This window comes from Halichoerus grypus, chromosome 6 (assembly GCF_964656455.1).
Source record: "Halichoerus grypus chromosome 6, mHalGry1.hap1.1, whole genome shotgun sequence".
In the NCBI taxonomy this organism is placed as follows: Eukaryota; Metazoa; Chordata; class Mammalia; order Carnivora; family Phocidae; genus Halichoerus; species Halichoerus grypus.
The window spans coordinates 25588998-25661086 of NC_135717.1; the positions used below are offsets into that span (position 1 = coordinate 25588998).

The window sequence follows — 72089 nt, forward strand, 5'->3', positions numbered from 1 at the left end:
GAACCATCCAGGCACCCCCCTTTTGACTTTTTCTTGATAGCACTTATCCAAGTTTAGAATTGTGTGTGTGTGTATCAGATGAATTGATTCATGCCTATGTCTTGCACTTAAGATTCAGGAAATCAGAGACCATGTCAACTTCTTAAAACAACTGTATACCCAGAACTCAGTAAGTGGCTAGCACACACTTCCAGTTTGTTACAGTCCCCACCACTCCCTTTTGCATTCCCAACTCTAAGTTGTGTTAGTTACAATTTATGTTTGTGCTGCCATTTTTCCTAGAGAAAAGAATTATTCCTTTAGACCACTGCCTCCATCAAAGGGTAGAGAAATGGAGGCTAGACCAAGAGGGCCAAGTGTTTCCAGGAAAATGGGAGACAGCATATTTCTTTATGGAAGTAAAGAATGTACAATAAATAGTTCTGTCTCTCTCCTGTACTGCCCTAAAATTCTTAATTTTTGAACAAGAGGCCCTGTATTTTCATTTTTGCATTAGGCCCTGCAATGATGCAGCAAGTCCTGATCAACACACATTAAATGTTCAGTGAAAGTCTGTTGAAAGAATGAATAAGTGAATGAATTTAGCTAACCACAGTTGATGCTCATCTTACAGAGTCAGTCAAGTGGCTCAGCCCTTGAGCAAAATTAAACAGACTTTGTTGTTGACTCAATGTGTCCCTTCCCAGGACTAAAAGCCTCACCTAGGACCTTAAAGTTCTCATCTAACCCATCCACTTCCCAGGAAACTTTGATCTTGACAGGCTTCCAAGGTTCTCCATGGAGCCAGCAGAGTACCCCACCCAATTCCCCCATTCTCCAGATCACAGTCTGCACTGTTTCCACCTCTCTACTTCCTCTCGTCCCGTTCAACATCTCCAAAACAAGGCATACCTGGTTTCTTTCATCCCCATTGTACAGATGGGGAAATAGAGGCTCAGAAAAAAATAATGTCCATAAGATTCCCCATGCACAATATATGTTAAGAAAGGAAAAAAAAAGAAGAAGAATGTAGCAGGAGGGGAAGAATGAAGGGGGGGAAATTGGAGGGGGAGAACCATGAGAGACGATGGACTCTGAAAAACAAACTGAGGGTTCTAGAGGGGAGGGGGGGTGGGAGGATGGGTTAGCCTGGTGATGGGTATTGAGGAGGGCACGTTCTGCATGGAGCACTGGGTGTTATGCACAAACAATGAATCATGGAACACTATATCTAAAACTAATGATGTAATGTATGGGGATTAACATAACAATAAAAAATTAAAAAAAAAAAAAAAAAAAGATTCCCCATGCAGCCCTGTTCCCCTGCCCAGCCAAGTTTCTAGTTTTATAAAGAGTTTCTAACTAGATCCCCAGAATCCAAACCACACAAATTATTTTTAGAGTGGCTAGTCAGACATGATAATTACATGCTAAATCTAAGACTATGCCCCCCAACCCTCACAGCCACCCACATTCTGACACTCTGGTCTGCAAAGACAAGCAAAGATAAACTCATCTCCCCTTGCCCTACATGTCTTAGGTCAGTGGGTGCTGGGGCCTTCCATTCTTTCAATGTTTATTGAGAGTCTGGAATATGCAGGCACAGTACAGAAGCTGGTGATGCAACTGTGAACAAAACAGACAAAAGGCCCTGCCTCTCTAAGAGGGGAAACAGATAAATAAACTAATTAAATAGACTGTATACGGTATGACCATGGTGCTGAGCACTATGGAGAAAAGTTAAGCAGGAGAAGGGCAGAGGAAATAAGCATTTTGTAGGGTAGTAGTGGAGATTTCAATTTTAAACAGGATTGTTTGGGAAAGACTTGAAGAAGGTGAAGAGGCGGGTTAATACGGCTTTCCGGAGCAAGAGCACTCCAGACAGAGGGAATAGCCAGTGCAAAAGCCCTGAGGCATTATCCTTGATTCACAATGTTGAGAGGTCCCTGAATAGATTGGGGAGCTTAGTCAAACCACATACACTCCCCCTCTTAGCCCCCGCTTCTCATCTCAGTTTGGTTGCCTGCAGACAAATCTAATCTATAGGGTTTTGAACCATTATTTATTGAACCTCTGCAATGATACTGCTTTATTTATCAACACAGTGGAGTTTTTGTTTTGTTTTTGTTCGGGGTAGTCACATTTAAATGAGAGAGTTCACAACAAAATTTCAATATCCAACTTGGCTTGGAATATCAGACCTGTGCTCGCTAGGCCCACATGACTCTTTGTAATAATCTGTCCATTTGGGGGGCACAAGCCTCTCTGTTCACCACAGACCCAGCTAGACTCAGCAGATCCCTCCCTTATGCAGACTGCCTGGCCCTGGCTGCGTTGGAGTTTGCTACCACCCCCACCCCCAATGCCTGCCTTGGGGAGCCCCTAACAATGATGGGGAATGGACACATGCCCCTTGTTGAGCATGAAAAGCAGGGATCTCCTCCATCTTAGGAGACCTGAAAGAGGCTGGGGAAAGCCCATCCAGTTCTTTCTCCCCAGGAATGGGTGTAGGGGGGCCGGGGGCAGAACAGAGAGGGGTCCTGGGATTCTCTGAGCTATCACATGCTCTTGCATTGATTGGCAGCAGCTACAGCCAGCCCCTGGAAATGCCTCTCCTCCATATTTTTACAGAATCTAATTCTCACACATGCTGTCTTGAGCCCCAGATTTCTCTCCCTACCCAAATCTGTTGTGGCCTCTAGAAGAGCTGCACTAGGAACTCTCCACCCTCCTACACTGAGGAAAAAGGGGGGTGCCTATTCACCCCAACTCTCCAAGATTGCCTAGGTCCCACCTGCTGACCTCTCCTATACTTCACACAACTCTCAAACTAGACCACCCCTAAATGATGCCCACATGGGTTTGTGTGTGTCTGGGATGTCATGTGAGTGTGGTCTTTGTGCATGTTGATAAGGGTGCTCCTGTGTTTTCACATGCCTGGGTGAGAGATGAGAGGGCCTCCGCTGCCCTCCTGAGTGAGCCCACATGACTGGGTATTGTGTGTCTTTGTGTGAGCGTGGGGGAGTGTGTGTGTGAATGGTTGCAACATCCTTATTCCTGACAGAAGGTCTCAGTGTGGCGGGCTTCTCTTAGCCAGCCTGCAACCCCTTCAAAGGCACTCCATTCAGGGACAGTCCACCTCTGGCCTTCCCCAGAATCAACACACGCACTGAGACGCATGTACACTTCCTTTCAGGCGCAGCTCCTCTGGCCCGGGAGAACCGACGACCCTTGAGCATCCTCGCTCCGACAGCTTCCTCTTCCCCCCATGTACTAGGTGGAGAATCCTCTATATGGAGATGGACTCGGAGCACTGGCAAGGAGGAAGAGAAGTGGCTAGGAGGTGAGTTGAGAAAGGCAAACTGAGGACACGTTGGAGGAGTATGGAGCCGCTGCGGGAGAAGCAGGTCCCACCCACACCACGCCCCTCCCGCACTGGGTGGAGAAGGGGTAGCCAATTCCCACCTGGGTCTTCCTCTGGGGTTCCCAGGTCTCACTCCTCTCCTCTCCTGAAACTGGAGCTGTAAGAAGCAGCTGGGACCCCCCTCCTCCCATGCATACATACACACACACACACACACACACACACCCTCCCATCATCCGCGTCCAGGCAGTTGCTGATTGGCTGCGGGGAGCAGCGTCCCAGCTTCCCGTCTCCGAGGCGGGAGCCGAGCAGGTCCGAGGTGGGAGGTGCACTAACCGGCTCTGGGAGCCCCTCCCGAGTCCCTGCACCCAGCGCCCTGTGCCCTACGCGAGGGCCGTGCCAGGACTCCAGGCAGGCAGGTGCGGAGCGAGCAGAGGGGACCACGGCCAAGGGTAGAAGCAAGTCCAGCGGGAAGAGAGGCGCTGCTGCTCCAGCTGCTGCCTCCGCCGCTGCCACCACCGAGCCGGCGTCCAGAGCGGGGCTGGCAGGCTGGGCGTGGAGACTAGGGGAACGAGGGGCGAGCTCATGGAGCACACGCACGCCCACCTCGTAGCCAACAGCTCGCTGTCTTGGTCCCCTGGCTCGGTCTGCGGCTTGGGCTTCGTGCCCGTGGTCTACTACAGTCTCTTGCTGTGCCTCGGTTTACCAGGTGAGGAGCGTGCGGGAGAGGGAGGAAGCCAGGAGCCCCAAGTGCGGAGCAACCCTGCCCAGAGCCCCCAGGCCTCGATATCCTCACCTTGCGATCCCTCGCGCTCCCTCTGAAAAAGTTTAAGCCTTAAGGGCAACTGCGGACATTTCCAGACTGGGGGAAAGGAAGTTGCTGTGGCCTGGCGGGGACTCTCCTGTGTGTGTGTGTGTGTGTGTGTGTGTGTGTGTGTGTGTGTGTGTGTGTGTGTGTGTGTCACGAGCGTGCGTGGCAGCTGATGGGCATGGTGTGAGTGTGCGCGTGGATTCGAGTATTTGCATGCGCATCTGAAGGGATCCGCGTCCCTGAGGGTGCCCAGTGGGGTCTGTGTATGTGACCTGACCGCACCTGCCAACAGATGGTTTAGTGGGGGCTTTACTTCTCCCGTCGCCCCCCACGTCCACCTCAGCCCGAGGAAACCTATGCCCCTGTGCCCCACCGCTGTCCCCGCCTGATTCCAGGTGAAGCAGGAGACTGATGCCCAGCACACTTTCTCTAGGGCCGCTGGGATGGAGCAAGGGATGAGCCCCTGTGACCCCTAAGCAAAGAACGGGTCTCCAGGCAGGCTAAGAAGGGTCAGGGTGGCTCTGGGACCATGCCTTGACCAGGGCAAGGATCCAGAGACACGCACGGAATGCTGAGACCGCCACTTCAGGGGGTCACAGTCTCCTTGAGGACATGCCTTGCCCCCTGGCTTTGCTTCCCTATCTACCCACCCTGGGCAGCTGACGACTGCTGCGGATGTCTAGCTGGTCCCACATCTTAACGTCCTCTCCAAAGTGTGGCTGAGACTGGTGCTGAATTCCTGAAGAGAGCTGAGCTGCTGGGGGCTGGGGGGTGCTTGCTATTTGTGAGAGAGGAGGAGGGGTTTCCTGGGGTTCCAGCTTGAGATAAACCCTTCTTCCAGATAGTCCCTGAGACAGTCTGTGTGCAGAAAGATTCCTAAAGATCACTTGCAGGGAGATGAGAGAGGGACAAAAGGAAGCACAAAGAAAAAAATCCATGTACAGCCTAGAATCACAGCATCATCCACCCTGTCATTCCGCATCCCAGGATCCTGGGAACTTGAGAGCTGGATTTGAGAGGCTTGCTGAGATTTCCTTTTCAAAACATTCAACTTGGTGGTCAGGGGCCCTGATAAGGTTGTTCAAATACATGCCCCCTCCCAAATTTTGTTAGGCACAGAAAAGCATAAGTTTACAATCACTGAACCTCTCTCCCAGCAAGTGATGAGGTTTTTATTACTAACTAATCGTTCTGGCTGCCCTGGGAGACGCTCAACCTCTGATTCGCCCTGCTGGGGCAGCGCACATGTCCTGTAATTACCTTGAGCAGGAATTGATTTCAGTCCAGTCCCCACCTCCCCCTGTCAGCCCTCCTGAGCCTCTCCCAGAGCTCTCTTAAGGTGAGTGAGTTTTTGAGAAGGTTGGTTATTGGTGACACTTGCTGAACCAGAAAAGTGACAGGGCCCCTTTTCCCTTCAGCTCTCACATCAGAATTAGTCTGACCCCTCCACCTTCACCCCTCCATCTCCTCTGCTGACTAAAGTAGCCACTCTCTCAGGCTTTTCTTCTGAAAACCCTTTAAGGGACAGAGACATAAAGACAAGGGGAGGCTCCAAGGGTCCAGAGCAGGAACATGAAGATGAGCAGAACAGGGGACAAATCAGACCTTCAAACACCTCAAGGTGGAAGACAAGGTACCTCACTTCTCCACAGCATAACTCCTATGCCAGCTAAGGGCCTTTCTGACCCATAGCATTGGCACCTATTGTGTGCCAGACAGTGCTAGGCACAGGCTCATCAAGGCTGAGCCCAGGATTTGGAGACTTAAAGGAGGGAGGGATCGGGATGAGAACTTGGAACGCACTGATGAGTACTAAGAGTTGTGGCTACCTACTGTGTGCCAAGTGCTAAAGAGGTGCCTAAGGGACTCAGGGATCCCTAAGGTACAGTCCCTGAGTTCAAGGAGCTCGCAAGTAGAGTTTGTGGTAGATGCAGAAGGACCAAGCATTCTGGAAAAGGATGACTGAAGAGGCCAGGCTTTCAGGAAGACCATGGGCTGATAATGGTTTTGTTAATGGCTTGCAAAGTGGTTCAAAAGTAAAATCCTTAAGTCATTCTCTTAGAACCATAAGGGCAGGCAAGTATGCCCAGGTAACTAAGAATGCAGACTACAGAATGAAGCTGGGTATTAACATGTGGACCTTCTGTGACTCTATGCCTCTGTTTCCACATCTGTAAAATAGGCATTAGGACAGCAACTGGAACTGGAATGATAACTCCTGGAATGATGGTGAGAAATAAAAATGTTGATGGAGATGATGGTGCAAGTTAAGCACTCAGCTCAGGGCCTGACGCACCACACACTGATTACCGCTGTGGTGCGGCAGTTGTGGTCATCATGAAGCTGATTTGGTTGTGAGGAGGGGGGGCTGCTTGGCATGTGAGCCAGAGAAGGGGCTGGGAGCCACAGGAAAAGCACTTAGCTCAGCGCCTTACTCCTCCTGCTGAGCTCACTACAGTATTCCCCTCCCCCTTCCCCCCTCCCCACCAGCCACCAGCAATTAGCAAACCCTCATTACCCTGCTACTGACCGGGATGCACAGCTATGCTGGGTGTGAAGTAACAGACCACAGGGCTTGGTAATATTGTTGAAAACTGAGATTTTAATTGAATCACTTTTCCTGGCAGTGGACTCACCCCATTTCCAAATTCTCACAGGGATGGTTGAAAACATGGGTGGGAACCAAGGGGTGGATGGGGAGTGGCTCAGTGTTTGGCAATAGGGGAGCCATTAACTAGGAGAAAGCACAGATGTTTCTTACCACCTTCAGTCTCCAGACTGAAAGGAAGAGCTTAGGAAAAGCATGTGGTCCAATACCCTGCCTCTAGGAATGGCCCCAGACAGTCTAACTTAATTGGTCTGGAATGGGTCCCAGGGGGTCCTAATGTGAAGTATGGGCAGTTAAGAACTCTTTAAGAACTTAAGAACTCTTAAGAATCTGCCACTTAAGAACTCTTAACTTTCTGTACCATAATTTTCCCCACCTATAAAATTAGGGTAACAGCAGTATCTACTTACCCACACAGATAGTATATATTAAATAAGATTGTCTATATAAAATGGCTTAGCACAGTGTCTGGACTGAGGAAAGCACTTATTAATGCCTTCTCCACACTGGATCTTTTTGTATGTTAAATACTTAGATTATTGTACTTAATCCCCACCACATCCCTGTGACCTGTACGTGTCTCTGAACCCATTTTACAGATGAGCAAACTGAGATTCAGAGAAGTGGAGCATCTTGTCTATAGTCACACAGTCAAGCCAGTGTGCAAACACCTGCTCTTTCAATTGCACCATACTGCCTTCATTATTATAAAAGGAAGTTCTTTTAACTAACCTCAGTCCTTCATGCTATGTGCTCAATGGAAAAAATTGGTGTCCCAGCTATCCCTAAAACTCTGTCTCTTTTCTCTTCCTTTTAAGTAAGCAAGATGTTTCTAACCTTTCAAAATGCATACAATAAGCCAGCCAAGCTAACAAGGTAGAGTTGGGGACACTGATGGGGCCAACTAGGACAAGACAGTGAAAAGCAGAAGGCAGTGCAGGAGGAAGAGATGAGCCTGATGCCTGGGGGGAAGACAGAGGCAGAGAAGACAGGTGAGCCTGGCTGATAAGGAAGGAGCAGCGCAAAATTAAACTGAGATTTGAAAGATATTTTTCAAATTTTACTTTCTAAAAGGCACCAGGGATGTTAAAGGAGACAAGGTAAGGAACATGATAGTCTGAAACCACACACCACCCAGCTGATAGGAGTATTTCTGCAACTGCCAAAAGGGGAGCCAGTAACTAGAAGAAAGCACAGGTTAATACCTGCCTGTGAGGGTTGGTGCGAGATGGAGATGATGAGTCTGTCACCTGGCAGTAGTCAGTGCTGTGACACACAGTAGTTACAGTTACTGTTAACCAGGGGTGGGAAAATGGTGACCAGTAAGATGGACTGAGCACTCCAGATGTGTTCTCATTCACCTGTAAACATCTTTCAAGAAAATCTAGTAAACAGGTTCAGAGTATAAGGTCTGGCGATAGACCTCTGGGGTCTGAGTCCTGGCTTTGCTACTTATAAGCTATGTGACCTTAGGTAAGTGACTTTAACTACTCTGTGCCTCACTTTCCCATCTGTAAAATGGGATGATGGTAATAATGGCACATACCTCGCAGAGTTGCTGTGAGTCTTCGGTGGGTTATTCATTTAACACACTGCCTGCCACACAGTAAGCACTCTGTAAGTCATTTTTTTCATCATTTAAAAATTAAGGAAAAATTCTCAACTTATTTTATGACACCTGTTTTACCCTAATGCCAAAACCAGACATTATAAGAAGACTACTGACCAATATTCCCCATGAACACAGACACACACAAAAAAAATCCTCAACAAAATATTACCAAATCTAACTCAGGAATATATAAGAATGATAATAAACCAAGACAAACTTGGGTTTATTCCAGGAATCCAAGGCTGGTTCAACATTTGAAAATCATCAGTGTGATCTACCATATTAAAAAAAACTAAAAAAGGAAATCCATATGATCTTCTCAATAGAGGCAAAAAAAAAAACTATTTGACAAAATTCAACATCCATTCATGATAAAAACTTATCAAACTAGGAATATAGAGAGAACTTCTTTAACCATCAATAAGTAACCTATAGCTAAGATCACATTTAATGATGAAAGATGCAATGTTTTCCCTCTAAGATCTGGAGCAAGGCAAGGATATCTGCTCTTGCTACTCTGATTCAACAGCATACTGGAAGTCCTAGTTGGGCAAGAAAAAGAAATAAAAGGTAGACTGGAAGGAAGAAATTAAACTGTTTCTATTCACAGATGATATAATTGCCTTCAGAGAAAATCACAAATACTCCACCAAAAAAAGTTCCTAAGTACTAATAAGTGAGTTCAGCATGTTTGTAGGACACATTGTTAATTTCCAATAACCCATTATATTTCTATATACTAGCAATGAACAATTTGAAACTAAAAATTGGAATTAAAAAAAATAGATTTCCAAGTTCCCTTGAAACACCAGAAGAACTAACATTAGGTTCATATTCCCAGAAGGCTGGCTGTGGCTGAGGAATAGGCTGCTTTCCTATGCAGCTGCTTTTGTGTGGTGCGTGCATGTGTGTATGTGTGTGTGTGTGTGTGTGCGCACATTATATAAGTAATGACATTCATATTATTCAAAAACTTATAAAAAGGCACACATTGCAAAATCTCCCTACCATCCCTTTCCCCTACTCACCAGTTCCCAAATCCATCCCATCATCACCACCACACAGGTAACTGGTTCATCAGTATCTTGATTTCTTTTTGTTCTTTCAGAGTATTTTAGTGGATATACAAGCAAGTATGAATAGAGAATTTCAACTCTTCTTTTTTTTTTTTACTCTCCTCAAAATGAGCACATTGTACACACTGTCCTCCGTCTTGCTCTTTTTCACTTATTATATTAATCATCCATAATGGTATATTGAAGCTTTTTCATTCTTTTATGAAGCTGCATAGTATTCCATTGTATATTTGTACCATAATTTATTTAATGGCTGCCCCTTTCAAAAGCACATGGGCACTCTAATGTCAAAGTCCCTACACGCTGCACTGAACTGTCCTCTGTAACCTGTATGGCTCCTCTTTATGCACATTGGGCCTTGGATCCCTGTTATAACAGTGGAAGAAAGAGCACTGCATGAGGAGCCCTGGATTCCAGGCTTGGCTCTGGCAATAATTCACTGTGTGGGTCTGTCAAACACCTGGGGGAGCCGGGTTCTGCTTATATAGCTCAGTTGGAAACATGGCCCATAGATGGAAACAAGCACAGACCAATGAAGTAGCTATGCTGGAGGCTGGCTGAGCTGGCCTTGGGCTGGGGTCCAGACCAGTAGCTTTTGTCCTTGCCCCTGCGTGATTTCTGTAGTTATCCCATGTGTCATTTCTGCTTTTGAGGTTGAGTATAAAAGGCACTGCATTGGAACTGAATGGACATGGATTTGGATCCTCTGTCTTACCCTTGTTTGCTGTGTGATCTCAGATATGATACTCCACTTCTGAGCCTCCGTTTTCATTTGTAAGAAAGCAGTCAGCCAAGTTCAGCAGTTAAGCAAGGGATCTCTAATGTCAAAGTGCCTGGGTTTGAATTCTAGCTCCCCTACCTGCTAGTCTGTGACCTTGGGCAAATTTCTCACCTTCTCTGTGTCTCATACTCATCAGTGAGATGGGATCATAATAATACCTATCTCATAGGGTTGTTGTGATGATCGAATGAAATTGTAAAAACGTGTAGCACCATTCTTGGCACAGGTGTGCTCTCAAATAGAGTTAAGAGGTCAGTAAATGTTATTAATCTTCCGTACCTTGCATTGTTGTGATGGTAATCCAAAATAAAATATGCAAAGGCTTCTCACAATCCCTTGAACATTGTGGGAGCTCAATAAATAGTAGGTAGCATTGTTTTTATTGTCTGACATGTCAACAAGCTTTGTAAATCCCCTGAAGCCACAAATAACTTTATATATAGGTCTTTTCCATAACTGCACAATTCCACTCAAAGTGCACCCACCAGGAATGAAACTCTTTGCCCTGGAAAACTAGGAATGAATTATCCAATAAGCAATCAATTCCATCATAAGCCTAAGGAATTTGTACCTCTCAGAGAGTTGCCTGTGGTTCAGTGAAACCTCCAGAAATACCGTCAGTCCAGAACATGAAACCTTCTTCAGCTAGTTGATAAAGGTCTGACAAGCACCCAGCAAAGACTGCCCTGCATGCTGCAGCCAGGACCATGAACAGAAGCGAGGTGGGGAGGTGAACACAGACCCTGTCACTGAACCTCCATGTGATCTGAACTATGTGGGCAATGCTGATAGGGAATGCCAGCCCTGCAGAGGGTGCCTGAAATGCTGGGGGCAGGGGAGGGCAGGTATCTCGAATTCAAATACCTGCTAGGAGCAGTCAGATAGTGTAAATGCACACAGCGGCCCAGTTTTAAAGAAATGCTTCACTTACCCAAAGAATCATGCTTCCCTGCCGTTTTTCTGAAAGCATGTGGCTCTTTTGGTCTCTCTAATTTTCCCTCAGTGATAGAGACATATGTACCAAAACCACTGCACTTTCCTCTTAACAACTACTAGCGCTTATGTTGCACTTAACTATGTGCTAGGGATGCTTCAAAACATTTTACAGGCACTAACTCATTTAATTCCCCCAATGACCCTCTGATGCATGTATAGTTATCATGCCCATTTTTCAGACGAGAATGTTGAGATACCCACAGTCACATAGCTAGAAATTGACAGTGATACTCGGTACTGCTGTCCAGCTTTATCGTAAGAGAATGGCAGCCCACACACAATGACAGCTGACAACTGACACTTGGGCTAGGTCATAAGAGATGGGGATGACAGACAATAGGGAGGAGTGGGGACTGGGGGAGGTTAGAAAGTACCACCACCACTCAGCTCTCCAGCCAATCCAGTGTTGCCAAATTCTTCCAAAAATCTAGGAATCCAGATTTTTATGTGAAATATCCCAATGTTTCAATGTTGGCAACTAATTCAAAAATTTTTAAAAACACTATGCGAGCCAGCACTGCATGAGCCAAACCAAACATATCTGCAGGCTTGATACAGCCCACCAGGCTGCCAATTCACAAACTCCAGAGTGGCTAAAACTTCAAGAAGCACCAAGAAATGCCAAGGGGGTCACAGTGGGTGGAGAATAAAAACAAGATGTTAGGGGGAGGAGCAAGAAATAAAGGAGATGGAGACCCAAATAAATATGTGGCTAAATAAAAAAAGCATGCCAACTCAGGAAACCAGGGATTTGGCGTGACTGGAAGAAAGAGCTCCAAGTAGTACCATAAATTGCATGTTAATGATGTCCTGGAACACAAATCCACCATTATTATTATTTTTTTTTTTTTGTAAATGGAAGAGCCCTTAAAACCTGACAGCATGGTGGATTAGGATGTGGGCTCATGGTCCCCACTGACCTGGATTCAAATTCCAGCCTCATGACTTCCTGTTGGTGGGGCTCTGGCAAGTTGCTTGAACCTCTCTAAGCATCAGTGTTCCTCTCTGCAGAATGGGTATAACAGTGCCTTTTTCACAGGGTATATGATATGGACAAAATGAAGCAATGCATGGCTAGCAGGGTCCCCAGTGTCTGCCACTCCATGGCTGCTATTCTATGATGACAGCAAGCACCATCATTTTATAACAAGAGGAAACTGAGACTTTACCCAAAGTTGCAGAGCTAGGAATGGCAATGTCTAAACCAGAACTTACTTTCCCAACTCTCCCTTTTTATAAAATCACACTGCTAGTGGTCTCTTGAGGAAGCAAAGTGATAGGAGGAATAAAGCAGAAACAGGCTGTGGAATTTCAGAGTTCAGAGTAATCATCCAGATTCTGGGGGGGGGGGGGGGTTGTTGCTGTTGTTTTATGTGGGATTATTTTAGGTGGCACAAGGCTACATCATTATTAAATCCCTTTTCAGTTTTCTCAATCCTTCTTATTCTATCAAAGGGAAAGTCTCATCTTGGTGCTAGTATCTTTAACACCTTTTCATGTGTGCTAAATCTCCCTTTATAACAGACACAGATCAGGCCTAGGGCTCAGTATCTAGCTAAAATGTAATGTCACCCTTGTATTGTCATTGTATTTATTTTTAAGACTATCTTCTGTTTACAGCAGGGAGGTGGGTCTGTGATTCAGGGTTGCTCTATGTCCATGCTGCCCAATAGAGTAACCCCCAGCTGCATGTGGCTATAGGGCACTTGACATTTAACTAGTACAACTCGGGAACTGATTTTTTTTATCTGGTTTCATTTCAATTAATTTACAATTAAGCCTTGATACTTGATTCAGTTATTGGAAAATAACTGTATACTTGGAACAATTTGGGTATGTGAATCTAGTCTTTTCAACTGTGTATTTTATGACATCTAAACAAAGATCGAAGATTTCCACTGAAAGATTTAGCATCCATAGAGAAATGTGCTCAAAATGTAAAATACATGCCAGACTTTGGACATTTAGTATGAAAAAAAATTAAACATCTCATTAATAATTTATATTGATTACATTTTGGATGAACACAGTTAAATAAAACATATTGTTAAAATTAATTTCACCTGTTTCTTATTTTCTTAATGTGGCTGCTAGAAAAACTGAGATTGCATATGTGGCTCACATTCCATTTATATTGGACAGCAGTATTTTTTAATTTTTTTTAAAGATTTTATTTATTTGTCAGAGAGGAAGCAAGCAAGCACAAGCAGGGGGAACGGCAGGCAGAGGGAGAAGCAGACTCCCCACTGAGCAAGGAGCCCGATGCAGGACTTGATCCCAGGACGCTGGGATCATGACCTAAGCTGAAGGCAGACGCTTAACTGACTGAACCACCCAGGCATCCCTGGACAGCAGTACTATATAAGGTATAAATTCAGGGGGGGAAATGCAAATCACTTTAAAACAAAATGTTAGGTGGCGCCTGGGTGGCTCAGTCGTTAAGCGTCTGCCTTCGGCTCAGGTCATGATCCCAGGGTCCTGGGATCGAGTCCCACATCGGGCTCCCTGCTCCGCGGGAAGCCTGCTTCTCCCTCTCCCACTCCCCCCGCTTGTGTTCCCTCTCTCACTGTGTCTCTCTCTGTCAAATAAATAAACAAAATCTTTAAAACAAAATATTAAGTAAATAATAGTACAGGGAACACAAGAATATGGCAAAAATCATAATGCTGGTGGGCCAATCACTACAATCTGGGGAGCCCTGATCTAGCACAATGCTCTTAATACAGAGACTGAGGCCCTAGAGAGGACAAGGAATTTCCACCAAGGTTATACAGCTAATCAGGTGTGACCTTGACCCCAAATCTTTCAGATTCTGAATCCAGTGTGCTTTGACCATTGCAATACAGATAAACCTGCCATCTCTACCCCACCAAGGGAAATGTAAGGAAGGAAAGGTCGGGGTGTGGGGAGGATGTGGTTACCTTAGATCCTGGTGAGATTCAAAGTGAGGGAACTTCTCTGTATGGATAAGCCAGGATCTTTGCTTTTCTATCAGGTGGAGGCTGAATGACTTGGGCTTCTCTTGAGTAAAGGTTATAACCAGCTGAACTACATTGAGAGTTGGGACTCTGAACCCAAATACGTTTTCATTTTGCCCATGGCAAAAAAAGAATGAGACAAGAAACCAGAAAGTGCAATTGGACAACTGCATCTGCATTTATTGATTCACTTACCCATCCATCCATCCATCCATCCATCAATGTGCCTGGCACTACCAAGTACCAGGCACTGTGCTAGGCTCAAAGCAAGCCTAAAAAGACCCACTCCCTGTCTGCGTGCTCATATGCATACACATGGGGAAGATGAGCATGATCACAAACCTGAATAAATGTAGTCACATGTGAAAGAACATGAAGGAGAGGCACATGGTGATGGGAGAGCTTTTCATGGAGGGACTTGCCCAATGGGGAAGCCAAGGAAAGCTCCCTCAAGAGGAACAACTGGAACCTGAAGGCTGAGGAAGGAAAGAATGGAAGGAAGAAGCAAGGGGGATAGGCTTTGCAATGACTCTTAGGCAAGAGGGGACTGGTGCCACATATCGGAACAGAAAGAGGGTGAGTCTGGAAGGCCAAAAGGCAGCCTGAGGACAGGAGGAGAACAGGGCATGAGGTGCAGAGGAAACAGGAAGCCAGAGCTTTGTAGAAACCACACAAAGTAACCCTGATTTGGGACAACACATTTTACAGTGTTGGCTCCTTTTGACTTCTGGTATTCACCAGTAACTTCTTTTCTTTCCCCCCTCATTTGCCAGAATGTTTAGCAGTTTAAGACCTGGGGCAATTGCTTTTCCCCCAAAGACATTTCTTACCGTTTTCAGCTAAGTGCAGCAAAAACTATCAGCCATATCACTTCACAGGAGGGACTCTCCACAGACCCACACACAGCAACACACCACACACACACACGGACATACAAAGATGTATGCACACACAAAGACACAGAGATGTGTGCACACACAGATTTATGCACATACACACACAGGCACATGTGTGTGACATACACCCAGAGGGAGACACACACACAGACATGCACGTGCACACACGCACACACGGACATACAGAGATGTATGCACACACATACACACAGAGACGTGTGCACAAACACACAGACACACACACAGACACACATGCACAGACACACATGCACAGACACAAACAGACATGCACAGACATACACCCACAGGTAGACACGCACACACATGTGCACACGCACACACATTCACACTCCTCCCACAGTCAAAGGTATAGAATGGCCTGGTGATTCTGTTCTGGCTGCAGCTGTCTGCTTTTAGCATTTCTGGCCTCATCACCATGGTTCAGCTCCACAGAGCTGCTGACAAGAACCATCATCTGCCTCTTGAACAAAAAGCAGCGGCTCTCCTGGAAGGTGGCAGAATGGAGCAGTGATTGGAGAAAGAACTCAAGAGGGAGCAATGCCATGAAGAGGGTAGGGATGGGCATTCCTTAAAGGAATCACAGGCCCACACTCTTGACCTTCACAGAGCCTGGTCCCCATATCATGTCTGCCCTCCACACCCAGGACCCTTCCAGAACACCACCTGTCCTGGCCAGAAGGCATCAGGAAGGTAATGCTGACTTAGGAATTAGGCATATCTGGGGGTTCAGTCCCAGCACTGCAACTCTGCTAGCTGTGAGGTCATGAGCAGGTAATTTACCTTTCTTGGAGCCTCAGTTCCCTCATCCGAGAATGGGGGTGATAACACCAACTTTATTCACTTAGCACATATATGTGGCACCCCTTTCATATGCCAGGCACCCATGTAGGCACTGGAGGAAAAACAAAGAATGCCTGCACAGGTATACATTCTACTGGGGAGACAAGCGGTAAACAAGTGAACAGATGCATAAACGACACTCTTTGAGATACTAATAATGCTGTCAGGAAAACAGCATGGTAAGGCAATAGGAAGCTACATCAGTTGGGTGGTCAGGAAAGGGCTCTCCAAAGAGCTGATGTCTGCACTGAGAACTGGAACGATGGGAAGGAACTGGCCACAGGAAGCACAGGGGAAGGGCATGCCAGCAGAGGGACGTGCAAGGGTAAAAGCTCGGAAGTGGGAATGAGCTGGAGCGAAGGCAGACTTGTGTGGCTGGAGTACAATGAGCAAGAGGGAGAGTATCAGGAGATGAGGGGAAGAGGTGGACACAGGCTGGACTGTGGGGGCCTTCTGGTCCACAGTAAGGAATCTGGAGTTCACTCTAAGTGTTGCAAGAAGAGATGGGAGACTTTTAAGGAGCTGACATGACCTAATCTGAGTTTTTCAAAGGTCTTTCTGGCTGCTGTGGAAAAAACAGACGGAAGGTGGTTTAGGAGGGAAGCCGCAAGAAGCAGCAGCTGTTGCAGTGTGAACGATCTCTGGGCTCCGGTAGGACAGAGTGAGAAATACCTGTAGAGTGCCCAACGCAGTGCCTGGCACACAGTAGGAGTGTGGGTCAAGGGTCATGTTCAGAGCCTCTCCAGTCCTACTCCTACCATCCACCATCACCTCGGTGTCCAAGTAAAACGGCGTCAGACAAGTGAAATGAGCAAACTAACAACGTCCTCAGACATCAAGGACGTCTGTGCCTGGCTCTCCAGGCACCGTGGAAAGCGCCCGCAGCACAACAGAGCTACCATCTTGGTTGTGGCAGTGGGCAAGTCCTGCTAATGATCCAGCTGTCAGTTGCAAGAGCCCTGAACAGAGAGAAAGCAAGGGTCTGGACAAGAAGAAAAGGGTCACCTTCAGCACTGTCATTTGACAAATGAACAGGATTGAGTTCTGGCCAGCACGGTAGAGGGACACTGTCATTGTGACTGCATTCAATTCTAATGACCCAGGGTACAGCAGGAAGAAGGGAGTGATGCCCCAAAGACGGAGGTGGAGACTCCAAGGACATCCTGAAAATGGGCAGAGAGAGCTCATGGAAGAGGGAAGAAAATGGTGGTTGCCTCTTGGATCTCCTCGGAGTTAGACCTTCTAGCCAGAAGAGGATGGCTCTGGGAAGTAAGAAGACTTTTTTCCTTTTTTTTTCCTTAATCACTGTCAGTACTGAATGCTTTCCTCAAAATGCTAGTCAAATGCATGCTGCTGGTTAACATCCTTCTCAACTACCCTCATATAACCTCCTGAAGAGGCCTGGACTGGGGGTCATAGCCAGTCAACAGCCGACAACCAACCAGAAAGTCAGACCCCACAGAATGTGAAAGAAGCCTGTTGAAAGTTTCTTAAAAAGCAGCACCTCGCCTATTAACATTCAGAGGCAATCTCATAAAAATTCAGTTTTCTCATGAGTCTTGGAAAATTTTAAAGGCTAGAAAAACTGAGCTCTCCCTGTCATCAAGTGCCTAGAACCAAGTAGCCATAGCCTCCTTTAGATGGCTTTTGTGCTATCCAGCTCACCACAGTCCCCACCTTTTCCTATTGTACCCCTAGCACAGATTTTTATATAGATATATACCTGGCCTGCTTCTCTCACTTATGTTCCCTGCCTTGCTCCTATAGGATTTTAAATTTACTGTGTTATTGCCTTCCTCAAATTTGACTATGTATATCAGACACACACACACACACACCCAATATCCATTTATACTATCACACTTTTAGCCTCATCTACTCTTTCCAACCACACTAAATGTGAGCACTGAATGCTCTCCTGCAAAAAGGGAAGTTGGTGAAAACCTGGATTTGAGATCCATTGGACTTTCCAGCTGTGTGCAGTTAACATCTCTGAACGTCAATTCCCATATCTGTAAAATTAGGCTAAGAGTGTCCCCCTTGTTGAGAGGAATACATGAGACAACGTACCTGGCACTCGACAGGTGCTTAATAAATAGAAGAGTTTTTTTCTTAGGACTGACAAGGATTTCCTATCAGATCCCCACCTGGGCTCCTTAGGCTGTGTTAAGGATCAGGCTCCATTTCATGAGGCCCTACTTATGCCAGGAGTTCTAGGGGATAGGATGCGGGAAAGACAAACATGAACATAACATGGCCCTGCCCTTAAAGAACTTACACTCTAGTTGGGTAGAAAGGCAAGTCAATAATCATAATACAATGTGACAAGTTTCATAACAGAGGTGAGGTGAGGGTAAGGCATTTAACTTCCTGTGGGGCTTCAAACTTACCTTTGCCTGGGGGCATCAAAAAATGCTGAGTTGGGACACCTGGGTGGCTCAGTCCGTTAAGCATCTGACTCGATTTTGGCTCAGGTCATGATCTCAGGATTGTGAGACAGAACCCCACGTCGGGCTCCATGCTGGGCATGGAGCCTGGTGGAGATTCTCTCTCTGCCTCTCCCTCTGCCCCTGCCCTCCCCCTCTCTCTCTTTAAATTAAAAAAAAAAAAAAAAAGTGCTGAGTTAGGCTTTGAGCCCCTGACAGTCCACATTGGATCTGAGTCATCTCCATGATGCCAGGACCCTCTGGGGGGCCTTTGCAAATACTGAATGGATAGGTGGGTGGGTAGATGGATGGGTGGATGGATGCATCAGATGAATAGGTCACTGCTTTCTTAATTCCATAAATGTAATGTCCATACTCACCTTGAAGAGACTGAAGAAACATCTTGATCACAACTATCATCATCACCACCACCACCACCACTACCATTTATTGAGCACTTACTCCGAGCCAAGCACTGAATCAAACCCATTATTCTACATTGCCTCATTTAATCCCCACGGCAATGCCCGTGAGGTGGTATTTCTATTATCCCCATTTGGCAGTGGGGGAACTGAGGCTCCGAGAAGTAAAATAACCTGCCCAAGGCAATTCAGCTACCGAGCGGCACAGCTGAGATAAACAGGCCTGTGTACCACTGCTCATACTCTGTTCTTGCCGCTGGGCCTGCTGCAGACATTGGTATTCAGGGCATGGGAAAAGACAAATGCTGTGTCTACAGACCTCTCTCTTGGTTCACCCTCCCAGCCTGGTCTTCACAGGCATTTTGAGGGACTATGTCTTCCTTCCTGATTAAAGACTCTCCCAGTGTCCCCATTGCCCTCTCCCCAAGCAGATGGTTTAATTACTTGAAATTATTTTTAAGCAAGGACAGGCAAGTGAATTCCCTCTCCACCCCACACCTAACCTACAAAATGGAAATTGAGTTGCCTTTTTTTTTTTCTTTTTTAAGTAGCACATTGTGATGAAACAATTTCCATGAAAACTCTATGGTCTTCCAAATCCTTCCAAGGTTTCTGCTATCAGCCCTAAGTGGGCTTAATTTCAGTCAAGTGCTCAGAATTCCAAAACCAGTTCATGTGGTGAATGTTTACTGACCACCTATTATGTGCCAGGCTCTATTCCTCAGGCTCAAAAAGAGTCATCAATAATAGCCATTAATGTTAATATAGTGCTGGCCAATATGCAAAGTGAATTAAAATTTACAAAGGGCTTTCTCATCCATTATGAGACTGAAGCTCGGAGGAGTTAAACAGCCTTCTCAAGTTACTACTGGTAGGCCAAGCTGAAAAGCAAAGCTACATCCTTGAACCTCAAATCCAGGGCTCATTGTTCCACTACATATGCAAAGCTGTCAGTGGTAGGAATGATCCCCAAAATGGAGCCGCCCCTCTGAATCCTGCCAGGACTTTCCATTATTCATTCACTCATTTATAAATTACGTGCTAGCTATTGGTGGCACAAAGACAAATAGTTCTGGATTCCTGCCCTCAGGGAGGACACAATCTAGTTGCAGAGATGAAGAAGTAACCCACACTAGCGTGAAGACTGGTAAGAGGTAAGCTAGAAGGAAGCCCATGTACTAGGGGACAGAGGAAGAAATCAACCCCAGTCTTGGGTTGGAGGGCAGTGTTGGGAATGCAGTAGGGGTTAATCAGGGCAGACTTTTTGCCCCTACTGTCTGGAACTCACCTTCCTCCTATCTGGGAACCAATATGCAATGTGAGTTCTGACCACAAGTCTGTTTCTTCATCATACACATGTACTGAGCATCTCTTTCACATGAGAACCTTTGCTAAGGACTGGGAATGAGAGAGACAAATGAATTTTGCCCATTGATATACATACTGCCCAGGGGGCAAAACAAGTAAATTGAAAATTATAAGGTTGTACCATGTGAAATTTTCAATATTTGACCAATTTTTACCTTTTAAAATGTTCAACCTACTACCCTATAGTGTAATAATTTGCTGTTCAGAAAAGAAGCTCAGGATGATGTAGGAGCCCCAAACCAGTGGTCAAATACTGTACTCATGCCTCCACCACCACATCCCCCCATGTGGCAGGATCCATGGCTGAAGCTTGGATAGTACAGTTGCTGAAGCCTTGATGCTAGAAACTAAACTAATAGTCTTTTACCATAATTATAACTAACATTAAAGGAATGCCTACTACCCTTTGGGCACTGTTTCAAGAACTTCCCATGAATTAACTAGTTTAATCCTTCTAACCCCATGAAATAGGTACTATTATTACTCCCATTCTATAGATGAGGAAACTGAGGCACATGGTAAACTGTTAAGTGCAATCACGCAGTTAGTGCTATGGCAAAGCCAGGCTTCTGCTCCAGACATCAGGGGCAAGAGTCCGTGTAGCCTTCCGCTCAGCTGAAGCACTAATAGTACTTTTGGTCAGGAAGGTTCTTTGATTCCAGGATCACCCAGGTGGGTACTTTCATTAAAGCCATGATCTCAGGGCCCCTGAGTGGCTCAGCTGGCTAAGCATCTGACTCTTGATTTCAGCTCAAGTTGTAATCTCAGGGTGGTAAGATTGAGCCCCACCTCGGGTTCCACGCTGGGCAGGGAGTCTATTTGAGATTCTCCTCTCTCTCTCCTTCTGCCCATCCCCCAACTCGCACGTGTGCGCGTGCGCTCTCTCTCTCTCAAATAAATAAATAAATCTTAATTTAAAAAAAAAAAAAAGCAAGCCATGATCTCTTCTACTGAAATGGAGATGGGGGGTTGAGGCACCTATCTTCGGGATACAGAATTGTAAAGGCTGTCCACGTTGGAGGTAGAATCAGGTAGGAATCAGGAATCAGGAAAAAAAATCTTCCTTGAGAGCGGTATGAGCATGATAATAGAGGTGGCATCTAATTCCCCCATCAGGCCAACTGGGTGTGTGCCTTATTTCTTACACTGGTAAGAACCAGAGCCAACAGAACAGTTTTGTGAGAGACTTTGGAAGACTCTGGACTGAAGCAGGACTGATTGGGGATGCAGGAGATAAAGTGTAGCCCAAGGTTGAAAAGGAGGACATTCCTTTCACCTCTACTGGGAGCGTAGCCTCTGAGGGTGTTGGCACTTAAGAGTCTCATGAATGGAATCTTCTTCCCATTCCATTTTGTAGTCATCTACTGTTAGTACATTTAGGCTTTGGTCCTCTTAAGGGCTCTTGCTGGTTCTAATAACATTTCAGCTAATTCTCTTGAGTTCTGTAAGCATACTATCATATTATCAGCAAATAATAATGATGATGATGATGCCTTCTTGAATAGTTATACCCCTTATTTTAGTTTCCTACTTTATCATTTTGGCTAAACTGTACATCTGGATTCTTTGTTAGCAGCTTTAATATTTAATATTGGTTAAATTAGCTTTACCAATAGTATTTTACCAGAATGAGGAAAATGGATTGAGTTTTGGAGCAAATGCAGACAGACTGCTTTAGAAACAGAGGGGCAAGGGCCAAAGCAGAGCTAAGTTCCTGCAGTAACTCAAGTGTAATACTATGCCATCTAGGCTCGATGCTGCACAAAACAAATAACTGTCAAGCACCTACCATGTACTAGGGACTGTACTACAGACTAAGAATGTGGCCCAAAATGAGACAGACACAGACCTGCCTTCCGAGAGCCCCCAGCATCAGGATGACCAAGGAAACAGAAAAGACAAGGTGGTTCTAAGAGATATTTGGATCAAGAATTAGCTGATGTGGTTTTAAAGGTGGCAACAAAAAATTACTGCAAGTCTCAAAACCTGGCAGTATAATTGATAATGACCAGGAAACTGACTGAATTTTTATTGCTTCTGAAATCTTTTACAATCTATTCATCTGAAAAAAAAGGAGATGAGAGCAATGAAATAAGAATTTTTCATTTATGAATGCTTTTGAGAATGTGGATTCAAGAGAAATTACCAGATATTTTAATTTTCTGCTATCTTGCTCCCAATACCAATCACGCTACCTGTGAAATAATTTGTGATAATTAACATTTGTCTAACGCTTTTCCAGTTTGTAAAGCCACTTCCCAAGCGTTGTCTCCTTCGGTCCCCACAACAACCTTGGGAGTTTGCAGAGCAATTTCACTGAGGTTATCACACTGGATTCTTGAATGCTCATCCTTCATTTCCCTCTGGTCCACACGCCAGCCAAGCCTGTCATTTTACAGTTCTGCAAACAAAGCATGCTTTCACACTTCCTTGATTTTGCACTTGCGGTTCTCTCTGCCAAGAAAGCAGCCCATCCCTTCTTTGGTTCAACCAAGGAATATCCTAGTCATTCTGGGAAACCCTGGGCAGGCAGGGAAAGGCCTTTTTCCCTAGGGCAGCAAGGAAGGCCCAGCATCCTGGAGTAGGAAGCACCCAATGATGGTGCTCATGTCAGGGTAGACTAGCAGGCCAGTAGGCACAAGTTCTGACCTGCAGCTGACTTAGGAGTCATTGGAAGCAATGGTCCCAAGGCCTTCTGCCTTCTTAAAGAGTGTAACAGTTAACACTTTGCAGGTGGACAGACCTGAGTTTAAATCCTGGCTGTGTGACTTATTGGCTATGTAACCTTGGGCAAGTCTGTAAACTAATCCTAAATTCCTTTCTATAGAGGAACACCCACCTTTAAAAATGAGGGGAATAGCAGTAACTAAGTGCAAACCACTTATCACAGTTTCTAGCATATAATAACAGTTTGCTAAATGGAAGCTATTATTTTCACTATTAAGACCACTTCCCTTGTGGCAGAAGAAGATACACATTTCTCATCATCAGCATCATTACTTCTATTACTGCTATTATTATTTACATTTTCTCTTATTCTAAAGGAAAAAAAACCCACTTGCTTTTCCTACTGACACGTTCCCTGTTCTCTCTTGGGAATGGTATTTCTGCTCAGAGGAGAAAGAGAGGCAGTTTGTTTTGTTATAGACAAGGGGTACAACAAAGCATAAGGGGCACCAATCTGGGGACTGGACAAGCTGGCTCATGGAGAGTCAAGAATAAGAACCATCCAAAGTGGATGAGGGAAGTGTTATAGAAAGAGGGAACTGCATAGGTGAAGTCTCAAAGACTGGAGAGAATGTGGCTTATTTGGGGAGCTTCAGGAACAGTGGTTCCTCTCAGCTGGGACATAGGGTAGGCAGGAGTGATGAGTGAAACGGGATGGATAGGGGGGCAGAGGGCACAATTCTAGTGGTGTCTACTAGGCAGCCTATACTCTTCTAACTTACTTAGTCCTCACAATCAGCTCCATTTTACAGATGAGTAAATGGAGGCACAGAGAAGTTAGGTAACTTGCCCAAGGTCACACAGCAAGAACACGTCAGATCTAGATCCAGTGCCCATGCTCATTACCAGCATGCCAAGAAGGCACTGCTTCTTTTTCTCTGTGACATTCAAGCATGCATTCCCAAAGCCAGAAAAGAAACAGACCCCTCCAAAGTCATGATGAAGCAAGCCATCCTTCATTGCTGAACTCAGCTTGGGCAGAGTAAAAGCTACTCTCTCTCTGCCACCTCCCAGTGTGCAGAGGTAGATTTTTAGAAGTTCCCAAACATAAAACCATTTCCATATAATGATGCCTCCTTGACCTACATGTCATTCAGCTGTGTGCATGGGCTGGAGGCACAAAAACCAATTTCTCTAACCCAAGAAAATTGCTTCCCAAGGCCCCCAGGTAATTAGACATTGTCTCCTGGGCATGGCCTGTTCCTTGTCCATCCCCATCTCCTGACATAGGTGCTGCCACTTCAACCATGCATCCGCTGGGAGAATGCAGGTCCCGTGGTGGAACAGAACATCCATGAGGACCGTGGCCTTGGAGAGCGTGCAGCAGGGTGGTGTGCATCAGGGAATTTTCCAATGATCTTGAATATCCAGATCCTATGGAACCTTCCCTGCCAGCCCAAGAGGGGAAAGGGGGACAAATTACGCAGGAAGATGTTACCTCTCAAGCATTTCTGATGGCTCCTGTCAAATTTTATATATGAGGAAGCTACAATACAACCCATGTTTCAATGAGGTTTATAAACGACCCTCTGTTCTTTATCTCCCCCGTGCCTCACCCCCGCCCCACAGCCCTCTTGGATGTCTGTGGTTTGATACAGAAATAACAAACATCTTACTTAGCAAAACCCCCAATGCTTAAAGCCCTTCAATGACTCTCCATTTCCTCAGGACAAATTCAACTCAAACCAGGCTGCAAAGCTGTTTGAATCATTCGAATCGGATGCTGCTATTTCTCCACCTCTTCCCCAGCCAGACTTCCCCCAACCCCAGCTCTCTCTCTAGGGCAGGGGCAGGCAGATGACATAAATGAGTGAGGTCTGGTGGGGACTGGTTGAGCTGGAGGACACCCCCATATGGAAATGTCACCCAGCGTGGCCTCTCCTGATTTTCAAAAGAAGCTCAAATCTTCAACTAGATGTGAAATACTCCAACTTGTAGATATGACAACTGAATCAGAAATCCTAAAGACACTCCTGCAGCCTGGAATCTACCCCATAAGCCTCCAGTCTGTGACCTCCATTCCATGATGAACTTCTAGCTGCTCCAATAGCCATTCTCTCCTGTCTCTTGGCCTTTGCATATTCTGTTCCCTCTTGTTGGCATACTTTGCTCCCCAATCACTTGACTGGTTCCTACTCCTCCATGTCACTGCACACATGCCACTTCCTCCAAGAAGCCTTCCATGATCCTCGAGGTTAGATTGTTACCCCTTCTTAAATGCTCCCATTGCATGCTGTTTTCTGCTGTTGCAGAGCTTCTGTCTGGCTTCTGCCAGGCTAGAAGCTCCAGGAAGTAAGAAACCATTTCTTCTGGTTTACCATGACATCCACGGCTGTGGCAAGGTGCCTGAACACAGCAGGGAGTCAGTATCTGTGATAGACAGAAGGGGAGGGAGGCTGGCCTGAGTAGTCTGTGATAATGCAAAACAAAAAAAGAGAGAGAGAGAGAGAAAGAGAGGCTCACTCCAGAGTCTCTTGGGTTGGACTGGTAAGCAAAAAAATAATAATAATAATAACATTTATTGAGCACTCACTATGTACCAGGTATTCTTCTAAGCATTTGCTTTAGTTCCCACAAGAACCCTATAAGACAGGTATTATTATCCCCATTTTACAGATAAGGAACAATAAGGCACAGAGTATTTAAGAGACTTAGGATCACAAAGCAAGAAACTGGCAAACTTGGGATTCAAGCCCATGAAGGCTGGTTTCAGAATCAGTGCTCTTAACCTCTCCACTTTTCAACAAGGGAAAGGGTCAGTGCTCTACGGAAGAAACGGACTATCGCACTCAGTGGATAAACAAATAATCTTTTGAGTATCTACTACATGCAAGGGATGGTTTAAGTGCTCAGTTTTCTTAACAAGCGCTACAGGGAAATGTTCTTATCCTCATTACACAGATGAGGAAACTGAGTTAAGTCTCATGCTCAGGCAAGTAAATGGGGAATGTGAACTCAGATCCACCAGCCATCACAGGAGGTAAGAGGAAAAAGTTCTCAAGAAACTACCTAGAGAAATTGGGTTTGGAGAGAAGGAAGCAGAAGGAAGGGATAAGATCAAGTTATCATGCATATAATGGAATACCACACAAGTGACAGCAAGCAGATAAATGTTCCACAGAAAATGCCATGGGGAATCCATCCACCTGCCCATCCATCCATCCATCCATCCATCTGTCACTCTTACGCCACAAATGTTGATGGAGTACATACTCTCTGACTACCCTGCAAATCTTCAAGGTTCAGAGAAAAGAGATACAGTCCCTGCCTTCCAAGGGCTCTCCATGAATGGGTGATAAAGATTCTGAAGGAGATCACTACAAAAATGTGTTAAATACTCTAGCCAATGAGGTGCTTGACTCAGCATACTGAGATCAGGGAAGGCTTTTAAAATAAAGTCTACCAGCCTAAGAGCTGTAGGCAGGGAAGGCATTCCAGGCAGAAGAAATAGCCCATACAATGCTATGAAGGAAAAAAAGAGTATTGTGCATTCAGGCAACAGCTCATAAAATGAAGAGCAAGGTGCATTTTCATGGGTTGCAGAGGGAGCTGATGGTGTGAGGTATCTGGTTGGTCATGCAAAGACCCTGGATTTTGGCTATAGAGCAGAGACCTCAAACCAGCTACCCACAGGCCATACTCTGTGTGTGTGTGTGTGTGTGTGTGTGTGTGTGTGTGTGTGTGTGTGTTGTTTGCAAGCCTCTCTTCAAACACTGGAAGACCTGGCCTGTGTGTGTGTGTGTGTGTGTGTGTGTGTGTGTGTGTGTGTGTGTGTTGTTTGCAAGCCTCTCTTCAAACACTGGAAGACCTGGCCTGTGTGTGTGTGTGTGTGTGTGTGTGTGTTGTTTGCAAGCCTCTCTTGAAACACTGGAAGACCTGGCCACAGATGGCTGTCATTCCCTCATGGGAAACCACCAGGTAGAACTAGCAGAGCCTCAAACCAGTTACCCACAGGCCATACTGTGTGTGTGTGTGTGTGTGTGTGTGTGTGTGTGTGTGTGTGTTGTTTGCACGCCTCTCTTGAAACACTGGAAGACCTGGCCACAGATGGCTGTCATTCCCTCATGGGAAACCACCAGGTAGAACTAAATAGTGGCTGCCCTCTTGAAGGGGACATGAACTGTCCAGTTCATTAAAAGGCCCCTGCATGCCCACCTCACACATTGATATTACCTGCCGGGCCCTGTTGCCATTTGAGTTTTCAAACCGTCGCATAAAGCCATTGATGGGAGAGTAGCAAGTTTAAAATGACTCACCATGGGGCCTTGGAATGATTTATTCAGTAAGTTCGGAGCACTTTGAGCCCAAGGAATGGGTCTTATACTCCCAAGAGCCTAGTCCAGGCTTGGCACATAGTTGGGCATCACTAAATTTATTTTTTTTTAAAGATTTTATTTATTCATTTGACAGAGAGAGACACAGTGAGAGAGGGAACATAAGCAGGGGAATGGGAGAGGGAGAAGCAGGCTCCCCGCTGAGCAGGAAGCCTGATGCGGGGCTCGATCCCAGGACCCTGGGATCATGACCTGAGCCGAAGGCAGATGCTTAATCAGGCGCCCCGGGCATCACTAAATTTATGTTGAACTAAACTGGATTCACATGGAAGATTCTGGCACAAAACCTCTTCAGGGGAGAATGGTAGTCTCAAAAAGATCTCTCTCATACTGAACACTAAATTAATTTCCAGTTGCCATTGATCTGCATCACCTGACTCATTTTCTGCAGTAAACCCTTAGTAATCTTCCAGTCTATTCAAAACTGTTAACCAGCACTTCTGCATGTCTATGATGTTGTGTTAATCTATATCTGTAGTCATTCATTCAACAGAAAATTTATTGAGCAGCTACTGCACGCCAGAAACTGTGTAAGAGGTTAGAAATATATTAGCAACAATAAGCAAAGTAGTAACACTTCCTGCCCTTCAAGATTTCTAACCTGTCTAATGGTAATGATGGTAAAATTTATAGAGCATGCATGGTACCAGGCACTATTCTAGGCATTTTTCCTATACTCATTCAATGTTCACAGAAGCCTGTGATAGGTGCCATATCAACATTCTTTTCATAGATGAGTAAACTGAGGCACAGAGAGGTTAAGTAAATTGCCCAGGATGGCACATCTAAAAAGTGGCAGAAGCTAGTTTGAACCCTAGTGGTCTGGCTCTAGAATCTGTTCTCTTTGCCCTTGTCTTTCTGGAATGACTCTGGGAGCCCATGAAATGCCTCTCAAAGTCAAAGTGGCAGGCATTACAGTTGTGGTCAGCTCCACTGATGTTTATAGCAATGGAACCGCATGTAGGTAGATTAATCCTAGCAACACGCTCTGGAATCTATACACTAGTGAATATTTGGGTTTTTCCTGATACCATGTTACTGCCTTTCCTTTTTTTAAGTTGGAGACCCTTGATGCAGACCTAATACTGGGAAGCAGCTGGAGGCACAAAGTCGCCAACTAATTGCTGCCGTTTATACACAGCCTTAGCTTCAGGGCAACCAGCTGTCCCTAGGAAGTAGCCCCTGAGAAGGGAAGCCTTCAGGCTAGAAAGACAGCATGGATCATTGGCTGAAGAATTATTTAATTTATCTGTTATATCTATTATGTTCTTAGCTCTTGACTGTGCCGCCCACAGTCCTGCCTCCTTAGCTCATGCCATTCCTGCATGTTCAAGTGCCCGTCTTCCTGGTCTCCTCCTTCATGCCTCTGTACAGGCTTCCCTGGCCCCAGTGGTGGGCCTTGTCGCTGCTCTCTCTCCATGGGCCCGAGAAAATGCCTAGAGCAGCCTCGTTCACACTTGCTGCTTGGTCATGCAACCTCTTTGCCTTTCTGACTCTCTTGCTAGGGAGGAGAAACCTACCTCCTCTCATCAGCAGCCTCAGCCCTGGGAATGGCACACAGCACATGCCCAGCACATGCTATTTTAATGCAAGAAGGCCCAGAGAAATGTGTGACTTACCCAAGGCCACAGAGCTAGTAGAGAGCAGAACAGAATTCTATTTGGTCAACATAGATTTGTAAGCTCCGTGTGGACTTTATCCACTTGTGTGTTTCCACATCGCTGCATCTCCCATGTCTGGCACAGCACCTAGTTCATGGTGGGTGGCTCAGTGAATGTTTGTTGAATGAGTAAGTGAGGACTAACTTCGTTTAATTCTTCCTTTGTCCTTGCTGCATGGAAGAAGACAGGCAACGGAAAATGAAGGCTTTGTGTTGACTGCGTTTTGTATGCACAATTGATAAGCTATTTGCCCGAAGCTAAAAATACCTACCCCTGGCAGCTATTGGAAGGCAGATGGATGGTGCTTAGCACAAGATGTTTAATCAAACAGCGACAACCTGAGCAGAGCCACAATTAGCCTCTGACACCCCAGTGAACTCCAGATGAAGAGTCTGGAAGCCTCTGACTTCCTGTAGGTCCCCTGGCACCCAGTGACCATTACCCTGGGTCCACAAAACAGCACAAACAAATGAGCATCCTGTATGCAAGGCAGTCACCAGAAGGAGTCAGGGGATGGGCAGTGTGGGCCCAAACTGAGCACCCAGGACAAATACGAGGGAGAATTAGCCAGTGGGGAGCATCATTCAATATTGGAAGGGGCAATGGAGAGTGCCAGCTGATACACACTATGTAAAAAAAAAAAAAACAAGGAAAGAAAGAGAAAGAACAAACTGGCCTATTTCTATATAATGGTCAGTTCACTAGAGCTAATTACAGAAGCATCTGGACAAGCACGTGCATCAAATGGGCTCTAAAGTCTAATAAATTGTTTTTGAATCCTGAGTCCAACACACACTTGATGTCTGACTGGGCCAGTTTCTTAGCCCACTGAGCCTTAGTATTCTTGTCCCTATAATGGGGATATTAAGAGTACTTATCTCCTAATGTCGTGTGAGGATTCCATTTAATGCAAGTAAAACTTCTAACAAGTGAGCCACACATGGTAGATGCTTGATTAAGGGAACTGTTACTAATAAATGTGCTCAGCTCTAATATAACCTATGTGATATATTTTATTTTAGATATTATAATATGAGGTGATATTTGATATTACAGACCTGAAAACTGCTTCATGGATATGAAAGAAGGGGTTCAGGACATGACACACAGTAGGCACTCATGTCTGTCAGGGGCCCTGAGAAAATGGTGGTGGGTTTTCCTCTCTCATGCCTCTTTGCCTTTGCACATGCAGCTCCCTCTCCCTGGAGAGCCCTTCCTTGTCTTGCATGCCTCTTAAACCACCACTCACCCTCACTAGATGTGAGCTATGATACTATCTTTGTTATTATTGCTTTACTGGTAGTGGGCTCATTTTGCAGATCTGGAAACTGAGGCCCTGAGAAAGGAAGTGGCTTTTCCATGGGCACACAGGGGTCTATGTCAGAACCCGAGGGAAGCCTGAGGCATCTCCTAACAAAACTGGGATGCCTAGGTCACCATTTTCCCCAGTCTTATTAAGATATAATTGACCTACATGGCTGTGTAAATTTAAGGAGTGGAGCATAAGGGTTTGGCTTACATATATTATGAAATCATAGCCACAATAAGCTTACTTAGCATCCATCACCTCAAACAGAATAAGAAAAGAAAGCAAAAAAAAAAAAAAGGATTTTTTTTTTTCCCTTGTGATGGGAACTTTTAGGCTCTAGTCTACATTAACAGCTTTCACATGTATATCAGACAGCAGTGTTAGGGACACTTTCATTGACAGAGTATGAATAAGTCACAGGTCTTTTCTAGAGCCAGTTCTCCCATCCTCCAGAAATAGACTGGGAGAATCCCCTGCCTAGACTTACCCATGCTTCTTCCTCCACGTCATCAGGCCTTTGCCTAGTTCAGTTCATCACCTTCGCAGGACTGGTCATCACACTCACACATACTAACCAGGGCCACTTTCTGTGTGCTCTGCCTGTGCCAGGCTCTGTGCTAAGAGCTTTATGCATGTGACCTCTTCTGATCCCCCAACAACCCTCCAAACCAGACACCACTCTTACCCCTACTTTACTGAGGAGGAAGCTGAAGCTCCTGGTGTTACTTGCCCAAGAGTGCCAGCTAGAAAGGAGCAGATGTGGGTGCTAACCCAGCTCCTCCATACTCCAAAATACACGCCTGTGATTTAAAGGTGCTTGTCCTTTCCGGTAACTCTTGTGCCATACGTTTGTTAGAGAGACAGCTCAAGCCCTGCCCCCATCTGTCTCTGTGACAAACCCTAGAGCTCAAAAAACACAGCTACATCCATCACTTGGTATGAAACTTGACCCAGGATGGTACCACTGAGTGCTTTCAAAATACTTTTTCAACTTACCAGCTGTGCCATCTTGAGCAGGTGACTAACCATCTCTTTATCAGTTTCCTCGTTTGTAAAATGGAGACCACAGCCTACATTCTCCTTACACTGTTATCCCCTTATAGTTTTCTTTAAATCAACTCATTTTTTAATAAACTGAACTTATTTTAATAAGCAAGTTTTTATCACTACCCTAAATAACATTCCTCTAATACCATTTAAACTAAACACATAACTTTTAAAGTAAAACTATTCATCAGTGAATCACAAAAAATCACCTCCTCTCTACAGAGCCACCAGGCTCACAGTAGGTGCTCAATGCATGGCAGTTATAAGAAAATGAACTCTGGCACTAAGAAGTATGGTTTGGAAACTTTTTTGAGTCTATTGGCCAACTTGAGATTTAGCAGTTGTCATGGTTACCCAATGACACTGCTCCTGGTCAAAAAGGCAAAAGCAATTTTTCAGTCAAGAGTAGGACAACCAATTGGCCCAGATGAATGTGATGACCAGCCAGATACGTGAACTCACTTTTCCAGACTGCCTTGAGTCAGACTGCCCTGGCAACCATCTTAGCTCTTGCTGACTATTCATCAGCAATGGGCAGCCTTACTAGGTCTCAACTCATTCTGGTCTACAATGGAAACCACTGCTTTGTTAGGTTCTGGGAAAACCAGTAAGACTGCACCACATATGGGGTACCTGGGTGGCTCAGTTGGTTAGGCAGCTGGCTCTTGATTTGGGCTCAGGTCATGATCTCAGGGTCGTCGACAGAGCCCCACATCGGGCTCCGTGCTTACACTGCTCAGTACAGAGTCTGTTTGAGATTCTCTCTCTCTCCTTCTGCCCCTCCCCCTGCTCACGTCACTCTCTCTTTCTCTCTCTCTCAAAAATAGATAAATCTTAAAAAAAAAAAAAAAAAAAAGACTGCACCACATATCCAGGGCCCGAGACCCTCGAGGCAAATCCACAGCATGTGTTCCACCATGGCAGGTATCACTAATCCATGCCAGCACTGCTAAGCCCAGGCATGGCTTTAGAATCCTTTTCAATAGGGCACACGACAGCCACTACCAATCAATTGAAGCTGAACCGTGTTTTGCCATTCCTAACTCAGGCTGTGCAATCACCCTTTGCATGAGACCCTAGAAAGAGAGGAAATACTGCCCCCAGCTTTGAAAAGAATCCACTCCAGTGCTAAAGGTAGTGACAAAGAGGGGTCTCCACAAGAAAAATAACAAGAGAAGAACGTGACAGTAAAGCTACAAAGAAAATTAAAGAACTGGGCGCCTGGGTGGCTCAGTTGGTTAAGCGACTGCCTTCGGCTCGGGTCATGATCCTGGAGTCCTGGGATCGAGTCCCGCATCGGGCTCCCTGCTCTGCAGGGAGTCTGCTCCTCCCTCTGACCCTCCCCCCTCTCATGTGCTCTCTCTCTCATTCTCTCTCTCTCAAATAAATAAATAAAATCTTTAAAAAAAAAAAAAAAAGAAAAAAAAAAAAAAAAAGAAAATTAAAGAACTATCAAAATAAAAACTAAAATTTTAAAAGAACAAAGGCTATTTCAGAGAAGGCAAGAGACAACAGAGTCATCCTGTAATAATGGCTCTTAAGGGCCTTAGGTAACGGCCAACGTCCTTCTCCACCAAGCCGAGAAACAAAGTGAGGGAGGGGGGTAGCGGACGGAATAGAGCTACAGCTGGAGGGATTAGGTTAAAGGCAATGAAGGATTTCAGATAAGGTGACAGGGTTGTTTAGTGCCTGGAACGATCCATGGAGGGAAACTAGAATCTTCTCTGGGATTCCTGGAGAGCTCAGACTCTCTCTGACTCATCTCTGCTTCCAACACAGGGTCTTAGCCTCTAGATCAGTAATTGTCTGCTAAATTGCACTGGCCAGGTGTAATAAGTAACAATAGGTAACATTAACTGAGGGCTCACTATGTGTCAAAAACTATGCTAAGCATTTCACACACATTATTTCTATATATCTTTATAACAACCCATGAGGGTATATTTATTATGATGCCCATTTCAGATGTAGGAATTGAGGCTCAGAGAGATTAACCACTACACTTCCCAACCTCTTCCAACTAGGATAGGTTCTTACGTATCTGGATATTTTGGGTGAGGTTCAGCCTGCAAAGGACAAAAAGGGGGGGGGGGCGGATTTTCAGAGCCCTCCCGGGAATCTGGAAGGGACTGCCTATCCCATGGTGTGGGGAGACAATACCCGGCCTCCACCTTAGTAGTCCACAGTCAGTTTTGGGCCCCTGATAACCAAATGCAGGAAAGACATTCGCATTCCCAAGCTTCTGCCCTGGGGCAAGTGGAACAATGAGGAAACAAGGATGGCCACTGGCCTGCTAGCAGTACCTGAGGCTGGAAGCACAAGGTGGGAAAGCTGCCCTCAGGGAAATCCTTCCCTGCTCCCCTCCTAGGAGCCCTCAGGGCAGAACCTCCTGAAGACCTTCTAGTACCATCCACAAAGGCCAAAAACACTGAACATCAATTCTTGTCAGCACCATGCTTTATTTCCTTTTCCTCTGCCCCCTGAGATCCAGAATGGGACCGGTAACAGTGAGGAAGATAACAACTTCCAAGAAGCAATGCCCATCACACAAATCAGTCTGCACTCACTCGCGTGCTGGTCTAAACAAGGGCAGTGCTGACTTCTTGCCTGGAAGGCTTAAACATTGCTTCTCCTAGAAATCTGTCCTTTGGGCACCTCCAAGGAACCGCTAAAATAACACCACTGGAATTGCTTACCACGTTAGGGGTCCTTGTACTTCTATAGGGCATGAGGGCTGACTCTTCTAGCTCAAAAGACAGGCAACCGTAAGAAGGAGAGATGCATTTAAGTTACCCGGGATGGTGGCTGAATGGGGTGAAATTCACAAGAACATAGTTTAGGATGCAGAGAAAGAGTATTTGCAGAAGGGAACCTCAGGAATTTAATCAGCCCAGAGAAGACATTCTCTGTCCTTTTCCGAAGACCTTCATGAACCGAGCAACTGTGGTGTCAAGGCCTGCTCCTGTTCACATAACTGCCATTACAAGCAAAAAGTTCTTCTTGGGATCTAACCTAAATCCTTCTGTAGCTTCAACTTGAGTTCTTTTCCTTTTTGCAAATTTTCTTAGCTACCTTTAGGAAAAAGAGGGAGAGAGAGAGGAAGAGAGAAAAAATGTATTTTCGTTTAAACCAGCATTTCTACTTTTGAGAATTTATTCCACAGGAACATAAAAAGATGCTTAAGAAAGTTCTGTAGTGGCTAAAAAATAAGATAAAATAAATAATGTCCAGCCATTGGTGAATATTTCATGAATATTATTGAGATAGGAGAAAAAATTCATGATTTATTTCTAAGTGAAAAAAAAAATCAACTTGCACAACAGTTTTATTGTATGATCTCATTGTGTGGCAGTAACCATTATTACTAATTATATTTATAATTTATAATAACTGCAGTCACTTTGGGGGTTCCACTGAGCTGGACATCAAAGATGGCTCACTCACATGAGTGATTGATGTTGGATTTGGCTATGAGATCACCTAGGGCTTTCAACCAGGGTCCTGCACATGGCCTTTCTGATGTGGGAGAGCTAGGTTCTTGTCTCCCGGAGTCGGAAGACTGAATCTCGCGGACAACAGAGAGTGAGTAAAGCAATAGAAGTTTATTAAGTGAAAATACAGAAAAAGCTCTCAAGAGTGAGAGGGGTCCCAACAGGTTTGCCAACAAGGGCCTTTAGGGTTGGTCTTTTATAGAAAGCTAACCGGGGAATTTAAATCCTTTTAACATTTCTACTGATATTACCATTGAGCAAGGACTAGTGATAACACCCTCAACGGCTTACTTCCTTTTTAGGGTCTGGTTATTCTTTGTTGGTCACAGGTGATTATCTTAAAGACACCCACCCCATATGACCCACCCCACACACCTAGGGCAGGGTGGTCCTCCACCCCACACACCTAGGACAGGGTGGTCCGATTTGTCCCCTTATCTATGGTTTCCCCACACCTCCACATTTTTGGGATTTCTGTGAGCCTGATCACATAGCCCCCTACCTATCTCTCCCTACCTAGTCTTACTCATTTCCATGTGACTTAGGCTTCTCATAGCTGGGGTTCCAAGATGGAACATCCCAAAAGCACATATTCAGAAGGCCCACTTATGACCTGGTCATATAGGGTCACTCCTGCCATAGTCTATTGGTCAGAAGTAAATCACAGGACCAGCTCCAATTCAAGGGGAGGAGACTACCCAAAGGCATGAATACTCAGTGGTGTGGTTCATTAAAGGGCCATCTATGAGACTAGATACTATAGTATCTTTGGAAAATGAGATTTGGGCAGACTTTTACTTTCTGATGTAGTAGTTAAATATATAAACCCAGGAGGCAAAAAGCCTGGTTTACTGTCCTGGCTCACCACTTGTTTGCTGTGTGACCTCAAACAAGTTACTTAACCTCTCTGAGCCTCGATGCTCTCAAATCAGTTCCAACATCATAGGTGGTTGTGAAGATTAAATGAGGTATTGTGTATAAGATACTTAGAAGTAAATGCTCAATAAAAGTGAGCTAATAATAATATAATTACATGCTGATATGTTTAATTTTTTATAAGTGTTTTACTTTTGTAATTGAAAAAAATAATTTTTTTTTACGATGTTATGTATTTATTTGAGAGAGAGAGACAGAGACAGCAAGAGAGAGAGCATGGGGCGGGGGCAGAGGGAGAGGGAGAAGCAGGCTCCCCACTGAACAGGGAGCCCAATGTGGGGCTGGATCTCAGGATGCCAGGATCATGACCTGAGCTGAAGGCAAACGCTTAACCAACTGAGCCACCCAGGCGCCCCCCAAAAAACTAATTTTCAAAGACCAAAAAAAAAAAGGAAATATAGCAGAACTAAGAGAGATAAACTCAGAACTCTCAGTCAGTGCCCTGTTCCAGCTACTTCTTCCAAGGAACTTGCAGGGACCTTGTAGTCCTCACAGACATAGAAAATAATTCTGGAAAACCTTGAGCCTTTCACTCTGTACAGTAAATAGTTCGGTGGTAGGGTCTGACAGCCAAACCTGTGTTGTTCTTTCAGCCACTCCCCAAATCCTCTCAAGTTTGAGCATAGTAAGCTGCAAATTACAGAAAATTAATTCCCCCAAGAATATAACCAAGAAGCTTTGCAATCACAAAACATGGGCTTTCTATTACCCAGGAGCTTAAACCTGTCCAGTGACACCATTGACAGAAAGGATTTGCTTTTTAGAAGCACTGACATTTTGATTGTGAAGTTCACTGGGGCTTGAGTTTCCACAACACGAGACTTGGGCCAGTTAGTTTGAGAGAAAAGCTGAGAAAAAGAATTTCAGACGATGATGACTTGGGTTTCTTTGTTTTTTTTTCACCCATGATAAATACACACAGACCCTGTCAACACCACTCCTTTTCTTTGGGGGAAAATGCGCCTGGGTGGAAATGAAGGGATTTTTTGATGTAGGTAATTATAGCAAATGTCAAACCTAACTCTACCTTCTCATTTCTTTTTCAGAAAATCAATACACAGGCATCGTTCCATTCCCCTCTAGGTCTGTGTGGCTCCACACACATGTTCTCTCATCCCAAGGATCTCCTACGTGTGCCTGATGTTGCCTTGGGGGCAAATCTAACTGTACAAAAGAAATGGGTTAGTTTAGTGTCTGCAGGTTAGTTTCTCAAGAGAGGCAATTACTAGAAACTTAAGAAAATGTCAAATATGAATACAGCAATTTAGTTTGGAGATGATGACTTGCCTGACTTAAAGCATTAATTAGATGGGGCTGAAATATTTTTAAAGAGTTTGGATATGGAGAATTTTTAGCACCACACTTCAAATAGCATTCAACTAGGAAGTAAGAGACAGTGGTGAAGAGTCATTCCCTGAAGAATATATCCAGCATTTATCCATTCCTGCCTCCTTACAGGCTGGTGGGTACAGCAGGGACATGAGGGAGAAATGACAGTACTTTTCTAAGTCAGAGGCAACCAAGGAAACAGGAATCACTTTCCTCCAGCTGAGAAGTCTTTCCTATGACCAAAAATAAACAACGCAGAACTTGATATACCATAACGTCAGACAGAACTACAGTCACCTTCTGGCTCCCCAACTTACTCAGTATGTGGCTTTGGGCAAATTACCTAAAAATCTAATCCTCAGTTTCCTCATCTATCAAATGGGGATGATAATAGGACTGATAAGAAGCCTTTTTTCTGTTCCATGAATACCATGCTTACTCCCACCTCAGGGCCCCCACTGCCCAGAATTCTTTTCCCACAGATCTCTCCGTGGCAGATCCCTTCTTCTCATCCTTAATTGAACTCAAATGTCACTTTCCAATCTAAAAAATAATCTCCCATCAATTTGTCTCATCCCTGGATTTTATTCTGGATAGTATCGCTGTCTGAAATTCTCTTGTACATTTTTATATTTGCTTATTGTCTGTCTCTCCCACCACACAATAAGCCCCATGATAAAAGGGAACTTGCACATTTTGTTAATCCTTGCATCTCCAGCACATCATACAGTGCCTGGCACATAGTAAATGCTCTGTTAACATTTGCTGAATGAGTGGACCCTCAGTCAATAGCTAACATTCACTGAGAACTTACCACATGCCAGGCATTGCTCTAACCACTTTATAAAAATTATCTCACTTGATTCTCAAAACAACCCTCTGAGGCAGACATTCTTATTAACCCATTTTATAAAGAAGAAAACTGAAGTGCAGAGAGATCGAATAAATCTGCCCAAAGCCAAAAAGCCAGGAAGTAGTAGAACTAGGATGAAACCCCAGAGCCCAGCACCAGACTCCACACACTTAATCCTGAGTCCTGATGCTTTTGGCTTTGATGGGTAAGCATCACACCTGAAATATTTCACAGCTTCTTTTTAGGAAGCTCTGCGTATGATTAGATCAAAGTAGCCAGACTTTTGACCCACACCTTCTTCCAAATCCTTTACCCTTCATTCTATATCTGTTCACCAGTCCCTCTTGTATCACTATGTGTGTTCTCATTTATCTCTTTAATACTTAGCTACTTGTGTGTTTTTCTATACTTTGAGTGGAGATTCTAAATGTGTGTAATACCAATTTGTTTCTACATGGGCACACAGAAGGTAAATGCTAAATACTTTTTGAAAAGATTTCTAAATGAATAAAACATTTTGGAATACTTTTCAACAGAACATAGCAAGACTGTTTAATAAAAGAGAGCTATAAATGCAAAAGTATAGAGAGAGCAAGTAGAAAATCAATATAAGCATTCCTTAGAAACCCAACTCTTCATGCTTTCCTCACTTCAGGGCCTTTGCATATGCTGTTTCCCTTGTCTGAAACACACTTTTTACTCCCACCCTTTTTACCTATTTACTTTCTACCGGTTCTCCAAATTTCACCTTGAACATCATTTCCTCAACAAACCTTTTATTGACCACTAATAGCACTTACAGCTTTCAATTATACATTTTCTGCTGTGGCTCTTCAGTTGACATTTTTCTTGCCTAAAAGATTCTAAGCTCCATGAAGGCAAGACCATCCATGTCTATTTTGTTCAACATCCCCTCCCAGGGCATAGCTCATAGTCAATGCATAAAAACAATGCTGAATGCCTGAATAAACTTTTGAAATTTCAGGTTTACAAATACAAAGAACTTTGCTTTAATGGGATGTCTTTTCTTAAGACTGACTTAAGGTAGAATTCACTCGTTATTTTTCTCTTTTGCATACAGTGTAATATACCTGCATGGCACCCCCACCCCTACTTGAATTATCAATATTGTAGAGTGGTTTAGAGCATGGGTGTTGGTCCTGGGTTTGCATCCTGGCTAATTAATATAATCAGTACCTTAAATCTTCACCACTTCAAAATGTTATTTCAAAGTGCCTTGAACAAGAGCAAGAATAGCACAGACGTAAAACAAAAACAAAAAAACTGACAGTAGCAAATACTGAGAGGATATGGAGCAACTGGAATCTCATACTCTGCTGTTGGGAGTGTGAATTAGTAAAACCTTTACAGAGCAATTCAGCTGAATCTGGTAAAGATAAAGATGCACATACTCTAGAACATAATAAATATACTTCTACATACATACTACCCAAGAGAAACTCTCACATATAAATACTTCTCATGGAGAGTCCTATCAAGTTGTTAACTACAGCAGTTTTTAATAGCAAAACCTTGGAACCAATCTAAATGTACATTGTTTTATATACACACACACACACACACACACACACGTCTACCCAATATGTGTATATATACATATAGACATATATATGTGTGTATATGTGTCTATATAATAAGCGTGTATATAGAAATATATAGAGACGTGTGTATATGTATAGATATATCTCTATGTATGTATATGTGAAGATAAATTATAGTAAGTTTATACAATGGAATGCTATATAGTCGTTAAACTGAGTGAATGAGAGCTACGTGTATCAACAAAATAGGTCTCAAAAACATAATGCTGAGTGGAAAAAGCAGGATGTAGAATGGACGGTTCACTATAAAGTAAGGGTATGCAAATGGGGCCCTGAAGATTACAGCACAGTGGTTGCCTCTAGGGAAAGAAAGAAGGAGGGAGGGGAAAGAATGGGCTTGGGGCAATTTCAAAGAGGACTTCAGTTGTGTCTATACTGTCAGTTCTTTAAAAAAAAAAAAATTGATAAAACGTTCCTCATCAAATTTTTAAAATTTTACAACAAAGGACACTATTAAGAGAGTGAAAAGATGGCACCTGTGTGCCTCAGTTGGTTAAGCATCTGACTCTTGATTTTGTCATGATCTCAGGGTCATGAGATCAAGCCCTGCATCAGGCTCTGCCCTGGAGCCTGCTTAAGGTTCTCTCTCTCCCTCTCCCTCTGCCCTCCCTACACCCCCTCAACCCCGCTCATGCTCTCTCTCTCAAAAAATTAAATTAAATTAAAAAATAACTGAAGCAAATATGGCAAAATGTTAAAATTTGTTTAATCCAAGCGATGAGTGTCCCAGGATGTGTATGTTACAGGACAATTTTATAAATGAACTACTGTATAATATTTTTTTTTGTATAGTATTTTAAAAGGTGAGATTGAGAAAGGGAGATCCAGATGCCAGCTCTGTCACTGGACTTCAGAAAAGGGATATAAATTCTCTGAGAATTTTGCAAAATAGGATTAACAGTGTTGACTGTGAAAATGAATGAAATTAAATGTGAAGAATGACTTCTAGATATTACCCATCAGAATATCATTTTAGAATGAGTCCCTAATGGGGCACCTGGGTGGCTCAGTCGTTAAGCGTCTGCCTTTGGCTCAGGTCATGATCCCAGGCTCCTGGGATCGAGCCCCACATTGGGCTCCCTGCTCAGTGGGAAGCCTGCTTCTCCCTCTCCCACTCCCCCTGCTTGTGTTCCCTCTCTCACTATGTCTGCCTCTGTCAAATAAATAAATAAAATCTTAAAAAAAAAAAAAAAAGAATGAGTCCCTAAAGACTTTCCAGATGTGTCTAATTCAGAGAGACATTTGTTTTTAAAATTGATCAGAAATTATATGCATGCATTTTCAGGGGCGCTTGGCTGGCTCAGTCTGAAGAGTGTGTGACTCTTGAACACAGAGTCATGAGTTCAAGCCACACACTGGGTATACAGATTATTTAAATAAATAAAAACTTAAAAAAAAAAAGAAAGAAATTATATGCATACATTGTCAAAACAAATTGGCCAAAAAAATAACTGCTACTGCTTATTCAAAAACTATATACATGCATTATATAGACATGTATAAAGACAAACTATTTATTACTGTGATGGCCCTGTGGGAGGGGTACTTGGGGGGTTGGACAACAAGAAGGGAAATTTACTTCTCTCTGCTATTATTTTTAATAATGCACCATATTGTGGACTACAACTCTTCCTCGATTTATGATGGGGTTACATCCTGATAAACCCATCATAAGTTGAAAATGCATTTAATACACCTAACCTACCAAACATCATAGTTTAGCCTAGCCTACCTTAAACATGCTCAGAACACTTATATTAGCCTACAGTTGGGAAAAATCATCTAACACAAAACCTATTTTATAATAAAGTGTTGAGTATCTCATGTAATTTATTGAATGCTGTACTGAAAATGAAAAACAGGATGGTCGTACAGGTACAGATGGCTGTAAGTTGTGTCAGTTTTAAGTGCTCGTGATCACGTGATTGACTGGGAGCTCTGGCTTGCTGCTGTTGCCCAGCATAACAAGACAGTATTGTAACGCATATCGCCAGCCTGGGAAAAGATCCAAATTCAAAATCCCAAGTACAGTTTCTACTGAATGCCTATAGCTTTTGTACCATAGTAAAATCGGAAAATTGTAAGTCGAACCATCATAAATCAGGGACCATCTGCACCTACTCTAAAAATAAGTAGAATTTATCTTTAAACTAATCTGAAGGTCATGATCTTCTCCACGCCTTCAATACTAAATCTATGTAAAAAGGAAAGGTCCTAAAATCCAGGTTGCAAAAAGGTTCTTAAGAGGTCAATCTCCTTCCTGAACACATGAAGGAGGGAAAGCCATCCCACCCCGTATTTTCCTGCATGCACTTGGACAAAAGAAAGAGCATGGGATTTGGGATTAGGGGATCTAGGTTTGGTTCCTGTCACCAGCACTTACTAAGTGTGTGATTCTGAGTTCCTTAAGCCCTCTGTGCCCCAGTTTCATTTCTGAAGTGAGGACAATGGCAGCACCACCTCCAATGATTGTGTGAGGAATAAATGAACTACAATATGAGCATAGAATTTTGTCAAAATAGTATCCAGATGTCTGTATGAGATACAATTTGTAGTGCAGAGATTGTTCCTCAAAAGCATTGGTTCGGTCCCTTTGGCTGCCATGAGAGTGCCCATGAATGACTGCCTATGGCCCCATAGTAGCCAATAAAGTCATCTCACTTCAGAGATAAACCAGATTCTCTTCTCTCCACAGCAAATATCCTGACAGTGATCATCCTCTCTCAGCTGGTAGCTAGAAGGCAGAAGTCCTCTTACAACTATCTCTTGGCACTTGCTGCTGCTGATATCTTGGTCCTCTTTTTCATTGTGTTTGTGGATTTCCTGTTGGAAGATTTCATCTTGAACATGCAGTTGCCTCAGGTGGCCAATAAGATCATAGAAGTGCTGGAATTCTCATCCATCCACACCTCCATTTGGATTACTGTTCCATTAACCATTGACCGTTACATAGCCGTCTGCCACCCACTCAAGTACCACACGGTCTCCTACCCAGCCCGCACCAGGAAAGTCATTGTAAGTGTTTACATCACCTGCTTCCTGACCAGCATCCCCTACTACTGGTGGCCCAACATCTGGACTGAAGACTACATCAGCACCTCCATGCATCATGTCCTTATCTGGATTCACTGCTTCACTGTGTACTTGGTGCCCTGCTCTATCTTCTTCATCTTGAACTCAATCATTGTGTACAAGCTCAGGAGGAAAAGCAATTTTCGCCTGCGTGGCTACTCTACAGGGAAAACCACTGCCATCTTGTTCACCATTACCTCCATCTTTGCCACACTCTGGGCCCCCCGCATCATCATGATTCTCTACCACCTCTATGGGGCGCCCATCCAAAACCGCTGGCTGGTGCACATCATGTCCGACATTTCCAACATGCTGGCCCTCCTGAACACAGCCATCAACTTCTTCCTCTACTGCTTCATCAGCAAGAGGTTCCGCACAATGGCGGCTGCCACGCTCAAGGCCTTCTTCAAGTGCCAGAAGCAACCTGTACAGTTTTACACCAACCATAACTTTTCCATAACAAGTAGCCCCTGGATCTCGCCGGCCAACTCACACTGTATCAAGATGCTGGTGTACCAGTATGACAAAAATGGAAAACCTATAAAAGTATCCCCATGACCCCATAGGCTTGGCACCTAGTGCCTCTGTCTAATCTATTTCCAGATGGGAGGGTAGCCCACTTAAGAGTGCTAACCTGATTTCCTGTCTCCATGGACCGAGCAACTCTCAGACTGGTAGATGAGAAAAGATGGAAGAGAAGAAAGAAAAGCATCAATCTTGTTTTCATTTATGCATTCATTTTCACAATGTCACTTGACAGCAAAAGTTCCTACCAGTTTGAAGATACCTTTGGAGGTTGTGTCTTCATCCTGTGGCCAGTGAGGACACATAATAAACAGTCTACGACTTTGCCTTGGCACCATCTACAGTCATTGGGAACCGCTCATTTATGTGACGCACCAAGCCACAGTAGCAGGTAGCTGATTCCACACTCTTCTTCCAAGAGCTGAGGTCAACCATCGCTTCCCTGTGCCATCCCCAGCAGCTAACAATGCTGACCAATTTGGGATTTTTCCAAGGTGCCCTTTGTCTTAGAGAAGGTTGTGGTCTTGAAGTGGCCCTGGAACCCTAAACTACAGAATGACACTGTGGACAAGGGAGTATTAATCCCATCCAAACTCTGGCCAGAGCTTCTTTGGAAAGGCTCCAAATCAACGTAACTACGACCCTCAGACCTGGGTCTAAAATGCAGTCTTTCTATTCGCCATTATGTATAGATTTTATCTATCTCCTCCAAAATAAAGACCCTGCCTGGTGCGTGGGGGGAAAGGAGGATCTCTTGAGCCCAGAAAAACAAAAAAATAAGCCCACTCTTGCCATTGTTTCGATCCATCCCTGTGTCAGCTGTGTATGATCCCTTTACTCAAAAGAGCTTTCTTATTGCGGTACCACTCAAGCTTCCTGGAGAAGCCCTTTACGTGTAGAGTTGCCAACCCTGCCTCCTTGTTTGCTGAAGCCCTCACCAAATTGTTTTATTTGAAGTGACTTCCAAACGGGATTTAATTTTTAAGGGTCAGGAACTGTAGCTCTCCAGGTGTGAAGGGAGGCATTCTCCGCTCTGCCCCACAGTCTAGCTGGCATTGCTATTCAGCCACAAAGGCAGATACAATTGACATGGAAAGGTGCCCATGTTGTTTGCTTGTCTGCCCTTTGATGCATATGGCTCAAAAGGGTGGTTCCAGGTTTCAGTGAAGCTATTTAATCCAGATCTTTTGCAAAATGATAAAATATGAATCTATTTATTTGTTCTCCCTTTGCCTGTCCAAGGCAAGAACAGCTCTACTATGTAATTAATAGGGTCTTCCCTGGGATTTACCACTCATGTGTGCACACACACATGCAGACACATGCTTGATTATAGTAGGCTTTTATGTATCCTATGATGTGTTTTAAAAGGGAAACCCATGCTGGAGTTCCTCTTACTTAGCCTTTTTAAAAATTTCTCTTCCAGGTTCCCAGTATTTTTCCTGTTTTGGAAGAAATCTCCCAAAATGATTTTGGAATTGTATGATATTTTTGGTGACCAAACAAAAAGCAGACAGTCCTCCTGAACACTTGGTTCCCCAGGTTGGATTCTTACTACATTTTTAGTCCTAAACTGGAAGGCATGTCTACCCTTTTTAAGGGAATTTGCAATAAATGAATGTGGTAGAAAAGGCCTCTGTGCAACACATGCCCTAAACTTTAGTCAATGCCCTCAATACTAATTCAATATAATTTTAGGTTATGGTAGTCCTGATGATCCTAATTCCTACTCCTTTTAGATGATTGCAGTAGAGTCTCATCTTACCCAAAGATTAGATTCTAAGTCAGTGCAAAAGAAAAAAATCTGGCAGAGCCAAAGTTACCTCTGCAAAGTCATCAGGAAGGAGCCACGTTGGAGACCACCTTCTATCCCTTATAAAATCTAACTCAGCGAAGTTTTTCTCCAGCAACAGAACAGATTACCTAGATCAAGGACAAGACAAAGTTGGTGTGCACTTAGGGACTATATTATATGACTCTAATGTATCTTAATGAGAACATTAAGATCACACTGGTACAGCAAAATGCTCCCATTAGAAGAGGTTCATGGAAATTGTTTGAGGGACAAGGAGGTTAGTATGTCCTATGTCACAGTATCCCCAGGGCATATGTGCATCCAGTGGAATGGTGGGCAGACTCCTCCACATCCTTTAAATTGCATTTCTTTCTGTTTCTTTTTTGCCAAGCACGTGTAGTCTGAATATGTCGTGTTCATTAAATGTGTGTATGATGCGATTCCACCATACCCCCTTATGAACATTGACCAAAGGCTATCTACACCGAAAATATATTTATTTTTTAAACACATAGCTCAAAAAATGCTAATTTGAGCTATATGTGGATGAGTCACAGTGCAATAGCTATAATCATTAAGCAATTCCTCTTTAAGAATGTATGCAAGATGGAAAATATGTGTGTGGGTCTCAGTGCTCTCTGCTCCACATTTTTTATTGTATGTAAAAATTGTTGATGTTTAAAAAGTAAAAAAACTGGGTGTGCATTTGGAATGTTTTCCTCATACACTCATTTATTACTTCTCTTACCAATAGAGGCCATACCAAGTAGTATTGTGATCTTTTTTCCTTCTGACTATATTTTATATTTTGACAAATAATATTTAAAAGAGGTCTGATTCTTGAAGGCATTTCAATGAGTTGTCTTCTGGTTAAAATGCATAAGAGTGCCCACTGGGTTAGGTTGATACATATGTCCTAAACTTTATTTCAGATAATCTATGGACTTTTAATTTATTATTATTTATAGTAATAATTGTGGACAATAATGATAAGGTTTAAAAAAAAAAAACAACTTTTAAGCCTTTTCTTTCAGGCCAGTTTTGGAAACAGAGCCTTGAATTTTGAAGCCTATCTTGTAAACAGCTGCTGTTGATGGCATTTAAGCAATTGCCTTATATCAGGTTTTTTGTGAAGGACTGTTAACTAGCATCTCTCTTGTGTGGTTTGTGTCCTTGGCTGGACATGCAGTGATGCTACCTACACATGTACATGCTTTTTACTGGACAACTCAAGCACTGAACTGTCTCATGGGGAAAGAAATGAGGAGCATGACAGACAAACCATAAAAGACAGACCATGAGTAGGTATGAACTTCCATTTTGCAAACATTCTGCAAGTGGAAGATTATTTTGCACAGTTGGTGCCTACTGGTCCAACATGAGGGGCCTATCTGAAGTGAATTAAAGACTATAATGTTGGCTATTCCAGTTCAAAGAATGGAATAGAATGTTACCATAGAAGAATAGTAAATGTTCATATTTTCTTAATTAGATAACATATTGTGTTTGAACTTGTTTGTATTATAATAAACTCTAACATGGTGCACTCTTGGTGTTTGGAATTTGCATACATGTTCAAGCTATGGCAGAACTCGGACTAAAAATTTTTAAATGAGCATTTTCCTTATACTTTATGCTGGTACTAGAATGAGACCTGAGTCCCACCTGTCCCTTGGTTAGCCAGATATATTTCAGAATTTAAGACCACTGAACTCTGCTTCCTATAATCCTAATAAGGTAAAGTTTACTGGGTATAAATCTGAATTCTCTTCTGACTTCATCCTCTACATGTCTTCATGACAGTGATGGCTATAATCATAAGTGGAGAGCTAGCATAATGGCTAAGAGCTTGGACTTTTTTTTTTTTTTCATGACTTATTTGTAACTGGAAGTTTGTATCTTTTGACCCCCTTCACCCATTTTTCCCACCTTCATCCCCCACCTCTGGCAACCACCAATTTGTTTCCTGTATCAAAGCTTTGTTTTTGTTTTGTTTTTTAATTCCACATACAAATGAGATCATGCAGTATTTGTCTTTTCTCTGTCTGACTTATTTCACTTAGAGTAAAGCCCTCAAGGTTCATCTGTGTTGTTGCAAATGGCAAGATTTCATTCTTTTTTATGGCTGAATAGCATTCCATTGTGTATATACACCACATTTTCTTCACCCATTCATCTATTAATGGACACTTAAGTGTTTTCATACGTTATAATAGCTTGGATGTTAAAGCCAGACAATGGGCATGTCCCAGCTCCCCCATTTACTAGATGGGTGGCCTTTAACAATTCCTTTAAGATCTCTGAAAGACTGTCCTCAGATAGAAAATGGTACAAAATTTAATTTTTTCCAGTTGCGTGCAAGGTAAATAGAGGCTCTCAAAGTCAGGAAATCAAGGTCTGGAGTCAGTTATGGCAGGCTATAACTTTGCTGGCTATGCCACTTCCTAGCTGTGTGGCCTTGGGCAATGTTCTCAAACCCTCTGAGTCTCAATTTCTTCTCCATAAAATAGGGCTAATAGTAATTCCAATACATTCCTCATGGGGTGATTATTAATGGTAGAGCTAGAAAGAGCTTCCAGTTGCACATCATTTTACAGGTTAAGGATACTAGGCCAAAAGAGGTTAATGATTTTGTTCAGAGTAGTCACTAAACACTTCATGCTTTCCACTTTACCTCATTGCCTTCTCTGCAAGATTCTGACTCCTCTCCCCTCCACCAAAGATCACATTATTTTGTGCCCTTTTTAGACCTGAGTATACTACATAGTTTTCCAACCTTTCAAACCCAGGTCATCCAAGCATGAGATATATTATAACAGCATCATAATTAAAACACTTGGCTTGACCTTTCCCTGAGGCAGAATTTTTTTTAAGTTGACTCTCTGGAATCCTAACCATAGCTCTTAAACTAGCTGTGCATTTCCCACACAAACCACCATCAATTCTGACAGCCACCCACAAACTATTGTCACAATCTATCTTTGCGTCAACTTGGAGAATGAAAGTAACTTACAAGTTGAGAGGGAAGTACAGAAAAGCAAGAAATTTGCTGAGAAGGTGGCAAGCAGAAGCTGTAAGGCATGGCCACAGCATCCTCATTAATTTTGTTCACCAACTCAGGAAGGCGGGATAAAAGTGAGTTGATGAAGGTTGAACTGTTAAATAATAATCCTTTTATTAGTGCACTCAGCTAAATGTGATGGCTCAGCCTCTACGGAGGGTGTGCAATTAATCCATGTACTTGCCAGACACAACAAGAGGGATAAGAGACTCATGTCTACTGGGATAAATAGATACTGTGAATTTCCCAGGTTTATTGGGAGAGTGTGTCACTGTCATGCCTGAAAAAGAAAACTTTTCTGATTAAACAGGAGCAAAACAGAGCCACAGTGAAGAGATTCCTTCTCATCAACTCTCCACATGAGGAGTTTACTATGTCCACAGAGCTTTGTTACCTATTGAATGGCAATAACACAGTATTTCTCTCTACTGGAGAAGAAACAAAAGCATGTGAGACTTAAACTCAAGTATGAGAGATCCAGATCAAACCCAAAGGGGAAGTCTTCATAGTGATGTCTATTCACTCCACAAATGGAGTTCTTAGCATCTGCTTCTCTGGGTATATTTCCAAATGGACTTTACATCAGAGTCCTGGAGGGGAGCAAATCTCACTCAGATGGTTTCAATGAAAAGCCTTTAACCAAGAGATTTTTTTTAAATGGTCTCAGCAAGATTAAAGGAACCAACAAGAGCAACTGAGATACCTAGGAACTAGAAATAATAGGAAGCCTTACTTCTCTAGGCCTGATGGAATAACAGGAAAAAATAGTGTTAGTACAGCTCAGTGTGGGCAGAGCTTTGGAGGAGAGGCCTTCCAGCAAGCAGTGACACACCACTGCCAGAGATGTGATCCCAGAGAGAAAGTGGAGGATCCCCAATGTCTTTTCCTTCCCTCCGATATCATGCTGATGCCCCCACTTGCAGAGCTCAAACAGAAGTCAGCCAGGAAGGGAGTGCGGGTGATGAGGTCCATAGTGACCAGGCCTCAAGGCACAAAACAGTACAAAGTAGGGCAAGGGTGAAGTGTGACAAGCAGCAATTGCAGAATAACGAGCAAAGCTTGGATTCTTATTTTACTATCACTGACTGCTGGAGAGGATCTTAGAGGTTATTCCACTCAAATATCAAGGAAGGAAGGAAGGAAGAGAGGAAAGAAAGAAGGAAGGAAGGAAGGAAGGGGGGAGGGAGGAAAGGGGTAAGGGGGGAGGGAGGGAGAAAGGGAGGGAGGGAGGGAGGGAGAGAGAGAGAGAGAGAAAGAGAGAGAGAGAGAGAGAGAGAAAGAAAGAAAGAAAGAAAGAAAGAAAGAAAGAAAGAAAGAAAGAAAGAAAGAAAGAAAAAGAAATTAAAGCCCAAGAGATTGCCTTGCCCAAGGTCACATAACCTAGATGTTGGTAGGTCCTCCTTCCAATGATTTTCCGGCACATACCCAGAAGCATGTACTGTTGATCTTCACAAGCTTGCTTTCCAACCGTCATAGTTAGAATTTTCATTCATTAATCCTCAGCATCTTTGGATGTCAACATGAACATGGTATGACAGAAATGATGAGGCTAGGCGCTCATTTAGCAACCACTGTGTCCCAGGCACTCCTATGGTCGTTCATTTATTTGACTAATATGTGTTGAAATATACTATGTGCCAAGATCTATTCTAGGCATAGTGATTCATTAGTAAGCAAAACATATAGGGCTTCTGCCTTTGTGGTACTTACATTCCAGTGGGAGAGACAATACACGAGAAAGCAAATAAGATAATTTCAGGTAGTGGTAAGTGCTAGGAAATAAATAATAGTAAGTGATGAGGGTCAGGCAGAAAGAACATTAGATAAGTGAGTCAGGGAAGGTCTTTTTGAGAAGGTGGCAACAGAACTGGATCCCAAATTAAAAGGAAATAGCCATACAAAGAGTATTTCAGGTAAAGGAACCAGAAAGTACAAAGACCCTGAAATGATAATAACCTTGAGTGCTCATGGTACAATACAGTACATAGTGCTATACATAGTAACCCAGGGGAAGAGTGATATGGAACAAGTCATGAAGGGGCAGGCAGGAGCAGAATCATGTAGAGTTCTGTGGGGCCTGGTAAGGAACTTGGTGGAAAGCCACTGAATAATTTTAAGTAAGAAATTAATGTGATCTTCTTACCTCACTAAACCATCATAACAACTCTTGAAGAGGAGTGTTGTTACCTCCATTCTTCAGATAAGAAAACTAAGTTTCACAGGGATTAAATTAAGCTTGCTCCAAGTCACAGTGAGTAATTGATGAGTTGGTATTTAAGCCTAGTCCTGTCTGGTTCCAAGAGCCATTTCTTCAGGCCATCTTGACATGTTTTCCTTCACATCCCACACTCTCTCCTCTGAATTAGCGGCTTGTTCCTATTAGCCTTTTCATCATCCAAAGTTGATATTTAGACTAAAGGCACCCTCTAATTCCAGTAATGAAGAGTCAGAAATCATCAGGTCACGATAGCATATGGTTCTATTTCATGACCCAATCCATGTGTCTGATGAAATCTGACAGAGTATCAGTCGCACAAGACTGTGGATGAAAAAATATAGACTTTGCTGGCAGGTAAGACAAAAACATACACACATATACTTTTTAAAACTTTCAGAAGTATATACTTTTCTAAAGATTTTATTTATTTATTTGACAGAGAGAGAGTGAGAGCACAAGCCAGGAGACAGAGGGAGAGAGAGAAGCAGGCTCCCCACTGCGCGGGGAGCCCAATTAGGGGCTCAATCCCAGGACCCTGGGACCACAACCTGAGCTGAAGGCAGCCGCTTAACTGACTGAGCCACTCAGGCACCCTAAAAGTGTATACTTTTAAAAACAAACCTCAATATTTTCAATGACATTGTTTTACAAATGCTCTTATACACAGATTTCAACTCTTGGTCCTTCAGAGCACTTGCCTGTGCATCTGTCCAAGGTGCTGAAATCATTTGACCATGACTAAGATTTGAGCAAGAAAGGCAGTATCTGTTAAGGAAAAAAACATTTTTTGTTGTTGTTGTTTGGGTTTTTTGTTTTTTTACAGAGGGAGAGAGGCAGGGAAGGGGAAGAGGGAGAGGAGAGAGAGACTCTTAAGCAGACTTCATGCCCAGCAATGGAGCCTGATGAGGGCCTCGATCTCACAACCTGACCTGAACCAAAATCAAGAGCCCGATGCTTAACTGACTGAGCCACCCAGATGCCCCATGTTAAGAAAATTTTATGTATAAAGATACATATTTGCTCCCTCTCATTAAAAAAGGAACTGGTATAGTATTATTTACTTTATGAAACTATTTAAGATAGGATTTCTTACAAAGCAAGCTCCACTGAGGCCTTGCTCCTCTAACCGTGATCCACCTAAGAGCAGCATCACATCGGCATCACCTGGGAGTTTGTAAGAACTGTGGAATCACAGGCCCTACCTCAACCTGCTGAACCAGAATCTGAATTTTAACAAGATCCCAAGTGATTCATACACACATAAAATGTGAGAAGCACTGCACTGCTGTACTTTAAAACAGTGGTTTTTACACTCTTGGGAAGCTTTTTGAAAACCCCAATACCCAAGATGAAACCCAGACAACAGGATTTTTTTTAAGTTCCTTGGATAATTCTAATGTACAGCCAAAATGGAGAACCACTGATTTTTTTAAAGCAAACTTTATATCACTACCACAAATGGAAAACCAGTATCACCTGCCATAATTGGAGAAACCATTTATAAAAGGCCAAAGATTGTTAATAATTCTTACTTTATACAACTGTCTGAAACTAACATCTATTCTCCTTTTGTTAAAAAGACCAAAGATAGGTATGAAGGGCCTACTACGACCATATTGAGACTTTCTCCTTAACCTAATCAGAAGGATTGACAACAAATTAGAAAGGGAAATTTTTTTCACAATGCGCTTCAATGTTACTGAAGCCAAGCCTGTGTCATCTAAACCCACTCACACACTCTTTGTTATAAGCTCTATACTTTAGGAAACATTGATCTATTAAATAAGGAGCCTTCAGCAGCTTCCTTACTTTAGTGATTCCCAACCTTAACTATGTCCACACTCTACACCCAGATGAATTAAATCAGAACCTAGGGAAATGGGCCCAAGGCATGAGAATTTTCTAAAACCTTCCCCGGTGATTCTGATACACAGCCAGGATTGAGAACGACTTGCCTGCTTGGTAACACTTGGTTGGCTGTAAAAACTGGGAAATTATAATACAACTTTCCCAAATAATCTGTCATGTGGCCATTTCCCTAACACAGACTTTCCACAAATGGCTGAGGTTTCACAGTGCGCGTACGTCTCACTGTTGGAGATTAAGGAGGCTGACAAATCATACCCATCTCCCCTTCACTCTGAGTGTGGAACCTGCTGAGAAAAGACTAGTGGAGATCAATTATCAGTTCTATTACTGGAATGGTGGAATGGAGAACATCAGTTGAACTGACAGCCAATGGACTTCCTACCCAACCAGTTTATATTTTGGCTCAAACACTCATGAGAGAGTCTGGGACTGCATAGAAGACAGCTGCAAGCAGAATTTCTGTCCCCCAAGTAGAGTCCAATCAGTGAGGACAATTAGAGATGGACCTCTAGACCCTCCTCTGGAAGCCACACCTGACCATAACCCAGTTAGGATTCTTATATGGAAGATGGGAGCATGGAAACAATTCGTCCTTTCTGGAGGCCTGAGAAGTAGAAAGATAAGGTGGCTTTCTCACATATATGGTGTTTCTTCTTCCTCTTCTACAAATCAGTCAAGGCTTTCCCTCTCCATTGGGGGTGGAGTGAAAAAGAAGGGTTGAGAGAAGTTACCTTCCAAATACTTCTGAGAGTAAGAGCAAAATTTCCTAAATTAAGGGTTAAGATAGAACTATTAGAAAGAAAAAATGGTTCCCCCTATACTAACCTCCTCATGACCTAGGAAATTTCACAACCCACAAGCAGACAGACAGTCAAGCGTGCTGCACTGTTAAAATACTTAGAAAAAAGGCAAGAAAAGATCCTTCTGATCCTCCAGAACCTCATGTCATCAAATTAGGGTTATTGGGTGCCTCCAAAGGCATAATTCTATCTTCAAGTTCAGAGATTCTCAGCCCTGGCTTACCTATCACTCACTGCTGGCACACAGTTCTCTAAAAGCTCTGAAATAAAAAATAATTTCAATAGACTTTAATTAAAATAAGGATGCCAAATAGCACTTTTAGGAGTGAACAAAAGTGGTGCCAATATCAGACACCTTCATAGCACTGCAACTCCCAAAGGTACGTTCCTGGTGTGCAAGGATGTAGGTCATGCAGATCTCGGTGCAAATCCTGACTCCACCACTTATCAGCTCTGTGACACTGGACAAGTTACTTCCAGTCTCTGAGGTACTGCTGCATCATATGGAAAGTAGGAATAATGACAGTACTGACTTAAAAAGGGAGTGGTGGGAATTACTTATAATATTTTTTAAGTATTTGGAACATATTTCTATTATTCATAAACTGTGTTATTGTTATTTAGTTCCCCATGATAGGGACAAGAGGAACATTGCAAACTCCAGGACTTCTCTAGGAAACTGGGTCACCTTTGCAATGACGAGGCCACTCCTGGGAAGAAAGGGTTTAGCTATGTCATGTTCCAGCTTTCTCTCTTTTCCAAAGTGGAGAAAGCATATCATTCATTGCAGTCATCCAGTGACAGTCCCTGAAAAAGATAGAGCCTCAAGGATTTGGAAGACTAGGGGCAGGCCATCAGTCACTCCACAGTCAATTTCAATACCATGAAATGTGACCTCCAGTTATACCCTAATTCTTTCTCTCAAACAGTGTGCATCCACTGCTAATCTCTGGAGTGAAACGTCAGCCTTCAGGATGATGTGATGGAGGCTGCATTAAGGCCACCTGCTCATCTCATTAGGGTTGCCAGCACTTGGCTCCAGTGATGAGAAAAATGGAAATAGTCCTGCTGGTGGGTGAGGGTTGATACAGGTGACCTGTCCCCAAGATGTCAAGTATGTCTCCAGGGCTCTGAAAGAGGACACAAATATTCCTCAGCTGGAGACAAGGGCTTCTTGTTATTGCAAATTAATCTTATAAATATCTGATTTCTAAGAGGCTACAAGGAAATGACTCCCTGTTGTTATATGTGTGTGCCTCTTAGTGTAACTGATTTTTGGGGCATGGTGATGTGTTCTGACATTGCTGTCCCTATGAGGTCTGCAAGGGAAAGGCCACAGCTGTGAGAAGAAAGGACAGGGTCTTCCCCAAGAATGAGGTTATCATAGCATATGTCATCGGGGGAAGCAGACCATTGGACAGGGCAAAAGGAAATGGGCCTGGAAAAGTAGGAGAAAGAGTATAGCCTCTTTGCTTGATTTGGACAGTCTAGATGTCTACAATAGGTTTCCTGGGAAGGATATGCTAAAGGTGGGGCTTGAAGCCAGAATAAAGAGGACCGGGATGGTTCATCTTTTCTGAGATTTCTATTAATGAGATTGGTCTACCTAAAGGCAGTTCTACTTCAAGTTTTAGTATTTCCTTAAGGTTCTCTTTGATGGTTTTCTGCCATAGTCCCAGACCTTTAGCAAAGTCCTATTTAAATATCCCATCTTGTCTTGGTGGAACTGAAATATTAAATGAGAGTGTATCCCCAACCAAGTTGAGCACAGTTGTAGAGGTAGTAAGCCCCTTCCAAAGAGAAAGTGAGTAGGATCAACCTCACAGTGAGAGAGACCGTGCCTAAGGACGCAGCAATACTTTTGAGAGATTAACTTCTCCCTTTGGTTTACACATAAGCTGCTAGATTATAAAAGGATTTAACTGATGTCATATTATCTCAGTCCAGAAAAAGCTAAATGTATAATAATGCAAACATGCCCCTGCCTCACCATCCTATGGACATACAAACAGCTACATTAAAAATGTTCTGTTAAGGGGCACCTGGGTGGCTCAGTCGTTAAGCGTCTGCCTTCGGCTCAGGTCATGATCCCAGGGTCCTGGGATTGAGCCCCACATTGGGCTGGCTCCCTGCTCTGCAGGAAGCCTGCTTCTCCCTCTCCCACTCCCCCTACTTGTGTTCCCTCTCTCTCTGTCTCTCTCTCTCTCTCTGTCAAATAATTATTTAACATCTTTTTTAAAAAATGTTCTGTTAATCATAATGTCCCTAAATTTTTCTGTCTTGCCTGTGTGTGTTCCCTCAGGTCCCCCTTCAATATTTCTGGGTGTCTCTGTGATCATTTAACATGTTCTCAATCTGTTAGCTATTGTGTCCACATGGAGTCTTCCCTGTTCTTCTTCCTCTATTGTCCCAGGTCCTCCTTGCTGATGTCTCCCAAACATGAAGAAATTCAGAGGACATCACTGTTGTCATTACTGACAGAGACCACCATGAAAAGGCCAACAAAAGCTAGAATAGGGCCACATTCCAAGAATAAGTGAGAAATGGTCTCTCTTCCAGGTCAAGTCACCTTGGCATGCATTTGGAAAAAAATCATGGAAGCTCTAACTATAAGAAACAGTTCATAGAAGAGGAAATCTAGAGGTGAATGAATGAATGAACAAATGGATGAATACATACATACATACATACCATGTTCTAGTTCACTAAAAATCAGGAATGTGAACATCAACAATTTTCACATCTCTTAGATTGACAATCATTAAAAGAAACACACAGCCTCAAGTGTTGGGTGGATATAGAAAAGACAAATACCTATGATGAGAGTGAAAACAGGTATAAGCACTTTGAAGAGAAACTAGGCAACACAGAGAACAACCTCACCACCAAACACATTTCCAGCTGTATACTTGAGGGAAAAAAATCTCATGCACGTGCTCAAAGACATGGGTACCAGCATGTTTATGGCAGCATTGTGGCATTAGCAACAACTTGGAAATAGCCTACATGTCCATCAAGAGAACAATGGTTAAACAAATAGGATGCTACATCACAGAGCAAATGTTCATTCATTATATAATCTCCTCCCTACAAGTGCAGGCAGAACCTGTGACCTGATCCTAACCAGTTGAATATGGCAAAGGCAATAGGATGTCACTCTCATGATTGCGTTACATCACATAAGGCTCTGTTAGAGTACAGTGAGAGAGTCTTACTGGCTTTGACAAATAAGCTGCCATGTTGTGAGAGAGCCACATGGCAAGGAACTGTGGGTGGCCCTCCAGGACTTAGACATTGCCCCAAGCTAACACCAAGTAAGAAGCATGGCCCTCAGTCACAGAGCCACAAGGAAATGAATTCTAGCAGCAGCTTGACAAGCTTAGGACTGAATTTTCCCCCAGTCAAGGCTCTGGATGAGAATCCTGCTTAGCCAATCCCTTCAGTACAGCCTTCTCAGACGCTAGCAGAAGAGCCAGGTAAGCCGTATCTGCACTCCTGACCCTTAGAAACTGTTGTTTTAAACCACCTAATTTTTGGTAATTTGTTACACAGCAGTAGAAAACTAATACAAATAAAATATTCATGAAAAGAAAAAGTCAGGAGTTCAAAGGAAAACCATAAAATTGTGATGTCATGATGTTCAAGTTTCAAGAAGAAGGAAGTAATTAGCTAGACAAATGCTCCCAAAGCTAAGTAGAGGATGACCGAGACATCTCCTTACAGAGCAGTTTCAGAGCAGTGGGCCGGTCAGAAGCCAGGTGCCAGTGGGCTGAGGAGCAAGTAGAAGGTGAGGAACTGGAGACAGCTGGCCAAGAAGTTTGTCAGGGAGGAAGACTGAGAGGGAGGGAGCTGCTTGCTGCATGGAGGCATAAAGCTAATGGAGGCTGGTTGGTTTTATTCTTTTTATAAACCAGGACAAACTTAAGCATGTTGACCTGGTATCTCACAGGTTTTTTATTCATAATCAAATGGTTTAGTATTCAGTGGTTCCACAGGTCTGCACACTGGAACCACCTAAGGAATTTTCAAAAAATGCCCATAACCAGGGCATATCCATGCAATAGAATACTATCCAATAATAGAAAGGAAAAAATACCAGCACATGCTACCACATGAACTTCACAAACATGCTAAGCGAAGGAAACCAGACACAAAAGATGACACACTGTATGATTTCACTTATATAAAATGTTTTTTAAAAAGAAAGTCTATAGGGACAGAAAGTAGATTAATGGTTACCTGAGATTGAAGGTGAGAATGGAGACTAAGTGTAAACATTTTTTACCACTGTTCTATTAAACAAACTTTCTCATCTCATATATCCCCAGGTGTTGGCTTCTGGCAGTCCACCCTTCTGCTGGGGTAACCTTCTCTCTCCAGATGATCCTCAAGTGTGCATATCCCTGAAGGATGATCCCTAGCCAGCTTCCTTCTGGTAAGGTGGAGGCAACTTTGCCTGTGTGAGTCAAGGGAATGCAAAGGCAACCTTACCTCCCACTCAGCTTCCAGCCAGGAGCTTGGCTTGGATTTTTAGGCATGCAACAGGTAACAACAGTTACTTTATTCCTCAAGTTCCAGGGGATATAATTCAACCTTTCCCAGCACCTATCTTTAAGTCCACTACCAACCCCCTTCTGCCTCATGATGGGAAGAGGAGGGAGAAACTCATCAACAGTCTAAATTCTCTCTAAAGACACTTCCACTCTTTGGTTTATTCACTCTCTACTCTCTTTGACTCCTGAATCAATCTTTAGCCTCCTCCCCATAGTCTTTAGTCTGAGGATAGGCTAATGCTAGAAGATCCAATCTGGGGGCCTGCCAAAGTCCTCTCAAAATAATCTAACACCTCACTTTAGAATATGGGGATCCCTTGCCCCTATTCCTATCAGCTTTGAGAATTCACCCAAAACTCTGAGACATTAAGACTGTAGCCATCCATTAACCATCCATTTCATCTCACATTGGCTAACCATAGGATCCAGAATGTGTGATGACCAAATTGTGATTTAAGTGCATGTGTTTCTTCCAGGTAAAAATCATGAGTAAATGAATGTGTTACACTGAAGAGAAAGGTGTGTTCAAGGTGCTAACAGATAGCATTAAGGCACTGGGTTTTCACTTGGACATAATTCCATATGGCTATGCTACGCTTATCATGCTGAGTGGATGTGTGCTGCTATGAAATATCATCATCATCATCACCCAGCTTTGCTCATCTAAACACACACTGCTCCAAAGAGACAATGCCCCAGTTCATCAAGATCTTTTAATGCAAGCAAAATTCTAAGAGTTGGATGGGTCAAAGTATGCCACATCCAGCGTATAATCCAGAACTTGAACCTCATTCTATGGTTTGTTCTGGCCTGTGGCCACATTTTCATTCAGGCAATGTTGTAAACATGTGTCAAAGTTTAAGCAGCTCATCATTAATTCTTCATCTTAAAATACCAACCAGTTCTTCTCTAGCATGGTGTAAGTGAACTTTTTCTGCATGATAAATAATGACGAGGATAAATAATTTTTTAAAGTAATCTCTACCCCCAACATGGGGCTCAAACTCACAACCCTGAGATCAAGAGTCGCATGCTCTACCCAGTGAGCCAGCCAGGCACCCCCCTTTTTTTCTAAGTAAAAGAAGATAAATAATATTGACTTGAGGACCATATTATCTTTGTCACAATTACTCAACCCTGCCATTATAGTGTGAAAGCAGGCACAGACAATGCATAAATAAATGAACGTGCCATGTTCCAATAAAACTTTATTTGCAGGGGTGCCTAGGTGGCTCAGTTGGTTGAGTATCCAATTCTTGGTTTTGGCTCAGGGCATCATCTCAGGGTTGTAGGACTGAGCCCCATGGCTCCATGATCAGCAGTGGAGTCTGCTGGAGATTCTTTCCCTTCCCCTCTGCCTCCACTCCTCCCCCAGCTCACACTCTCTAAATAAATAAATAAATAAATAAAATAAAATTAAATAAATAAATAAATAAATAAATAAAATCTTTTAAAAATACAATAAAACATGTCATTTTCCTACTTAACAAACCATGGCAGGCCCCAGACTCAGAGTTTCCAATGGGCAACAGTACCTGAGTAGAACTTAATATCGTGGGTTTGTTTCCCCCCGTTTATTTTCATGGCTGTCTCTTATTTATGGCCACTGATTGATAACTGGCTTTTCATTCATGATATAAATATATGACATAAATATTATATAAATTTTCCTTTTAAAGCAAATTTAAGGGGTGCCTGGGTGGCTCAGTCAGCTGAGCATCCAACTCTTGGTTTCGGCTCAGGGCATGATCTCATGCGTCATGGGATCAAGCCCTGGAGTGGGCTCCGTGCTCAGTGGGGAATCTGCTTGAAGATTCTCTCCCTCTGCCCCTCCGTCCACCCATTTCTCTCCCCACCTAAAATAAAGTAAAATAAATCTTTAAAAAAAATAAAGTTAATTTAAGGTAAGTCATTTTTAAAAAAATTAAGTCTAGAGGCAATATACAGACATGGCAAAATAGTGAAAGTGCTATAAGAATCAGACATTACAGATCGTGAGAGTGATGCCAGAGAAGGAAAGGAATTTCTCCTAGATCACACAGCATGCATGAGCCTGAGCTGGAATCAAATACCAGGTCTCTCAATTCCCAGTTTTTTAGTCTTTCCGGTAAACCAGTCCTCATGCTCACTAAACAAGTCCCCTTATTTGCACTGGATAGCCCAAGCTGAAATCCCATCAGTGACCCTTTTTTCTCCCTCTTTGTAGAGGGGCACCTTGTTGACAGTCACCAGTCAGGATGGTGGAAGATGGAAGCCTTGTCTATCAGCTCTGGCCTCTCATGCAGGAAAGTGGAACAGAGCCCTGACATGCCTGAGGAAGCAGCCAGTCAGGGTCCAGGGCTCAGGGAGCTGTGTGGTGCTCTATCCCAAAACCTTGTGAAGAATCAGGAAGTTCCAGCAGCCACTGGTGCTGATGAGAATATATAAGGAGTCTGGGGAGAATGCTGAGGTTGAGAAGAGGGCAGTGGAACTTGATTCCAGCAATAGGGGTTTCTGGAGGCCACGGGGCCAGGTCTGCTCAGAACCAAGGGCAGAGCCCGCACTGCCCATGTTCCTAAATGAAAATTGCTGCTGTGCCATTGGGCATGAGTGGTACTTGTGTTGTTCACTACTATATCCCCATGTCCTGACACACAGCAGACACTCAATGAAAACCTGTCAAATGGCTAATGAAGGTGGACCTTGAGTGAGAAAGAAAGGAAAGGGGGGGCACGAGTGGGGTAGAGGAGAGAGAGAAAGAAACAAAGGGGAGGAGAAGGGAGAAGGAAGAGAAAGACATCTCTGTGTGGGCAGAGATTGTCTAATGCCTTCCCCAATATTTCTCCAACTGATAAAATAGTACATAGCACATGACAAGACTCACATGAATACCTTTTGAATAAATGAATGAATGAATAGAAGGGAAATACGAAACATTCATAAATAACTATAATAACATTTAAAAGTGGCAACAGTCAAAACCATTCTAATAGATAGCATTTATTGAGCACCTAGTCTAAGCACTCAATGGACATTAATGATGTTAACCATTGCTACTATCACTTGCTGAACACCAGACACAGTGCTAGGAGCTTTACATGGATTATCTCATGTAATCCTCAAGGCAAGACCTCTTACTGACCTCATTTTACAGGTGAGATAACTGAAACTCTGAGAGACCAAGTATCTTGCTCAAAATCATTCACCTAATACAGAGAATGATGGAATCAAGACCCTCATGCAGGTCTATGTATCCCCAAAGTCTGGGATCTGTTCCTCATAGGACTATAATTAATAATATGACCCCCCAAGATTAAGAGTACACCTATCATGATGAGCCCTGAGTAATGTATAGAATTGTTGAATCAGTATATTGTATACCTAAAACTAATATAGCACTGTATATTAACTATACTGGAATTAAAATAAAAAATAATAATAATAATATGACCCCCAAAAGGCTGGGTAGACTTGACAGGCGTTTGAGAAGAGTCAATCAGACAGAGATATGGAAGAGATAATCATTAAGGTATTACTGGGATTCACCAAGACATGGGACTCTCCCACCTTTCTAAGCATATACTGTCTTAAGGCGAGGCATAGATATATAATTTCTTTGACCAACGGTATTTGAGAAAAAGCGACCTAAATTACTTTTTGTCATTTGAGAGTCACCAAGTGATTGTGTTTTCTTTTCCTGCCAAGAAATTATTGAAAGAATCTGGGCTAAGCCAATACATGGAGGTCAGCCACCCAAACCCACAGTGATTTTTAAATGAGAAATGAATGTGTGTCAAGTAACTGTATTTAGGTGATGTTTGTTATGGCAGCATCACTTTGCCTACCCTCAGTACTACAATGATAACTATGAAAGAGTAACAAAGCAGTGGCACCTACAAATATGAAATGAAGGAAACAATGTTTGCATAAAAGAATCTATTAATGGATGTCAAATGAAAGAGAAAGGTTTTCAGTCTGCTTAAAAATAGAGGAGCAATATCAACCCTCTTGAAAAGGTGATACAATGTGGTAGATAAGTGGAGTCTGAATGACCTGGATTTAAATCCTGTCTCAGTCACTTACCACCTGGGTGGACTTAGCCTGAGTCTGTTTTCTCACTGGTAACATGGGATTGACAATAACACTAACCTGACAGAGTGGTTAGGAGTTTTAAATGACACTACGCACATAAAGTGCTCAACACAGTACCTAGTACAGGGTAAGTCCTCAAGAAATCTAACTATTATTACTGAAGAAGGAGGTGAGGGTTGCTGGCAGAAATGAAAAGCTTGAGATTCCCCCTTCCCAACAATGCCCTGTGAATCCTGAAGGGGTTAAACCAAGACACACGTGCATACGCGCACACTCATACACAGTCACACGCACAGGCACACGCAGCCCACACACTGCCCTTTGATTCCTCTCCCAAGGCAGGAATGGAGATGAAGTCTGCCAACTGTGCGGCCTTAATTGCATTTTCTCCCTGAAAGAGGGTCTGGTGCAGAACACCTGCGGTCCAGCTCTACGTGACAGCAAGGCTGTCGTGCAGGCAGTGGTGGCACAGGCAGCATGCAAATTCGGAGGCTCTGGGACCTGAGACCACAGCCAGACATGGCAGATCCCTGGGTGCCCCTCCCAAGTGCTGCCCCCATCCCAGAAATGCTGCTTCCTGTGCAAGGCTAGGGGCAGTCTGGAATTTGCAATTAATCCCCTTCTCAAAGGCCCCCAGGGACTGGGAGCAGAGAAAGAGGGGTCCAGACATTTTCCTGATGTCCTGGGAGGCAGAATACATAGCACGGTGTTGAGAGCACAGGGTTTTGAAAAGCAGGAAATAGGCACAAAATCAAGCTCTGACATCACTAGCTGTGTAACTTAAGCAGGTACCACACACTCCATGAGAACCGGTTTCCTCAACTTCCAAACAGGGTACACTGTCATGAAATAAAATAAAGTTCAACATGGAAAGGTAAGTACAACAATAAGCACATGTACAGCTAGAGACCAGCAAAGAGAAAGGATCAAAAAACTATCTGGACGGAAAGGAACCCTCATTCATATAAGACTCCTGGAGGAGAGGACATCCAAGATGGGGTTTGAAGGATGAAGAGAAGTTTTTCCTGTTGGATAAGATATGGGATGGCTTTATATGTAGAGGACGAAAGTCAGCGAAATGGTGTGGTGGAAATCCTAAACTAGTAGAGATTACTGAAGCAAAACATTTAAGAAAGGAGAAAGCAGGGCGCCTGGGTGGCTCAGTTGGTTAAGCGACTGCCTTCGGCTCAGGTCATGATCCTGGAGTCCCGGGATCGAGTCCTGCATCGGGCTTCCTGCTCAGCAGGGAGTCTGCTTCTCCCTCTGACCCTCCTCCCTCTCATATGCTCTCGCTCTCTCAAATAAATAAATAAAATCTTTAAAAAAAAAAAAAAAAAAAGAAAGGAGAAAGCAAGAGCAAAGAGTAGGAAAACAACCATCAAGACAGACCTTGGAGATCTGAAGCTTAGATTTAGCCTACAGGCAGGCAATAAGTGGTCATAAAGGATTTGGAGTGGGAGTGAGACATAGTGACATTTGCATTTTAGAAGGACCACTCATGGCAGCTTTGTGCAGGAGGGTCTGGAGGACTATGAGGCTACTTCTCATATAGGCAAATGGTGATGGGGGCCTGGCGCTGAGCTCCGAGTTAGAGCATAATTTAAGTAATATTTTTATCACTTTGAACAGGAATCAAAACCTATAGCAGTGGCCCAAAGGTAAAGAAAATATTTGGAAACAAAGACCCTGGAATTGTGGGGAGTGGCTACTCCACCTGCCACCCTGGCTTGCTCCGTCTATTGTACCTTCTCTATTTGAAGGAGAGCATGATTTGCTAAAACCAGCTGTTCCCGGTTTCTTTTATTCACTTTGTCACTCATTCATTCATCGCATGAACAGCATCTACTCCTTGTGCGGCACCGTACTAGGCATGGGCACTGAGGATCCACAGCAAACCAGAAAGATGTGGTTCCTGACCTCCTATCACTCTCAGTCTAGTGGGGACATAGGTACGAAACTATCAAACATAACTAAAGAATTCTGAATTGTCAGAAACAATGAAGGAAATCAATAAGGCACTAGAGAGAAAATAGTACCAGTTCAAACTAAGAATCTGGAAAATCCTCCCTGATTTGAACAATGATCAGCAGTTAGCCAGCTATCAGTTAGGCAGGTGAGCATTCTAGGCAGAGGGAGCTGTGTGTGCAAAGGGCCTCAGGTGGGAAAATGTTTGGCATGTACCAGGAACTCCAAGAAGACATGTGTTGCTGGAGCAAGTGATCAAGCTGGGAGAAGCACAGAATGTCCTAGAGAGGGGGCCATGTAGGCCTTGGTGAAGAGTTCGGATTTCATACTAAGTACAAAGGGAAAAGCCACTGAAGTGTCTGGTTAGGAGAATAAATGGTCAAGTTTACATTTTATAAAGATCTCTCTGACTGCCTGATGCAAAATGGCTTATAAGAGAGCAAAGTGGCCCCAGGCATGCAGTGAGGAAAGGATTACAGTGGTCCAGGCGAGAGATGATGTGGGCTTGGGCCAGACTGGTGAGCATGGACACAGACAAGTGGGGGCCAGGGAAAATTATTCGGGGGAAGGTACAATCTACTTATTTTTTTTTTTTTTTTAAGATTTATTTATTTATTTGAGAGAGAAAGAGAGAAGGAGAGAGAGTGCACAAGTGGGGGGGAGGGGCAGAGGGAGAGACTCTTCAAGCAGACTCCATGCTGAGCACGGAGCCCAATGCAGGCTTGATCCCACGACCCGTGAGATCATGACCTGAGCCAAAACCAAGAGTTGGACATTCATCCAATTGAGCCCAAGCACCCCAAATTTACCTATTTTGTTCCCAAATCTAGCTATTTTTAAAGCTCACTTTGAAAGGAAGAAATTTATAAATGTCACCATCTACGCAGTTTGTTAAGCAGGAACCTAAGAGTTACCTTTTTCTTGAGTGATGCCTCTCCACTCATCAGGAATTAATCACTGCTCATGGTTCCCTGTGGCCCTAATTTCTGATGGAAAATCAAACAACATTGATCTTCCTTTCCTCCTGTAGTGTGTTGAATTTTGTCTCCCAAAAAGATATGTTCAAGTCCTAAACCCCAGTACCTAGGAATGTGAACTTGTTTGGAAATAGGATCTTTGCAGATATAATCAGGATTTAAGTTAAAATGAAGTTATACTGGATTAGAGTGGACCCTAAATCCAATCACTGGTGTCCTTCTAAGAGACCCACAGGGAGAATGTCATGTGACTACAGGGGCAGAGATGTACTTACAAGCCAAGAAACACCAAGGATTTCCTGTGACCACTTGAGGCCCAGAAAGGATTTCTCCTTCACCCTCTGTTAGTTTACAAACTGGTTCCCATATGGGGTAGGCCAGGAGAGACCGAAGAAAGAGGCAGGCCACTTCAGATGGGTGGCTGGCAGGGTTAATAAGCAAGGGAATTTACGAGGCTCGTCTTTGGCACTGCAAGGTGAGTAGATCTCTGCACACACCTGCCAGAATCTTAAAAGTTTATACAGGCCTTAACGGGGTTCAATCACATCTACCATCCAGATGGTCTCAACAACACCTTACTCTCTGAAGGCTGCGGCCTTGGAACAGCTCCTAGTGGGTAGAACATATATTCCAAGGACAGGGAAGGGAGTAACGAGCCTCTAATCGCCCAGTGCCAGCTCTCAGGTCAACCTGCAGTCACATCCACTTGATGACCTCCTCTAATGCTGTCCCAGGGATTCTACATCTTAGAATCTCAATCAGGCTTTGTCACAGCATTCAGACCTTAATCCATGGCAGCCTGCACCCTCCCAACTTTGCAAAATGCTAAGGTCTCCATTTATGATCCTGCTTCTCCCACCTCATCTGCCAGCCCCGAAACCAGCCAAATTAGCAGATAATGCACATCCTTCTCTAACGTCAGCTCATCTGCTTTCTAACTTGAGCTTCAACCTCCAGTTGGGCATCAGTGGCCACATCCACCCAATGTGGCCACAGTACAAGCCAGCCCACCACACAGCCACGCTCTTCACTTCTCTGCCACAGCACACTCTCTGCTGTTCCACAAACAAAAAGCATTTTCGGGTTATCCCTGTACTCACACTGGTGCACAAGCATGTGACTCAAGGGCCACCCCTCTCCACACAGAGGTGATAGCCAACTCAGGATATCCCCCCCAGATGCATCCTTCCCAAGACCTGTTTCTTCCTTCTCCTGGCTGGCTCACCAAACAGTGGTTCACAAACCAGTCCCCATATCTGGACAGCAAGAAGAGACGGAAGACAGAGGCAGGCCAGTCCAGATGGGTAGGGGGCAGGGTTAATAAGTAGGGGAACTTACTTATGAGGCTTGTCCTGGGTGGCCACAAGACAAGTAGATCTCCACACCTGTACACCATAATCTTCAGAGTTTATACAGAGGCTTCATCAGGGTTCAGTCATGTCTGCCATCTACATGGTCTCAACACCTCACTCTCTCCAGGCCTTGCCCTTGAAATGGCTAAGGCTGTGGGAACAGTGGGCAGAGTGTCTATTCCAAGAAGAGGGGAGGGCGTAAAGAGCCTCCAATTGCCCAGGGCCAGCTCATGGGTCAACCGGCAGTCACATCCTCTCAGTGACCTCTTCCTACACCCTCTGGAGCTCAGGAGGAACATGTCTTTCCCACATCTTAAATATTAAGAAACTGAAGCAAAGAAAAGCTCTCATTACACATCTCAATGTCTCCATAGACACTAGGATATACTATAATAGTTGCTACCAGTAAGAGGAAGGGGCTGGCAAACTATAGCCAAATTTAGCTGCCCGCCTGTTTTTGTAAACAAAGCTTTATTGGCACATAGCCAGGGGAGATTTGTTTAAGGGTACAAACTTGCAACTTGTAGATAAGTAAGTTCTGAAGATCTAATGCGCAGGATAGTGATTATAGTCAACAATACTATATTAAAAACTTCAAAGTTGCTAAGAGACTAGATCTTAATTGCACTCACTACAAAAAAGAAATGATAATTATGTGGTATAATAGGGGTTAGCTAATACTATGGTGGTAATAACACTGCAATATATATCAAAACAGCACATTGCATACCTTAAACTGACACGATGTCATATGTCAATTTTATCTCAATAAAAAATATAAGGGTGCCTGGGTGGTTCAGTCAGTTAAGTGTCTGCCTTCGGCTCAGGTCATGATCCTGGGGTCCTGGGATCGAGCCTAGTGTCAGGCTCCCTGATCAGCAGGGAGTCTGCTTCTCCTTCTCTCTCTGCCCCTCCCCACTTTCCTGCTCTCTCTCTTTCAAATAAATCAGTAAAATCTTTTTAAAATATATAAATACGAATAAACAGTAAAGTCCTTCTTTTCCCTCTTTCCCAAGGGATAACGGCTATTAAGTTTCTCAAATGGCCTTCAAATTATTTTCTACGCATAGATATCCTTTACATGTACACACAGAAGTGCAAATGATATCATACCTGCTGACATAAAATTGCATTTTTCACATAATATGTTCTGGGTATTTTTCTGTGTCAGTACATGTTGGGTAATCTCATTGTTTTTAATCACTGCAAAGTGTTCCATATTAAGGAGGCACCATAATTTATTGCTGGGCTTTCAGTGGTTTTCAGTATTTTACTCTACAAATGAGTGCTGCAATGAACATCCTCATATAGATAAATTTTGATACTTAGGATAGACTGGTTTTCTTCATGACCTTCATTCAACAGCATTCAGACAAAAGCTAATTTAACACTTGATATAAGGCAGGCACTGTGTTAGATTTATCCAGTGGTGAATAAACCATGGCCCCTGCTATCAAAGAGCTCACACTATCACCGAATGATGACTTTGATGAATTTATTTTTTTTAAAGATTTTATTTATTTATTTGACAGAGACATAGCGAGAGAGGGAACACAAGCAGGGGGAGTGAGAGAGGGAGAAGCAGGCCTCCCGCCAATGCAGGGCTCGATCCCAGGACCCTGGGATCGTGACCTGAGCCGAAGGCATACACTTAAGACTGAGCCACCCAGGTGCCCCAATTTTGATGAATTTAAATGAGCATCTACTATGGGCCATTCACAGTGTGATATTTATATGCATTTTCTCACCCAATCTTCACAACAGAAGCATCTTATGAGACAGGTACTATTATCAGCCCCACTTTACAAATGAGACTAAAGCTCAGAGAGGTTAAGTAACCTACCTGAGGTCACACAGCTAGCAACAGATTGAGCTGGAACTCAAACTCAAACTCTTAAGTACCCTGCCTACACTCAGAGGACAGGATTAAAATTAGTGCAAGTGAGAACTCAGAGGAGGGAAAAAAAGGACTCAATTAGGGAGATCAGGGAAGGCTCCATGAAGAAGTGACAACTGAGTGGCATTGAAAAGAACATGTTTTTCCCAGTTGAAAAGGAGGGAGAGGGAATTCCAAGCAAATAGAGAGCAACATGCATGAAGCCATGGGGCTGTGAAGGCCTGGAATTTCTGGGAACCAGTGTACATAATTCAGCATGATTTGGGTGCAGAGTGAAGGAAATGAGGCTAAAGAGAAGAACAGCAGGATCATGGACAGCCCCTCATTATAGCTAAGGACTGAACTTTATCCTGAAATTTATGAGGAGACATCGAAGAGTTTTTAAAGCAAGAAAGTCAAGATCAAAGTTGCATCTCTGGAAGAATATGCTGGCTCTAGTGTGGAAGATGGATTCAGGGCCAGGGGGGTTGTGGCGGGGAGGTTCAGGGCAGGGACAAGGAGACAGATTAGGAGGCAGTCATCCAAGCCACACTTGGAGAGTTTGTCCTCTTGGGACCAGCTTTTGCCATGTAATAAAAGACAGCAGGGTGGGTATCAAGGGCAGGACACACCAATCCAGTGAGAGCAGGAGTTCAGCAGCTCCGGAAAATGCTAAAGGCAGACTCAGACCCTGCTTTTCCCCAGGATGTAAAAGCTGATGGCTGACTGCCCAGTGAGGGAATTTGACGCAACCCTGGACCATTTCGCTCCACGTCCAGAACCAGCAGCAGAGAGATGTCCTCGGGTTGCCCCATCCTGGTGAGTGGAGGACATCTTGAGCAGTGGCCTGTCCACTTCCACCACCCCCTCAACTGGCACCAAGAAGCTGTGGGCCTGCAGAGAGCCAAGCCGCGTGGCCGCTACATCATGAGTCATCCCAGCTGGTTCCGGCTATTTTCCCTGAGAGGCAGAGGAACAGGCAGAAGTGTGTCCTGGCGAGGCCAGGCAGGAGACAAGGGGCCAGCCTGCCAGGCACGGCCATGTCCAACCAGCAGGACGGATTCCTACAGCCACTCCACTGACCTTGTAGGGAGACAGAGATCTGCTGGCAGGCCTTAGTCACTTCCACAAGGTTGAGTAGCCAACGGGTCTAGGTCTGAGACCTGATGCCAAAGGACACTGACCAGGGCAGAAGAACAAAGCACAAGGGAGAGGCTTCAGGCATTAATAATACATCTATTTACTGAGCCCGGACTCCAGTCCAGGAGCTGTGCTAAGCAATTTACCTCATCAACATGTCTGCTAAAATACTTTATAGCTATTATTTTACTGAATCTACTACAAGAGAGGTCAGCCAAATCTAGCTTGTGGCTTGTCTTCTTATGGTCCATGAACTAAGAATGATTTTTACATTTTTAAAGGGTTTCAGAAAAAAAAAAGGAAAAGTATGTGATAGAAATCATCTGTGTCCCACAAAACCTAAAATATTTAACATAGTACCCTTTACTGGAAAAGTATGCCAACTTCTACACTAGAATATAAACTCAAAGAGGGCAAGCAGACTGTGTGTGTGTGTGTGTGTGTGTGTTCCACTTCTATAAACACATAGTAAATGCTTAATAAATACTTGTCAAGTGAACAAATGAATGTATGAGTGAATGAAGGAGTGAATGAATGAATTTTGATTTATCACTCAATGAGAAAGATATTATCATTAGTCCCATCTTACTGATGAGTAAACTGAGGCTCAAAGTAGTGAAAGAATTTGCCCAAGTCATAAAGCTAAAAAGTGCCTGGGCTATGATTCAAACTAAGGCAGTTTGTAATTTAAGGCTTGAGTTTTTATCTGTAGCAAAAGGATCCAGGATCCTGGACTAAGCCAGGACTATGTCTTATACTACTATGGCTCTCAAACTTTCCTGTGCATAAAAATCATCTGGGACACTTGTTAAAATTCCTATTTTAACAGACCCTACACCCTTGGGATTCTGATTCCATAAATCAGAGTAGGGCCTGGGAGTTTGTGTAGGGAAGGACGAGGGAAAATATTGTGGTTACCAAGGGCAAGTAACCTTAGGGGGAAGAATAGTAGGGAATATAAGTTTGTGATGTGCAGTGCATAATATAAGTCTCCCTACAACTTCTTCAGTAAATAATTGGTATTTCATAAGCACCTAGGGGATTAAACTCTCAGGAATGGGACATAGGGTGGTATATGGCCCTGACAGAAGACATCTGGGTTACAAAAATAACTACTGTAAGGAAGAGATTTGATAATACTTAAAAAAAAAAAAAAAACAGATTGAGAGCCAGGGAGTCAGAGAAGGGAGAACTGATTCCTAGTAGGAGTATAATCATGTTAGTCTCTGGAAATCGAGACTGCATCAGGTCAAGAATCAAACTCACCTACAACCAGGAGCTGTGCAGTTTGGATCTAGATCCACTGGGGTGCAGAACTTTGCCTTACTGAGGACCTTAGAAGGAAAAAACACAATCCTGAGCCACACCCCCACTTAAAAGCAAGTTGACTTAGTTGTTGGTTTTTTCTTCTTATGTCACTTGGTTTTTAAATCACCAATAGATTTTTTTTTAAGACATTCAATCAACATAATCATAATGGGCAAGCATCTCTTTTTTTTACAGTGAGGAAAAACGGTGAGGGAAAAGGAAAGGGAACCTGGAGAAGAAAGAGAACAGATTGGGGGTAGAGAACAGAGAAGCCAACAGAGGGAAAACTAAGTCAGCCCGCCCCATGCAGAGTTGACACAATGGGAGAGCAGAGAGGAAAGGAGAAACCAACAAAATCAGGAAAGCACAGGGGCTTTCAGGCCACGCAGACCTGGGTTCTGCCAGTGGCCAGCTCTGTGTCCTTGAATGGGGTGCTTGTTTCAGTTAGGGCTTGATGAGAGAAGCAGAACCACTAGAAGATCTATGGAAACTGATGTAGATCTGGATGTAAAAAAAAAAAAAAAAAAAAAGACCTGGGGGCGCCTGAGTGGCTCAGTCGTTAAGCGTCTGCCTTCGGCTCAGGTCATGATCCCAGGGTCCTGGGATTGAGCCCCGCATGGGGCTCCCTTCTCCATGGGAAGCCTGCTTCTCCCTCTCCCACTCCCCCTGCCTGTGTTCCCTCTCTCACTGTGTCTCTGTCAAATAAATAAATAAAATCTTAAAAAAAAAAAAAGATCTGGATGTAGAAGGTAGATATGAATATGGATATTCCATATAGTTAGATTGGGGGGGAGGGGATCAATGTTCAACAAATGTTTAATTTGTGTCTTATTGGGGATGTAAAGATAAGTAAGGGTTCCTTCATCTAAACAAATACTTATGAAATAACATAACTATAACTACATATAAACTATTTTAAATGCAGTGGTAAAACTCTGTGCAGGGTATAATGTGAACAATGAAGAGAGTCCCTAACTCATACTTTGGACCATGAGGACAGTGAAGGCTTTTGGGGGGTGGCAGAGAGAATACAGAGGCAAGCTTATTCTTAAAGGAGGAATAATCACGAAGGAGACATTGAACCTGCAAGGACTGCGTGATTCAAAGCATAAACACTGTTGGCAAGGAGTAGGGCTTCAGATTTATCTGGGAAGAAAGCATGCTTTTCATCACACTGACACAAACAGGGAAGTCATATGTCAAAGCTTTCTTTTCTTTAAGTGAAAGTATGTTGAATTTGAGATATTAGAGCAATATCCAATTAGAAAAGTCTAGTAAGTCCTTTGAAATGAGAACACAATTGCAGACTTGGGAGGGCAGAAACAGCCTCCTGATTTTCTATCTTTCTGACTATTCTTTTTCAATCCATTTCTTACTCGCCTCCTACCTGTAAAACACTTACACCTTTTGAGTTCTTTCCTTCTTTTCTTCTTACATTAAAAAAAAAAAAAAAAAAAACTGGGGAGGGTGGGGGTTGAAATCAAGAACAGGCTGGAAGCCACAAGCACCTCTATGTCAGGTCCTGTTGCCTCGCACCTTGGTAACCTCACCATGGAGGTGAACACACACACCTGCCCAGAAGAAGTTAAAAATAAAGGAGGAGCTGGGGAGGGAAGTGGTTGCAGGCCCACGTACTGCATCACACCAAGGAGGAGAGCCAGGAGATAAGCAGCAATGTGGATAAGCTGCTTCACTCATGCCCACCACATCTCCCACAAGTATCTCTTTGGTAGCCCACCTTACCCAAAATATGGAGGAAAGAGGATAATGGAAAATGGGTTTCAGCCTAACTAGTCGACCTATTACAAAGTCACCACAGCTCTTAAAAAAGTTTCTTTTGTTTTGGAAATTTGGATGAGAGGAGTTGAGCTGTGGTTGCTTTCTTTAAGAAATGGAAGAAAAAGAGCACATACTGTTAAAGAATAATGTTTCTAAAACAGGCAGAATACACATATAAGCACATCATACATTTTATTTTACTCATTTATTAATGAGTGAACCAAAAATACACTACAACTGG

The 72089-nt window shown here is 43.5% G+C and overlaps 1 protein-coding gene across 1 annotated transcript; it reads left to right on the plus strand.

Moving 5' to 3' along the window:
• The first annotated feature begins 3928 nt into the window (after nt 1-3928).
• Nucleotides 3929-43117, plus strand: GPR139 (G protein-coupled receptor 139). The gene is made up of 2 exons (XM_036079246.2): nt 3929-4052; nt 42183-43117. Exons 1-2 carry the CDS (start codon nt 3929-3931, stop codon nt 43115-43117), a joined length of 1059 nt encoding a protein of 352 aa, XP_035935139.1.
• The last annotated feature ends 28972 nt before the right edge of the window (nt 43118-72089 follow it).

What these genes read in the sequence shown, in the direction of transcription:
- GPR139 (XM_036079246.2), top strand. Translation starts at nt 3,929, where the DNA reads ATGGAGCACACGCACGCCCACCTCGTAGCCAACAGCTCGCTGTCTTGG. An exon ending in GCTGTGCCTCGGTTTACCAG is followed by an intron (nt 4,053 to 42,182) that starts GTGAGGAGCGTG and finishes TTCTCTCCACAG; the next exon opens with CAAATATCCTGACAGTGATC.